Source organism: Acomys minous (assembly GCF_964271855.1).
Source record: "Acomys minous genome assembly, chromosome: 8".
NCBI classification, from domain to species: domain Eukaryota; kingdom Metazoa; phylum Chordata; class Mammalia; order Rodentia; family Muridae; genus Acomys; species Acomys minous.
In genome coordinates, this window is record NC_140489.1 from 60,366,306 (window position 1) to 60,420,858 (window position 54,553).

At 44.4% G+C, this 54,553-nt stretch overlaps 1 protein-coding gene and 1 long non-coding RNA gene across 2 annotated transcripts in view; one reads left to right on the forward strand and one right to left on the reverse strand.

The window, feature by feature from the left end:
- LOC311603782 overlaps nucleotides 1–67 on the reverse strand; it is a 3,585-nt gene extending 3,518 nt beyond the window's left edge. The window contains exon 1 of the long non-coding RNA XR_014781261.1: nucleotides 1–67. This exon is cut by the window's left edge and continues 31 nt beyond it. This is a non-coding gene — a long non-coding RNA (uncharacterized lncRNA).
- A 12,072-nt stretch (nucleotides 68–12,139) lies between these two features.
- On the forward strand, nucleotides 12,140–33,619 carry EAPP (E2F associated phosphoprotein). Its single transcript, XM_084792735.1, has 6 exons — nucleotides 12,140–12,319; nucleotides 14,024–14,205; nucleotides 15,693–15,788; nucleotides 23,226–23,343; nucleotides 27,725–27,838; nucleotides 30,580–33,619. The coding sequence occupies exons 1-6, from the start codon at nucleotides 12,246–12,248 to the stop codon at nucleotides 30,845–30,847; spliced, it is 852 nt and encodes a 283-aa protein (XP_084648861.1). The 5' UTR covers nucleotides 12,140–12,245; the 3' UTR covers nucleotides 30,848–33,619.
- The last annotated feature ends 20,934 nt before the right edge of the window (nucleotides 33,620–54,553 follow it).

Genomic DNA, 54,553 nt, shown 5'->3' on the forward strand with positions numbered 1-54,553 from the left:
GCCCTGCCGCGCCTCTCGGCCTTCAAGAAAAACACTCGCACGGCACGCCGGACGTCCCACGCAGGCCGCGGTCCTCTCGGATCCGCGATTCCGGCGGCCCCTGCGCGCCTCCTCATCTGCATGCGCCCCGCCCATTGTTTGTTTGGTTGTTTGGTTTTTCGAGACAGGGTGTCCTGTGTAACAGCCCTGGCTATCCTGCCCTACCCCAGTCCCCCTCTCTCTCACTCTCTCTGTCTCCTTTCAGCTCTCATTTTTTTCCTTTTGCCCAGCAGGAGACTTCGATGCGGACAGGCTCTCCCCTAAACACTGCCTCGACTGCAGTACATAACCTGGGATGATCCTAAGCTTCTGATCCTGCGCTTGTCACTGTCCACTACAGGGGATCGCACACTTGGCGATTTGTGTATGCTAAGCTTTCTTAGAGCACCCAGGACCACCAGCCCATGGACAGCACCGCCCACAAAAGGCTGGGCCCTTCCCCATTGAGCTCTAACTGAGAAATTTGCCCTACATCTGCATCTCCTGGAGGCTTTATCTCAAATGAGGCTCCTTCCTTTTTGGTGAGTCTTGCTTATGTCAAGTCGACACTCCAAACCACCCAGCACACCTAAGCTGGCTCTCTCCCAGCCTCTGAGTCATCTTGTGTCTTTTGTAGTGACCGATGACAGTTCCACAGATCCTGTCTCAAAATACCCTGTATCCACATATCCCCGCCTCCACCCACGCCCACCCCAAGCCCGCTAAAACAGCTTCCGCTGAGTACACAACACAGCTTTGGGCAGTTAAGACACCAGTCCCCAGGGAGAGCGTCTGCCAGGGGAAATAAAGAAAGAAATAAAATCCCCGTCAGGGTTTCCTCTTCCCCACAGTTCTACTTGGAAATCAGACTGAGGCCTGGAGGTAGGGAAGCCACCTTGGTGCCCTGCGGGCACAGATAAGGTGGGCTGGCTCATAGCGCTCCAGAACACAGCAGCTCCCTCCAACGGTCTGGGTAGGAGAAAAATGCCTTTCCTGTTGGGGCGCTCAGTTTTAGTTACCCTCAGCCAAGGTTAAATCCCAACCAAGACCCCTTCACCACCTGGAGTTTCAGAGAAAGATGGATGTGCATTTGAGGGCTCCACCCAAACAAGAAAGAGTATCTCCTCTGACTTCCGTTCAAACGTTTATGGGTTTTGTTTGTTGTTAAATTCTGCGTTGTTGTGTGACAAGACTTTTCCTGGCCGGCAATGGGGTAGGGGTTGAGGGGAGTCAGACATACATGCACCCCAGCTAGACGGCCCATAGCAGAGAAAAATACGGATAACACCAGAGTCCAACTTGGTGAACTCATGAGTTTTACTGGGGGTTACTTACAGGAGCAGAAAGGACTCAAAGACAGCTTCTATCACCAGAGCCCTCCCCAGCATGGGAGCCAGCTCACAAAGTCAGGGAACCTAAGTACACTTCAGCACAGTCTGCAGGCAGCCCCAGCAGGTTGGGTAGTGTCCCCTTTGGGTGGGTGGCTCAGTTGATCTGCAGGTCCTCTGCACCCAGAGCACACTCAGAGGTGTGCTCCTCTGAGAGGGACTCTCAGCAGCCTTTATGGTCTACTTCCAGGAGGAAGGCAGCCTAGTGGAGCTGGTCAGGGTCAGCGACTTCCTGAGCTGCTTCCAGTTGTGTTCCTCCTGGCTTAAGATGTTTCAACTTGTGAGAAAAGGCTGCTGTGTGTGTTGTGTGCAGTCACCCACAGAGTCCAAGAGACTGTGTTAGACTTTGATTGCCAGAGTCTTATCCTGGAAACCTGATTGAGAGCCAGAGTCCAAAGTCAATGCAAAAGCCAAGGAATTTATTAAGCTGGCGCATCAGGGTCCACCATATTCTGGGGAGATGGAAAGACTCAGTTCTGTTAATGGTGGAGAGTTTAAATACCTTACAGATGCAGAATTTAGTACAAACACGATTGGTTAGTTGACCTTTAAAATGATCAGTTACTAGTTATTTTATCCCTGAGGGGGCAAGAGTTCAGCTTGGGACATCACGTGTTGTCAGGTGCTCAGGACAGGTATGAGAGTGTGGTGGTTTTGGGTAGAATACAACAGCCCTGAGGCCATCTTAGAAAGTATTGAGTGGCCAGGGTTGAAAACCCACTTTTCTATCTCCTCAACTGGAACAGGAGTCACGGGCTGTTGTGATCTGCCTAATGTGGGTGCTGAGAATCCTACTCTGGTCCTTCCCAAAATCCCAAGACTGGACATGGCCTCCGTTTTCTGCACGGGGCTCCACTTTACCCAGCCTTTCAGCCTCACTCAAGCCAGCCCGGGCGTTGGAAACATGGCTCTGGCAGGCCTTGCCCTTCTTCCTCCTTCCCTCAGCCTGGCTCACATACACTTAGATGGCATTCCTTTAGCAGTCCTAAAGCCAGCCACCAAGATCTGTTCCTAAATGTGGTCACTTCCTCCTCCTGAGGCTGACCACCAAGTATAGTGGATGTTAACATGTTTTTGTACTGTTCCCAAGTGTGGGATGTGAAACAGACTTGTGTGGGGGTGTGCGGTGTTTGTCAGCTGGAAGCCGGCTTGTGAGAGAATGCGTGGTGTTTGTCCACTAGAAGAGGAACAGTCAGCTGGGTGCGGTGGCACACCCCTGTAATTCCAGCACTAGAGAGGCGGAGGCAGGTGGATGGTTGTGAGTTCAAGGCCAGCCTGGTCTACAAAGTGAGACCAGGACAGCCCAGGCTACAGAGAAACCTTGTCTTGAAAAGAACCAAAGCACAAAAAGGAAGACCTGCGTCTTGTGGGTCCCGGTCTCTGCCATGACAAACATCCTCGTAGGGCTCTGAGAGGATGTGTATGAGCCCCAAACCAGAGGCTCGGCTTTTGGTATCGTGTCTCATCGTTGGGTGTTCATCACTCCACTTCCAGATGTTCCTAGAGAGAATCGCTGCCAAGATCCAGGTTCCGGCTCCTGCTCTAGAGTCTGGCTGCTGCGGCTGCAGTCACCTTTGTTGCATTGCTGGTTTGCTGTTTAATGGGTCTGCTGAAGTACTGTCGGTGAAAAGCCAAGTTGCTCCAAGAAACTGAGTCTAAAAAGGTCTATTTTTCCTGTTCCCATTAAACTCTTTTCTCTCCTGTCTAGGGTAGGTGGGTCGGAAGGGAGGTATAAGCATTACAGAATCCCAAATAAAGTAGGTTTATAAAAGTTCAAAGCCTACAGCCAAGATACAGCTATCAAACTCTTGCAGTCCAGCAATCAAAAGCCCCTCTTAGACTGCTCTAAATAACATGTGAAATCAAAATTAAACATCACACCTGAACACAGGGCTTTCCCTTTTAACCTTTATAAACTGCCTTTTGCCTAGGGGCCACATCTGTCTGTCTGTCTGTCTTCTCTGTCTGTCTGTACCCACTCCCAACTGCCTCCTACCAGAACAAATCCCCCTTCCCTCTCTCTCTACTTCCCCACACCCCACTGTCTGTGTCTCTCCTTCCCTGTCCTTTGTCCCTCTGAGGCAAATAAATCTCCTTTTGCGGGAACTTGGTCTTGGGGTGTCTTGAGCCTAAGCCTGTCCCTTCAGCAAGTCTCCCCATTTTCTCTACAGGTCCAGGGAAGGGGGGGCTTCCTCATACTCATTGCTACAGCTCTTAACTCTCTCACACGCCACACCCCTTTCCCATAGCTTTGAGCGCTCAGCTTCATGTCCTTGTGCCTCCCAATGGGTAGGTAAAGTCTGCCTCTGGCCTTGGAACACTACACCTTTATGGAAACTGCTAGTGCCCACTCTCCCCAGACTCCCAGGGCGATAGATAAACAGTCCATGTACACCTCAACAGCAGGGAGTCCACAGTGGCTGTGTTTACAGACACTAGCAGAGAGCTAGTCAATGACCTGTTCTACAAGCGCACAGAAGCTTTCCTCAGTGTGCCCCAGAGCTACACTTAGGTCTGTTCTTTTTGCACTGGGTTTCATTAAGTAACCTAGTCCTGTGCATGTGTGCACACCTGTGTACAACATGTTGGTCCAGGGTGGAGGCTGACATCTGGATGTTGATTCTCTCCACCTCAGGAGGTCTGGGGAGTCAAACCCAGGTTTGTCAGGCTTGGTAGCAGGTACCTGTACCCAGTGAGCTACCTTGCTGTCCCCAAATCCTTTCTGGGGGTGGGGAGTATGTGACAGGCAAACAAGATCTATGTAGCCCCTGGCTGGCCTAGAACTTCCCTATGTAGACTAGACTGTCACCAAACTCATGGATCTGCCTGCTGCTGGGATTAGAGGTGTGCACCCCCACACCTGGTCTCCTAGAGTTGGTTTGTTTGTTTCATTATTTTTCTGCTTTAAGTAAAAACACTGGAGAAGCTGCTTTTTCTGCGTGTCTTTTGTAGTTCCAACAGGAAATGAACAGAAAAATCAAATAACATTAATGAGTTTATGGAAAACTAGGCTTTCTTATCCATTTAGCCCCACTACTATGGAATCTACTGCAATGGCGATTGGTAGGTGCTCATCAACAGATGAGGGCATGTGGGGTGAGATGGCAAGGGAAGGTGGGTGGTGGTGGTGGCACACACCTGGAATCCTACACTCAGGAGGCAGGGGCAGGTGGATCTCTGTGAGCTTGGTCTGCGGAGTGAATTCCAGGACAGCCAGGGCTACACATGGAAACCCTGTCCTGAACAGCCACCTACAACAGAGATGAGGACAAAGGCAATGTTGTTTTTGAGGCAGTGTCTCACTATGTAGCCCAGGCAGCCTGAAGGCATGATCTCCCAACCCCAGCCTCCAAGTGCAGGGATTATGGGCGTGGTCCATCACTTCTGGCTCTGATCATTTGGAGGGGATAGTTTAAAAAAATTATTAATGTGTGTGTGTGTGTGTGTGTGTGTGTATTAAGTGTACACATGCATGTATGGAGGTCAGAGGACAGCTTTTGTGAGTTGGTTTCCTGCTTTCAACTTTAAATGGGTTTCAGGGATCCTGGAAAGCCTTCACCTTCTAAGCCATCTCACCAATGCCCTGCCAGTTCTTTCTCTCTGACACATGGTCTCACAGAGCCTGGGAAGCCCTTGAGGTTAGGACCCTACTGTGCTGCTCCCAAGGGCTCGAATCAAGGTTATATACTGTCAGAACTAGCCAAGAGACATTCTTTCTTTCTTTCTTTCTTTTTTTTCAAGACAAGGTTTCTCTGTGTAGCTTTGGTTGTCCTGGACTTGCTCTGTAGATCAGGCTGGTTTCTAACTCACAGTGATCCGTCTGCCTCTGCCTCCTGAGTGCTGGGATTAAAGGCGCGTGGCCCACCATTGCCTGGCTCTTTCTTTCTTTCTTTCTTTCTTTCTTTCTTTCTTTCTTTCTTTCGTTCCTGCCTTTCTTTTTCTTTTTCATTTTATTTCTGGCTATATTAAAAAATAATTTTCAACTGTAACAAAACAATCAAGAAAAGAGTTATGAACCACACAGAAACTATCACTTTCAGGGAAGCTGGGTACATAACCTCTACTACTACTGAATATACTTCTCCATAAATCGGAAACTAGGTCAGGTGTGGTAGTGTACATGCATAGTCCCAGCAATTCACAGGGGGAGACAGTATTATCAGCATTTCAAGGTTATCCTCAACTACACAGAGTTCAAAAGGTTAGCCTGGCTTACACCCCTGACTCAAAAACAAATATCTGGGCCAGGCATTGGTGGTGCCTGACTCAAAAACAAATATCTGGGCCAGGCATTCGTGGTGCACGCCTTTAATCCCAGCTCAAGGCCAGCCTGGGCTACAAAGCAAGTCCAGGATAGCCAAGGCTACACAGAGAAACCCTGTCTAGAAAAACCAAAAAAAAAAAATATATATATATCTATATATCTGAAATTACTGTTAAAATTGCTTGTTTGAGCTGGGGTCAGACCTTTAGTTCCAGCACTTGTAGTCAGATTGCTGTAAATTCTGAGGCCAGCTGCTTTACAAAGTGAGTTCAGGACAGCCAAGGATACACAGAGAAACCCTGTCTTGAAAAAAACAAAACAAAACAAAAGTTTGTCTTTTTTTTTCTTTTCTTGAAAGTCATGCTCACCAAGTAGCTAAAACACAGGGTAAAACCCCACCAAGTGTAAGCAAGCTTACAGAGCAACCTGAATGCTCACATTATTCTAGTGGGAGCAAAATGTGTTAAAATGGAGCGACATGTACCACAGGCCTAGTGTGGAAGGTCAGAGGTCAGCCATAGAAATTGGTTCTCTTCTTCCATCATGTGGGTTCTAAACTCAGGTCATGACAGCAAAGGCCTTTAGTCCTTGTGCTACCTAATCTTTTTTTTTTTTTTTTAAAGATAGTGGTCTAGTTGGATCTGGAACTTGAAATCCCCCTGCCTCAGCTTCCTGGGTGCTGGGATTATTGGCATTTTGAACAATATTTTAAAAACATTCCTTTCATTTTGTCTGATGATGCATGTGTGGAATCCTCTGCCTCGCTGTGTTAGGGGAACAATACAATGTTGTTAGTACACGGACGATTCTACACAGTAGGTTTCTAAGTTTAGTACTCACTCTTGTTTTTTTTTTTTTTTTTTTTTTTTTTTTTAAGTACACAGTGTTCTGCCTGCATGTACACCTGCAGGCCAGAAGAGGGCATCAGATTGCATTATAGATGGTTGTGAGCTACCCTGTGGTTGCTGGGAATTGAACTCAGGACCTCTGGGAGAACAGTCAGTGCCCTGAACCTCTGTGCCATCTCTCCAGCCTCAACTTACTCTTGTATTATGAAACAGTTCAGAAACTTTGAGGGAAAACCTGCAAGGGAAAAACACTCTCATCAGAAGCATCATTTGATTACCTTTTCTACTTTAAATGTTTAGAGACAACTGACCCCAAACCACATTGTAAAGGACATTCTTTTTTGGGGGGGGGTTTGTTTGTTTTGGGACAGGGTCTTTCTGTGTAGCCTTGGCTGTCCTGGACTCACTTTGTAGACCAGGCTGACCTCAAACTCATAGCAATCTGCCTCTGCCTCCTGAGTGCTGGGATTAGAGGCGTGCGCCACCACCGCCGGGCTTAAAGGACATTCTTGTTTCATCACACAGAGCATCCGATGTGCTTGCTAACAGAAGACTCCAACAGTTCTGTAAAAGACCTCCCAATAATAAGCTGCTTGTGTCAAATCCCCAGAATCTTATTATTTTGATTCTGCAGAATCAAATCATGGTGTAAGGAGAGAAAAGACTCCCACGGGTTGTTCTCTGATCTTTACACTCAAGCTGTTCCAAGTGTGTGCCCCTAAATAAATAAATAGCCAGGTTCGGTGGTGCACACCTTTAATCCCAGCACTCAGGAGGCAGAGGCAGAGGCAGATGGATCTCTGAGTTCTAGGCCAGTCTTGTCTACAGAGACGGTCATAGGGCGGCCAGAGATATAGTGAGACACTGTTCAATAAAAAAAAAATTTTTTTTTCTTTCTCTGTGTAATCTTGGCTGTCCTGGACTTGCTTTGTAGACCAGGCTGTCCTGGTCTCACAGAGACCTGCAGACCTCTGCCTTGGGACTAAAGGCATGCACTACCACACCCCCGCTCTAAAACCAAAACCAAACCAAACCAAAGGGGGGGAAAAAAAGAACTGAAAGTGAGGGCTAGGAATGGTGGTGCATGCCTGCAAATCCCAGCATCCAGCAGTCAGGTAGCAGAGGCAAGAGGGTTCAGAGATCATGATCATTCTTGACTAAATAGTAAGTTTGAAGTCTGTATGGGCTACATGTGACTTTGTGCCAAAGTGTGGAGGAGGCTGGGGTCGGGGTTCTGGGTATTTAGCTCAGTGGTAGAACCACTTTAATTGTTTAACATTTCTAAAGTTTCCTGTTTGGTCCCAGGACTGGATGGGAAAGAAAAGAGACCCAAGGCATTAAGAAAAAGCTTAGTTTTACTCCCAATGAAGTATGGAGCAAATTTGTGAAGAGTCCAGTGGGAGACTCCGCTGGTGAAGGTAGAAGTCTGGCTTCTCAGGGTAGCCGTTTTGCACTCGGTCTATGAAGAATGGACTCCCATTTATCATCAGGGTCCTCACTTCTCCTCATCTGGGGACTCCAGATTTTGTAAGGAGAGTCACATAGTCCTAAAAGACAATACCCAGGCCCATAACAGTGTATAATCATTCCTGGCATGGTTGTGAGGGTGCACACATTATAAAGGCTCAATGGCCACTATTTAAACTGTTTAAAACTTTGCTAGGCTGAAAATTATTTTGTTTAAAAGATGAGCCTTCCCAGAAGTGCCCCACCCTCAGCCTCTAAGAAATGGCCTTTAATTATACCTAGGCATCATCCCCTCACACAGAGGATAATTAAGTACTGCTTTTTCCTTGCTGTGACAAAGGCCCCGGGTTACTGAGGCACTGTGCCACTGCATGTAGATGAAGCATCCTGGCATCCTTCATCCTAGCAAATCAGACACGTTCACCCTTACTGCCCAGGGCTTATAAACCCCTAATTCACAAGTAAAGTTGGCTTGATTTTCCCACTCCAGAAGATCATCTCAGACTCATCATTCTGGGGCAAAGAAGGGCTCGTAGGAGACTCAAAGGACTGCCAGGACTTCCAGCTGCTAGTCCACGCTGGAGCCACTGGCTCCTTTGCATATACCCAAGCTGGCTGCTGGGGAAGTGCCCACTGAGGCTCCTTCTCACCCTGTCTGCCAGCAGGTTTCTGGCATTAGTCTGCATCCCCCCCCTTCCCTCTACCATGCAGTGCGAGGGTAAATGAAACAAAGAGCTGTGATACTTGAGGAGCCAGTAGTCTCATTCTTTTTGTTTGTTTGTTTGTTTGTTTGTTTTCCCCTTGAGTGGGGTTACCCTGTATAGCCTTGACTGTCCTGGACTTGCTTTGTAGACCAGGCTGGCCTCAAACTCACAGAGGTCCACTTGCCTCAGCTTCCTGAATGCTGGAATTAAAGGCGTGTGTGTGCCACCACCGCCCTGGCTTGTAGTCTCATTGGAGAAGGAGCTAACCATAATACTCATTTCCCACCTCCCTCTGGAGAGGCTGGGAACCTGGCTTTGTGCTCAAGCCACAGCCTCACCCCAAAAGTGCTTTAGCTGCCCCTGAGAGAGACAGGGACTCTGATGTTGAGGTCCATTTGTTCACAACAGTTGGCAAGAAGTGCCTGACCAACCTGCTGGGCTCATACAGGTGCCTCAGGATGCAGAAATGGGGTTGATGAACCTGCAGTGTCCCACTGGACTCAGGTCAACCTGCCGGGATCCAGAGCCACCATACTCCGAACTACAGTCATACACACACACACACACACACACACACACACACATGTTTATATATATGTACCTATATATGTGTGTATATGTATATGTTTGTGTATATATGTATATATATATCCCTCCTCCCCAGACAGGGTTTCTCTGTGTAGCCTTGGATTCACTATGTAGACCAGGCTGGCCTCACATCGAACTCACACGACTCTGCCTGCCTCTGCCTCCTGAGTGCTGAGATTAAAGGTGAGCGCCACCACACCTGGCTTGCAATATTTATTTATAGACAGTGTCTCACTATGTAGCCATGGTTGGCCTAGAACTAATTATGTAGACCATGGTAACCACAAACACATAGATATCTGCCTGCCTCTGCTTCCTATTGCTAGGATTAAAGGATGCACTACCATGCCCAGCCTGAAGTGTTGGATATTTAAAAATAATAATTAGAAAATGAGAGGAGAAAAAAGAAACTAGCCATTTTATTATAATAAAAATCCCAGGTTACGCCAGACGTGGTGGAGCATGCCTTTAATCCCAGCACTTTGGGAGGCACAGGCAGGTGGATGTCTGTGAGTTTGAGGCCAGCCTGGTCTACAAAGTGATTCCAGGACAGCCAGGGCTACACAGAGAAACCCTGTCTCCAAAAATCGGAAAAAAAAAAATCCCAAGTTATCAAAAATGGGCTGATAAAAATATCCTAAAATTAAGTAAACTACAAGTTCTATTTCCTTCTCTGCCAGCAAAGCCCTTCCTCTGCTTTACTTATAAAGATCTTAACTATAATCCTTACTTGCATATATCCTGAGTTCCTAAAGCATATAACGAAGACCCAATCCTATTGTAATCATCATCAGCACCTATGGAGAAAGTTTAAGAATCAAAAAGCAAGTCTTAATAAAATACGACTACCCTGTTGATTTAAAAGTGCTTACTGATGACCTATCTGCAAAATGTAATTAATATAAGCCACCCAGTAAGGGAAATGATGCAAGCAACTGTAGTGCAATACGACAGATATGTCAGACTCGTAAAAAGTATGTAATGTCACCTAAGTTGAGAAGACTATGAAACTACAGAGTGAATTGAAGAGTGCAGGATGAGCAAGTCTTTACCAGGTGACATGAGCACACACTGACTAAAGGAAACAAGAGCAGGGAGGGGGAAGTGTCAGGAATGAGGAGACACAGGCAGAGGGCAGGTGGGACTCAGTACTGTTGGGAACAAAGGGAGACAATGAGGTGAGGACAGAAAAACTGTAAGCATTTTTATTAGCTAGTAATAAGCAAGATGCTTGTCTGGGAATACAGTAGCAGTATGTTACTAGTGTTTCTTTTTTTTAGTGTTTGTTTCTTAAAACAAAAACCCTAATACTTATGCTGCACAAACTATTTTCAACTGATAAGCACTTGACTATTACTGTTACTCAAGTTAGATTTGTTCTATTTTTTAATAGTTTAAAAACCACTTAAAGGCTAGAGAGATGGCTCTGAGGTTAAGAGCACTGACTGCTCTTCCATAGGTCTTGAGTTCAATTCCCAGCAACTACAGGGTGGCTCACAAGCATCTATAATGTGATCTGATGTCCTGTTCTGGGCCTGGAGGTGTGCATGCGCCACATACATAATAACAAGTCTTAAAAAAACTAAAAATTTGTCAGCTGTCTTTAGGACCCAAAAGAGGACAGATGGCAGATCTACAGAACCAAGACTAACAAGTAGATGCGTGCCGTCAAACATGGTCTTCGAGCTTGGTATAAATTAATATGATCTTTTAGTGCTTCATAAGCTCCCAAAGCCTAGCAAATAAAACTAGGGATGCAAAAGGAAAAGCCCACCCTTTAGTTCGCTTTCATTCAACCAAAATACCAGGGGAGAGCGCGAACGCAGTCCCCCACTACCACAAATTATGCAGTCGAGTTTCCCGCATTTGGGGAAATCGCAGGGGTCAGCACATCCGGAGTGCAATGGATAAGCCTCGCCCTGGGAAAACCACCTTCGTGATCATGGTATCTCCCCTGCCAGGTAAGTATGAGTTGCTACGCCCCCGCACACGCTCTCTATTATTTGACAATTACTTAGCCTTACGGTGTTTTCTTCCTCGCGCTTTCTCCATATCACATTCCCTTACCCTCACAATATTCCTCAAAATCACCCAGAATACCATGCAGTTGTTATCATTAAGAGCATGAAAACTTCATATGAGAGGAACCAGCAGCCTCTGCGTGCACACTCATCTACATACACCACGCCTCTGTGGTGACGGCGCAGGAACTTCCGCTCAAAAGCGTCGCGGGGCGTGGCGTGGTCTTGTTATTGATTTTGTAACCCCAAATTTGGAAATCAAAATCTGGCTTCGTGGCCCTGGACCTCCAGGGTACACTGTACAGGTTGTGGGCAAAAAGGAAGCTCTAGCTCATTGCTTCCGCCAGCCGAAGAAATTATCCTCAGAGAACATAATTCTAGGAGAATCACCTTTGTTAAATTTAACAAACGGAAAAATCCCCTTTCCGTCGTATTTTCCTGAGTACGTTTGTTATAAATTACTTATCTGCAGACAGCTAGTAAACATAATAAAAACCAAGGGGGGAAAGGCCGAGACAATAACTTGGAAGAAACAAATCAGACTGGATAGGGGCACGCAACTGTAATCTCAGCTCTTCGCTGGTCACAGTAGGCGGGGCGAAGTCAGCCTGGGCTAAATTGCCAGTTGCAGGTCAGACTGGGACAGTGAGACCATTTCAAAAACTATATAAAGCAAAAACAAACAAACAAACAAACAAACAAACAAACAAACAAAAGCCCGATAAAAAGACAACTGCTCTTCTCAGCGGAAAGAAAACGCAACCAGGAACGGTAACACTGAACCTCCCCCTAACCTGTCCCTCGCAGCCCTTTCTCTGGGACGGCTTGCGCACGCGCACAGGAAGGACTCACAATAAGGGCGGAAGTCGAGTCACCGGGACGCTTTAGGGAAGGTACCGGCGGAGTACACTGAGACCGCCGGATCGTGTAGCCCTCCCGAGGTCGCCATGAACCGGCTTCATGATGACTACGACCCTTACGCCGTGGAAGAGCCGAGCGACGAGGAGCCAGCTCTGAGCAGGTGGGCCGCTGCCCCGCGGTGTCCGCCTAGCCCTGGCCCAGGTCGCTTCTGCCGAGCTTGGGCGCACCGTAGCCCGCTTCTCTTGTGGGAGCCTCAGGGTGCCTGGTGGGGCTGCTCAGTCTGTAGGGAGCCAGTACTGGATTGCAGTGCGGTAAGAAGCAGGGTTCCTTCTGAGGATTTACGCTTGGGGACCCCGGGATTCCGGAACATCCCTCTTCCCTGGATGTCATTCCACTAATTTTGTGATGTTTAGCAATGTTATATAAGTGGATTTAGCACTGTATAACCTCTGTTATTTGTTCCCCGCCCCTCCCCGCGAGATTTAGTTGTGTATGTTGCAGAGTTTCTCTGTGCAGCTTTGGCTGCCTTGGAACTCACTCTGTAGACCAGGCTGGCCTCGAACTCAGAGATTCACCTGCCTCTCTCTGCCTCCTGAGTGCTGGCATTAAAGGTGTGCACCACCACACCTGAGTATGTGTGTGTACACCTGCATGACAGAAGAGGCCATCAGATCCAGTATAGATGCCTGTGAGCCACCTTGTGGATGCTGGGGATTGAACTCAGGACCTCAGGAAGAGCAGACAGTACTCTTCCTCCTCCTCCTCCTCCTCTTTGGTTTTTCAAGACAGGGTTTCTCTGTGTAGCCTTGGCTGTCCTGGACTCGCTTTGTAGACCAGGCTGGCCTCGGACTCACAGCGATCCACTCTGCTGCTCGAGTGCTTAGTGCTGGGATTAAAGGCGTGCGCCATCATGCCCGGCTTTCAGACAGTCCTCTTAACCACTGAGCCATCTCTTCAGCCCCCATATATATTTTTTTAAATTTAAATACAACTCTAAGTTCTGCTGGGTGGAAGTGGCCTACACTTTTAATCCCAGCACTTGGGAGGCAGAGGTAAGCGGATCGCTGTGAGTTCAAGGCCAGCCTGGACACAACCATCCAGTGCCCTTTTCTAGCCTCTGGGCACCAGGCAACACAACTGATGCATGGGTACATATACAAGCAGAGCACCCCAGAGGCAGGCGGATCACCGTGAGTTCTAGGCCAGCCTGGTCTACAAAGAGAGTCCAGGACAGCCAAAGCTACACAGGGAAACCATGTCTCGAAAAATCAACCAACCAACCAAAAACAAACAAACAAACAAACAAACAAAAAACCCCAAAACAACAACAATAACAAAAAACAAAAAACCCAAAAAACAAGCAGAACACTCATACACATACAAGAAGAGAGCAAGTTGCACTTGTGCCTCATGTCTGTATTCAGCATCCGGGAAGCAGAGGCAGGAGGATTGCTGCAGCTTTGAGGTCAGGTTGGGCTACATAGTGAATTTCAGGTTAACCAGAGCTAAATAGTGAAACCCTGTCTCCAAAACAAACAAACAAACAAACAAACCAACCAACAAACCAACCTCCCCAAATCCAAAGCTGAAAATAGGAAGGATTAGTTGATCTATGGCCTATTGGTGATCATTGCTATATGTAATCTGATAGGTACATCAGATGTAAATTTGTAAAACTTAAAATTGCTGTTGAGCAGTAACACGAGAGAAGTTTTTAGTGATTTCATTTTATTTTGTGTTGTTAGAATTCAAACCTAGGGCCTTGTACATGCTCCGTAAGTGCTCTACCACCGAGAGCCACATCCCAGCCCTGATTTTAATGTTTTTTAACATCCATATTCTCTGTGCTTTAAATGCTTGCTAGTTCTGAAGATGAAGTTGATGTGCTTTTACATGGGACTCCAGACCAAAAAAGAAAACTCATCCGGGAGTGTCTTACTGGGGAAAGTGAGTCATCAAGTGAAGATGAGTTTGAAAAAGAAATGGAAGCTGAATTAAACTCCACCATGAAAACAATGGAGGACAAGTTATCCTCTCTGGGGACAGGTAAACTTTGGGGTAGTTCTCATGGATACCCTGTGAAGGCTTGGGTTCTTTTGTATCTCTATAACTTTTTGTGGGTGCTTAAGAATCAGTCCCTCCCTGCCACTGTGAATGGGGGTGGTGTTGGCGGTTAACCCTGGCTCTTGTGCTTATTAGGCAAATCGTTATGCCACAGCCCTATTTCTTTTAAATTTTGGAGACAGGGTCTGGCTAAGTTACCCAGTCTGGCCTTGAACTCACTGTAGTCTCCGTGGTCCGTCTATGTCAGCCTCTTGAGTAGGTGGGTGACATCTGTAGCACCAGGTCTTTCTAATAGAATACATATTAAATGAAGGAATGGATGTGCTTGGCAGCCTGTGCCAGAGTTTTCTTTGATGACTAAAGTGTGTCACGTATTACTGTCCTTGTATTAGTTCCTTTTGTAGTTAGAATAAAAACTACAGCTGGGTATGGTGGTGCACATCTTTAATCCCAGCACTTGGAGGCGGAGGCAGGTGGATCTCTGTGTATTCGAGGCAGCCTGGTCTACAAAGTGTGTTCTAGGGCAGCCAGGACTACATGTAGAAAAACCCTATCTAGAAAACAACAACAACAAAATTAAAACAAAACCACAAGGCATACAAAAATATTTTTAGGGCTTGATGGCAGATTTAATGGTGTGCCACTGCAAATTCTTGTCTCTTTGTAGTGAGTAATAAACATATTTTGTTTTTAAATCTTTTTTTTTTTTTTTTTTTTTTTTTGAGTTTCTCTGTGTAGCCTTGCCTATCCTGGACTTGCTTTGTAGACCAGGCTGGCCTGGAACTCACAGCGATCCACCTGCCTCTGCTTCCCGAGTGCTGGGACTAAAGGCGTGTGGCACCACTTCCCGGCTTGTTTTTTGATCTTTATATAGGATTTACTTGACTTGAAAATTGGTTTGGGAGAGTAAAACAAAGTCAGAACTGGTTTTCATCTTGGTATGTGTCATAACTTGAGGAACAGAACGATGTAGCTGAAGCAGAGGAAGCATCAGGGACGCAGGCACGTAAAGACGTAAGCTGGAGGAGGAGGAAGTGTGCATCAGGGACGCAGGCACGTAAAGACGTAAGCTGGAGGAGGAGGAAGTGTGCTCCCGGCCCGGCTCGCTGTTCACGTCCTGCGAATCAAGACGCCAGTTTCCTATTCTCCATGGTGTGTTGTGTCATTCAAAGGCAGTGATACGATGCTGAAAACCTGGAAATAAGCATTTAAACTTTAATTAGATTTGTGGGATGGGAGAAAGGGTGATTTCCTCCTCATTTGGTAAACTTGTCAAGGAGTAATTCCCTATAGGCACATAGGACACAGAAATCAAATTAAGTTACTGGCGTAAAAATATCTTACTATGCAAATGACATTGTGAATAGATTAATACTATTTGAAGTGATGGAAGTGGATGCAGAGGCTTTTTTCCCCCCCATTGTAGATTATGGTGGTTTAGTTAGTAAATGTCACTTCTGGTTTTGTAGGGTCCTCCTCAGAAGTTGGCACAGTGGGAGAAGTTACAGCAAAGTACTACGATGAGGTATATTTTGACTCTGATTCTGAAGATGAAGACAAAGCAGGTGAGTAACATTTTGTTTATAGGTGTATTTTATGAATCATATCTGCCTTAACAGTTATTTAATATTAGACTTCCCCTCAGTTTTATATTTAAAATTTTTATTTTATATTAATGGTGCTTTGCCTGCATTTGTATTTGTCTGTGCACCATGTGCATGCCTGGTGCCCTCAGAGGCCAGGAGAGGGTAGTGGATTCCCTGGAAATGGGGTTGTAAATGCTTGTGAGCCACCACCATGTCGGTGCTGGAAATCAAGCCTGGGTCCTTTGGAAGAACAGCCAGTGCTCTTAACTAGAAATCCATCTCTCCAGCTCCTTTCTTAATTTTATTTTTAAGAAACTGTAGCCTGGGGCTGGAGAGATGGCTCAGAGGTTAAGAGCATAGACTGCTCTAACAGAGGTCCTGAGTTCAATTCCCAGCAACCACTTGGTGGTTCACAGCCATCTATAATGAGATCTAATGCCCTCTTCTGTCATTCATGCAGGCAGAGCACTGTATACATAATAAATAAAACTTAAAAAAAAAAAAAAGAAACGATAGCCTAAGCCAAGTATTATGGTGCACACCTTTAGTCCCAGCACTCAGGGAGGCAGAACCAGGCAGATCTATGTGAGTTTGAGGCTGGTCTGGTCTTATAGCAAGTTCAAGGTCTATGTAGCCAGTTCAAGTCAGTACTTGAACAGCCAGAGCTACACAGTAAGACCCTGTCTTAAAAAGAAAGAAATTATATGCTATTGATGGGGTGTGTGTGTTTCATTAATAAGAAAGGCAAGGGGTACAGATGTCTGCATTCATTTACAACATGTGGGTTGCAATCACTTTTGGGGTAGAACAGTCCTTTTACAGGGGGCACCTAAAATAATGGGAAAACACATATCTCCTGTGGTCTTAGGGATTGAGACACCACGCCTCTATCCATCTCCAGCTGGGTACCCAGCATGAAGACATCATCAAGCCAACTCCATCATATACACCCCAAACAGATACAGGTGTATGTGATAGGGTTGGTGCCATAATATACTAATGTGGACCAGTCACACATGTGTAGAGAGCAGTTAGTTGTTGAGCAACATTGGAGGTAAAACAACACGAATTATAATTACTGGGTAAATGTAAAATCATGTGCTGTAAAATCATCAACTACTGAAAATAAAGTCTATACCAGGGGAACTTTATCTGGATGCCGATTGGTTTTTATATTCAGCTGTGGTTGATGTGAATCCTGCCCCCTTGTGATAATAACAGGTATGTTAAGAAAACCCAAAAAACAGAATGGTAAATCATAGGAAACTTTAATGAATTGAATGGACTGAACTATGTCATTTATCTTTTGTATTATTAAGGATATTATTATATATTATTTTCATTAGAAAACTATCCCATGACTGTGTGGTTAATTATAAGTATGGCTTAATAAATATTTATTATTAGGCTATAGTTATTACTGTGAAATTTTCTGACCCTCAATCAGTAAAGACACAGATAGCTGTTGTATTTTGAATAGCCTTGATTCACCTGGGGCAGGGCAGATTTTAATCCCCTAAACTACCTTCTCCCAGCCCCCATCCCATGCCATCTGCTTCTGATAATTTCCCCTGAGCTACCTTCTATCCATAATCCCCAAATACTTGCTAATGTCCATTTCCTCCGTCCACGCCAATCTTGCTACGTGCTCTCTCTACCTAACCCATCTGGGCGGGTCCCTTCCTTCTCCTAACATCCTTCTCCTAACTACCTGTCTGCTTCCCCCCCCCCCCCCAAGATCCTCTCTGTCCTCCAGGCCCTCGAACCTTCGCTCCTCCCTTTCCGAGGTGTACGCCTTTTATTCAGCCAATCAGGGAGGCAGGGTTCGATGACAGCAGCTAGATCTAGGGAGCCAGTAATTAGCATCAAAATGCGTAGCACTAGAAAAACCTCCAACACCAGACAGTGGATAGTGTAGAGAAAAATGTTAAGAAAGTATAGTGAGGATTTTTTGTTTTGTTTTGTTTTTTGAGACAGGGTCTGTCTGTGTTAGCCTTGGCTGTCTTGGACTCGGCTTTGTAGACTAGGCTGTCCTTGAACTCACAGCAATCCACCTGCCTCTGCCTCCCTAGCGCTGAGATTAAAGGCATGCACCAACAAGCCCGGTTTATAGTGAGGATTTTTTTTACAGTACGGTTTTACTTCAATAATTACAACAGGAATTGAAAAGCCACAATATGTTATTTGTTGTGAAATTCTATCAGCAGAATCTATGAAACCAAACAAACTGAAATGCCATTTTGATAGTAAGCTTTGGAGCTTCCCCAGCAAGGATACCAACTATTTTAGGAGCCAAGCTGATGGACTCAAGAAAGCCTGACCTAGCCACATGGTGGTGGCACACGCCTTCAATTCCAGTACTCAGGAGGCAGAGGCAGACACATCTGTGTGAATTTGAGGCTGGCCTGTCCTGCAGAGCTAGTTCTAGGACAGCCAAGGTTATACAAACTCTCTCAAAAATCCAAACCAAACCAACCAACCAACCAAACAAACAAACAAACAAACCAAAAAGGCCAGGCTTGACACTGGTGCTAAGTACCACAAACAAAATGTAGTAGCCATTGAAAATTCATATCTGGAGCTGGGTGTGGTGGAGCTCACCTTTTATCTCAGTACTCAGGGAGGCAAAGGCAGGTGGATCGATGTGAGTTCAAAGCCAGTCTGGTCTACAAAGTGAGTTCAGGACAGCTGAAACTACACAGAGAAACCTTGTCTCAACCCGCTCCCCCCAACCCCCCCCCCAAAAATTCATATTTGGTTGCACTCAGAATTGCCAGATCGATGAATCCTTTTGTGAGGATTTACTGATTCTATGGTTCAAGTTACGAGCGGGGATAAATTTGTTACACAGTTGAATGCAATAGCCTCATCTAATGTCCAAGGAAGGACAGACCGCATGTCTGCTGATATTCTTGATCAAGTTATCAAGGAAATTACATCTGCTCCACTTCCAGTATTTAGTATTCAGCTTGATGAGTGTGTAGACGTTGAAGTGTGCTAATGATGGCTGGTGATTTTAAAGTTAAAGTTTCCTTTTCTCAAACCTCTTGAAACAGCAGCTACTGCACATGATGTATTTGGCACAGTTGATTCTTTTCTGAAAGAGCACAAGATCTCTTGGGGAACGATTGGAGGTGTTCGCACAGACGGTGCTCCAGCTGTGCCAGGATGGCCATCTGGATTCAGAGCTCACTGTGTGATTCATTAACAAATTCCAGCAACGAAGCTGCTGCCACAAGAGCTACAAGAAGAGAAGTGTCTTTAGTTCTGCCAGTTTTGTAAAGGCGAGCGCTTTAAACAGACGACTGTTTTCCCAACTGTTATAAGTTGGACACACCGAACAAAGCTCTGATATTCATACTAAAGGGACATGGCTGTTGAGAGGAAGAGTCTTAAAACCTGCCTTTGAACTTTGTGCCGAACTCAAGATATATATATTTTAAAAGATTTATTTATTATTATGTACAGTGCTTTGCCTGCATGTACACCTGCAGGCCAGAAGAGGGCATCATATTGCATTACAGATGGTTTTGAGCCACTGTGTGGTTGCTGGGAATTGAATTCAGGACCTCTGGAAGAGCAATTGGTGCTCTTAACCTCTGAGCGATCTCTCCAGCCCCTCACGATATTTTAAAATCAGAAAGCAAGGCCACAGTTTGAAGCACTTCTCAGTGATAATAATGAATTGCAGAAAATAGCTTACTGGGTTAACGTATTTGCCATCTTGAATGAATTAAATTATCACTGTTGCAGGCACCAAGTACAACATGCCTCGGCTTGTTTTGAAAGATCTGATCATTCCAAGTGAAATTTCAGCTTTGGCAAAAAAATTGGATGGAAATGTAATGTACATTTGTGTACCTTGTTTGCTTTCTTTGAGGAACATGACATTGAACAAGACAAAAGGATTAGGATGATTATTTCTGTGATCCTCCATTTGCACTTGCCAGAAGCGCATTCGTAGTAAGATGATATTCCCGAGACAGCAGGAGAGGGGCTCATTGAGTTTACCGGCAATGATGCAGGGAGCGCTGAGCTCTCCAGATGCCAATTACAAAACTCTGGATTTAGTGTTTGCGGTTATATCCTGTTCTGTCTGAGACTGTGTTGTGCCTTCTTTTTCCATTTCCAACAACATATCTTTGTGAATCAGGGCTTGCCAGTTTGTTGTTTATCAAATCTAAATAGAGCAGAGGACTTGTTGTGGAAGAAGCTATCCCTTCCTCCCAGACAAGGTTTCTCTATGTAGCCTTGGGTGTCCTGGAACTTGCTCTGTAGATCAGGCTGGTCTCGAACTCAGAGATTTGCCTCCCTCTGCCTTCCCAGTGCAGAGATCAAAGGTGTGCTCCACTGAAGGCCACCCCCAGGGAAGGAAGCAATCTCAACCTTCACACTGACCTATGGGCTTTTTATGCATACTGTCCCAAAATGTAGCAATGTAGGTTACTGTTGTTATATTAATACTGTTACCCATGTTACCCCATGCTTTTAAGACAAAATAGAAATACTTTACAATTTATAACTACATATTGTTTTATCATTAATCACATGCTTTAATTATGTTCAGTTTATAACATCCTACATATCATATGTTTACATTATGATTCGTAACAGTTGCAAAATTATAGTTAGAAAGTAGCAATGAAAATAATTTTATGGTTGGGGTTATCACAACTTGAGGAACAAAGCATTAGGAAAGTTGAGAACCACTGGATTAAAGGCATGTGCCACCACACCTAGCTAGGAAAAATACATAAGTAGGTTTACATACATATATATGTTTAAAAGCATATATATGTTTATATATATGTATATATACACACACGTATACACACATATATATTTCCTTTTTCTCAGTAGCCCTTGGCTGTCCTGTAACTTGGTCTATAGATCAAGCTGGTCTCAAATTCAGAGATCCAGCTGCTTGTGCTTCCCTAGTGCTGAGATTAAAAGCGCGTGCTACCACATCTGGCTCTTATGTTTTTATATTTACCTCCACCCATTTTCTTATATATCAGGCTGGCTGCCAACTCACATATATCCAGCTGCCTCTCTCCTGCCACACTCCCCTTATCCCACAGTATAGGGATTAAATGTGTGTACCACCATAGCTGGCCTAAAAGCACATTTTTTCTTTCCAAGACAGGGTTTCTCTGTGCAGCCCTGGCTGTCCTGGAACTCACTCAGAGATCCACCTACCTCTGTCTCCTGCGTGCTGAGATTAAAGGCATGTGCCACCACCGCCTGGCTAAAAACACTTTTTTTAAAAAATTTATATACATGGGTCTGGAGAGATGGCTCAGCAGTTAAGAGCACTGGCTGTTCTTCCAGAAGTTCTGAGTTCAATTCCCAGCAACCACATGGTGCCTCATAACCATCTATAATGTAATGAAATCCGATTATGTTTTCTGGTGTCCATGAAAACAGAGCACTCACGTATATAAATCTTTTTTGTTTGTTTGTTTTTTTGTTTTGGTTTCTCGAGACAGGGTCACTCTGTGTAGCCTTGGCATCTTTCCAGCCCCCAAAAGCATATTTTTAAAAGCCTACAAACATTTTTTTTTTCTGCTTTAAGTATTCTGGGTTCTCAAGAATGTTAGACAAGGGCCTAGAGCAGTGGGTCTCAGCTTCCTAATACTGACCCTTTAATACACTTCTTCTTATTCCCCAACCATAAAATTATTTTTGTTGCTACTTTAGAACTGTAATTTTGCTACTGTTAGGAATCAGAATGTAAATATCTGGGTTTTTGTGATGGTCTTTGGTGACCTCTGTGAAAGGGTCATTCAAGCTCCAAAGTGGTCGAGACTCATAGGTTGAAAGCCACTGGGCTAGAATGATGGCACAGAGGTTAAAAGTACTTGCTGTGAAGGCAGGAGTTTCAGAAGTAGAGGATTATCCTGGGCTACATAGTGACTTTGAGGCCAGCTCAGGCTACACAAGACCCAAATCACATTTTTAGCATTCTTTATTTTGTAATTAAAAAATCATTCTAGCCAGGAGGTGGTGGTGCATGCCTTTAATTGGAAGCAGAGGCAGGTGGAGTTCTGTGAGTTCAAGTCCAGCCTGGTCTATAAAGCAAGTCCAGGATAGGCAAGGCTACACTCAGAGAAACCCTGTCTCAGGAAGACCAGAAAAAAACAAAAAACAAAACAAAACAAAACAAAAAAACCAAACCAAACCAAACCAAAGAACAAACCACCACCACCAACAAAACAAACCACCACCAACAAAAAGCCTATATGTGTGTATGTTTATATAGGAGCTCATTCTATAACTCATATATGGCCGTAGAAGACAACGTGTGAGTTACTTTTCTTCTCCTCTGTGAGTCTCAGAGTTTGAACTCAGATTGTTATGCTTGTATGTTTATCTCACCCTCTTCCCTTCTGTTTTTGTCAGGGTCTCATATAGGCTAGGCTGGTCTCAAACTTGGTATATAGCCAAAAATGACTTTGAAGTCATGATCCAGCTGCCTTAGTCTCCCAGGCACTGGGATTGCAGATGTGTGCCACCATGCCCAATTAGGGGTTCCCCCTCCCCCTGAAACAGGGTCTGTCTGTGTAGCCTTGGCTGTCCTGAACACACTTTGTAGACCAGGCTGGCCTCGAACTCAGTGATCCGCCTGTCTCTGCCTCCCGAGTGCTGGGATTAAAGGCGTGCTTCACCATGCCCGGCTCCCAGTTAGTTTTTAGTGAGTTTTTTGACACTGAATTTTCATTATTTGAACTTAGCCTGTTGGCCTCTTCTACCTTTGATTTTAGTGTCTTAATAGGACAAGACTCTTATTTGAAGAATAGCTTTGTTTTATGTATTGATATTTTGGGTAGGGTTTTTCCTTTTGTTGCCAGGGTGCCCTGGGACTCACGATGTAGCCCAGTCATGGCAGTTCTACTGCCTCAACCTCCCAAGTGCTGGGATTGCTGGCTAAAGAAAGGCTGTAGGCATTTTAAAAAATATTTATTTATTTACTATTTATAGTGTTCTGCCTGGGTGTATGCCCACGTGCCAGAAGAGGGCACCAGATTATAGATGGTTGTGAGCCACTGTGTGGTTGCTGGGAATTGAACTCAGGACCTTTGAAAGAACAGCCAGTACTCTTAACCTCTGGGCCATCTTTCTAGTCCCTTTAGGTATCTTTTAAAAAGATAATGTAGTTGCCAGGCGTGGTGGCGCACGCCTTTAATCCTAGCACTTGGGAGGCAGAGGCAGGCGGATCACTGTGAGTTCGAGGCCAGCCTGGTCTACAAAGTGAGTCCAGGACAACCAAAGCTACACAGAGAGACCCTGTCTCAAAACAAAACAAAACAAAAACCCAAAAAGATAATGTAAATAGAATAAATACAGGAGAGTCATTTTATATTAAAGAACTTTAGACATGATACTGATCCATATTTTTAACCTTTTAAAAATTAGCACAAGTGAACAAGAAAAAGAAGAAGAAACAACACAGGATTCCAACAAACGATGAGTTGCTGTATGATCCTGAAAAAGATAACAGAGACCAGGCTTGGGTTGATGCACAGAGAAGGGGGTAAGAATTTAAATCTATGTTTAGAATCTTTAGGGAAGATCAGACTGTCTTTTCACTGCTCTCCTCTTTTACTGTATGTGTTCTTATTTTCATGCAGACACATCAAAAAAAGTTGGAGGAGGAAAATTTGAATACTTTATTTGAAAATAACCAGCAAATTTCAGTCAGACAATTATATTTATTGTTCATTCATTCATTCACTCACTCTATCTATCTATCTATCTATCTATCTATCTATCTATCTATCATTTTTCAAGGCAGTGTTGCTGTTAATTTAATGGTATGGCCTAATAAATGTTTATTATTAGGCTTACAATTATTATGGCAATATTATTTAACCTGCTTTCTCAATCAGTAAAGACACAAACACCTGTTATATTTTAGAATAAGCCTTATTTTACATGGGGTAGGGCAGATATTAACTCCCTAAACTACCTTCCAATATCTCTCATCCTCTATCCCATGCCACCTGTTCTAACGATTTCTATCTGGGCTGCCTTCCATGTATAATTCCAAAATACTTGTAAGGTTGTTCATCTGGGCCATTTTTTCCCCCATGTGAAACAGAGTTCCTCCTCAGGCCCACATGGCTCTTTTCTATCCCATGGCTAGTCTCCTTCTTCCTCCTCCTGTCCCATCTGCTTCCGAAGATCCTCTTTGTCCCCCAAAGCCAGAGCATCTTTGCCACATCTATCTTCCTATGGCCCTGCCCAGGTATCAGATTTCTTTTTTAGTCAAACAGGGAGGCAAGGTTAAACAGCAGCATTGGGGTATGTGACAGCCTGCAATGAGACTCTCAGGAAGCAAGCAATTAACAAATACAAAGCACCAGACCATACTCTAACAAGGCAGGGTTTCTCTGTGTAGTTCTGGCTGTCCGGGAATTCAGACATCTGCCTGCCTTTGCCTCCTGAGTGCTGTGATTTAAGGTGTGTGCCACCACTGCCTGATTGAATTTTTACTTATTTTTTAGACAGATTCTCCTGTAACTGTAGGTGCTACTTTTTTTTTTTAAAGATTTATTTATTATTATATATATAGTGGTCTGTCTGCATGTACACCTGCAGGCCAGAAGAAGGCACCAGATCTCATTATAGATGGTTGTGAGCCACCATGTGGTTGCTGGGAATTGAACTCAGGACCTCTGGAAGAGCAGTCAGTACAGTGCTCTTAACCTCTGAGCCATCTCTCCAGCCCTATGGGTGCTACTTTTAAACTCTTATTTTATTTGGGGTTCCTTAAGCCTCTACCTCCCTTCCAGCCCCCTAACCCTAGGTAGAAGAGAAAAGTTAGAAGAGAAAGGGGACATATCTTTAGACTTAGTTCTGGCTGGTTAGGATCCTCAGCTTCTTTGGGAAAATACCAGTCTCAGTTGCCAGACTATCTAGTAGTCTAGCAACAGCAAACACAGATGGATGAACATCTTACTCCATCTGTCATCTATCTATTTACTGTCATCTATGGATGAAGATCTTACTCCATCTGTCTCCTTGAAACCCTCACTCTCCTCTCTCTGGCCTCTCATATTTATACGCTTTCTGAGTCCTCAGAATTAAACTATCTCCAGCTGGGCGTGGTGGCACACACCTGTAATCCCAGCATGTGGGAGGCTGAGGAAGGTGGATCTCTGTGAGTTCAGAGCCAGCTTGGTCTCTAAAATGAGTCCAGGACAGCCAAGGCTACACAGAGAAATCCTGTCTCAAACAAACAAGCAAGCAAGCAAGCAAGCAAACAACAACAACAAAACAAAACAAAACAAAAAAACCAAAAAAAACTAACTTTTCAGTGGTTCTTTGGTTTTTTGTTTTTGTTTTTATTTTGGACTTTTCAAATTAACTTTTTCCAAATAGGTTAAAAATTAAAAAAAAAAAAGTTTTTGTTTGTTAAATGTTTGTTTGTTTGTTGAGATAGGGTCTCTCCCAGATTGCTCTTTGAACTATGTAGACCAGGCTGACTTTGAATATACAGCAGTCCACCTATCTCTGCCTCCCAAGTGTTTTTGTTTATTAATCCCAAATGCTGGAATTAAAGGCTTGTATCATCTTTTTTTTTTTTTTTTTTTTTTTTTTTTTTTTTTTGGTTTTCGAGACAAAGTTCCTCTGTATAGCCCTGGCTGTCCTGGAACTCGCTCTTTAGTATAGGCTGGCCTCGAACTCACAGAGAATCCACTTGCCTCGCCTCCCAAGTGCTGAGATTAAAGGTGTGCGCCACCACTGCCCAGCTAGGCTTGTATCAGACTCAAGAACCAAATGTTTTTTGAGGCTCATCTAATTGTAGCACGGTACTTCTTTTTATGGCTGAACAATGTCATTGTGTGTATCTATCTCAATTTTCTGTCCGATTTGTCCACCAAGGAATGTTTTGTTCTATCTGCCTTTTAGCTGCCGGGAATAGTGTTGTCAGCACTGGTGTACAGGTGTTGGTTTGAGTCCCTGCAGATTTAGTTTTTTGTTACAAACCTAGGAGGAGCACCACAGGGTCTCAGGATAATCTTGTATTTTAACCTTTGTGTGCTCGTGTGCTTGGTGCTGGGGATTGACTTTATGCTGTTGTACATGTGAGGCAAGTACTGTGCTGCTCAGTGCCGCTCAGTGCCTAGGAGGCTTTGCTTCGCTGCGGGTGGGGATGGGTGTCTGTTTTTCTAGTCTGGAGGGTTGATGTCTCTGTGGGATCTCTGTACACACCTGTTAGCTTCAGTTCTTCCACCACGGCCTTTCCTTCTTCCTGGTTTACCTTGCGCTCCTTCCTCCAGTGCCCCCTGGTGGTCAGTTACTGTTGCTTCCTTTACTCTGGTTTCTCAGGCAGGATCTAGGAAGCAGAGTTTGGCCTGGAAATTGCTTTTGTTCTTCCTGCCTTAGCTTTTAAAATTTTATTTTGTGTACTTTTTAAATGATTATTCTATGTGCATACATGTCAAGGCATGCTTGTACAGGTTAGGGGGCAACTTGTAGGAATTATGTAAGTTCTCCAGATTGAACCCAGGTTGTCAGGTTAGTGCCAGCGCCTTTACCTGTGGAGCCATCTCATCAGCTCCTCTGCCTTTAGATTTTGAGACACAGTGTCTTCTGAACCTTGAGCTCTGCGTGGCTGGCTGGCCAGGGATCTGCCTTTCTCCATCCTGCGATGCCCTCAAGCACTGTAGTCACAGGCTGGTGCTCTATGACCCTGCTCCTTCTGTGGGTGCTGGAATCTTAGCTCCTCACACTTGCTCAGCAGCACTGGACCGACGAAGCCATCTCCCCAGGCCTCCTGCCCTCTTTTTAGTGTGTTTGGAGACAAGGCCTTTGTTTCACACTGGTCTGGAGCTCAGTGTGTAGTCCAGGCTGCTTTTGAATTTGTAGTCTTCCTGTGCTGTCTCCCCAGTGCTAGGATTACTGGTGTGGGCTGCCTTGCCTGGCCAACTTAAGTACTTGACTACAAATGTAAAAATAGTTTCCTAGACTTTCCTTGTGCTTGGCATCTTAAGTATTTTGAAGAGTCCTGTTAGCATTCACCTGAGATTTCCCTCACAATCACACTGATATTATGGGATTTTTTTTTTGGTGTGTTTGTTAGGTTTGGCTTTTATGAGACAAATCTTGTTTTAAGTTCACACTGGCCTTGAGCTCTGGATCCCCTTGCCTCTGTCTCTAGAGTGCTGGGGTTACAGGCATGGACCATCACGTCCCACCAGACTATGTACTTAGAAAGAAAGTTACTCTGTGCAGTCCAGACCTGAGGAGTGAGGATTAGGTTCCTTGAGATTTGATTTGTCTTTTTTTCCTTCTTGAGCACTTTTTTTCTTTCTTTCTGCAGTGGGTGTTTTAGGTAGATCTTGTAAACCATATCCCTAGAATTAGCCATTTCTGGGCTAGAGAGATGGCTCAGTGGTTAGGGACACTTGTTGCTCTTGTAGAGGACATGGGTTTGGTTTCTAGCACCCGCATGGTGGTGAGCCACCATTCTTAACTCCAGGCCCAAGAGATCCTGCCCTTCTACCGGCCTCCCAGAGCACCAGACATGCATATAGTACACTTAGATACTTAAAATAAAATAAGTAAAATAAACATATAAGTAATAATTAAACAGGTAGCCATTTCTGAGTACTGATTCCTTTTATGGACAGTGACATTAGAAACCAGGATTTGGCCAGGTGTGGTGGCACATGCCTTTAATCTCAGCACTCGAGGCAAAGGCAGGCAGATTGCTGTGAGTTCAAGGTCAGCGTGATCTACAAAGCGAGTCCAGGACAGCCAACATTACATAGAGAAACCCTGTCTCAAAAAACCAAACCAAACCAACCAACCAACCAACACCCAACCCAAACAAACAAACAAACAAAGAAACCAGGATTTGGTTGATTAATGTATTTTTCCTTCTCAAATGTATTTTTCTGTTTTAGCTATCATGCTTTTGGATTGCAGAGACCACGTCAGAAACAACAGCCTGTCCCAAACAGTGATGCTGTTTTGAATTGCCCTGCCTGTATGACTACACTGTGCCTTGACTGCCAAAGGTAAACATACCACATGCACGATAGTGAGTGTACCCCACCCTCGAACAAACCTCCCTGTAGACTGAACACAGTATGGTGGCCCTTTGCTTAAGTCAGAAGTAGACTTTTCCTTTTGTTGATGTTGATCCTGTAACAATTTATTTTCCACTCCCTGAATAATGGAAATGAAGCTGAGCCACTTTCTTTCTGCTACTACTTTGCTGCTGGAGTGACCCTCTTGTTGCCCAATTTTTGCTGATAGAGCCATTTGGTGAGTGTAGTGATGACTAGCAGTCTGTTTGTCTTTTGAGATGGACTCTCAGTATGCAGCCTTGACTGTTCGGGCACTGTCTTTGCACACCAGGCTGGCCTTGAACACACAGATACCCACCTGCCTCCTACGTGCTGTGACCGCAGTCCACCACTAGATGGGATTGTCTTTTCTTTTTTGAGACAAAGCCTCACCATGTAACTCAGATGGCCCTGATAGTCTGTCTTGCTTCTCCTGCCTCAGCCTTTGAATGCTAGGTTCAGGGCTACACTGTACATGTCCACCAGGCTGGAGCTTTATGGCTCTCAGCAACAACTAATTTTGATGTTTTAGATTTACATGAGCATTTACCTGCATGCATGCATGTGTACCATATGGGATCCTAAGAAGATAGAAGAAGGGCTGGGTGTAGTGCCACACACCTTTAATCCCTGCACTGGGGAGGCAAAGGCAGGCAGATGTCTGTGAGTTCAAGGCCAATCTGGTCTATAAGAGAAACCCTATCTCAAAAAACATATAACCCAAAACCAAAAACCAAACTAAAACAAGACAGAAGAAGATGGATTGGAACATCTGGAACTGGAATTAACAGACAATTGTGAGCTGCTACATTGGTCCTGGGAACCAAACCTGGCTTCTCTAAAGATTGAGTATTCCTAACACCTGAGCCATCTCTGTAGCCCCTGTTCATTTGTTTGTTTACTTAGTGTGCGTGTATTTGCACACGTGCCATGGCATATGTGGAGGACAGATGAGTTTGTGGGAATTGGTTCTTTCCACTACTTGGGTTCTGGGGATCGAAATCATAAATCAAGCTCAGAGCATTGTGCATTGGAAGCAGGCACTGTACCACTGACTCCCCTTAGGGGCCTTTTTTTTTTTTAAGTATGGACTGCTTCACAATTTTGCATGTCATTGCTGAGCACGGTGGTGCATGCCTTTAGTTCTAGCACTTTTGAGGCAGAGGCAGGAGGCTCAGTCTGGTTTCTATAGTGAGTTCTAGGACATCTAGGGTTACATAGAGAAACTGTTTTTCAAGAAAAAAAAAAGTATTTTCATGTTATCCTTGCACAGGGCGATACTCATATTCTCTGTAATGTCCAGTTTTAATATATGCGCTGCTGAATTGAACACAAGGGATAGTTTTCAGCCCTTAGCTGGCATGAGGTTTATAATCCCAGGTTTGGGGGTTGAAGCCAGATGATTGCTGCAGGTTTACAACTACTCTTGGCTACAGAGTAAGAACCTGCCTCAAAAAACCAAAATGGGCTGGAGAGATGCTCAGTGGTTAAGGATATTTGCTGCTCTTGCAGAGGACTCAGGTTTGGTTCCTAGCACCCAGAAGGCAGCTCAGTTCCAGATAATCCAGCACTGTCTTCTGACCTTGCATACAGGCAACACACACACATTAAAAAAAAAAAATTTTTTTTTTTTCTCTGAGAGAGAGTTTCTCTGTGAAACAGAGCCCTGGTTGTCCTGGACTCTTTTTCTAGACCAGGCTGGCCTTGAACTCACAGAGATCCGCTTGCTTCTGTCTCCCAAGTGCTGGTATTAAAGAAATGTACCACCACCGCCCTGCAAAAATAATTTTTTTTTGCAAACAAATTAATATAAATTTCAAATAATTCAAGAAATAAGGTATTTTCTGAATGTTTTTTATTTTACTTTGTTCCGGCCGGCGGGGTCTTCAATGGATATCCGTGGAGGAGGCAGATGAGTGGGGGGACAGGAGACATGAAAAAATAAGGGCAAGTCTGGATTCTGATGAAGCTCGTTTATTGAAAAATTTCACAGGGTTTTTATAGGCATGGGGGCATGGGTATTTATGTAAGCGAGGGTTGCTATGGATACCTAACTGTGAAATGCTCCAGCAGGTGTCTACCTTTATGGCTCCTATAACCACAGAAGGGGGAGAAATTCCAGAGAGAGAGAGAAGTTGGAAAAGATCTGGTTAGTCAGGAAAAAGTTCCTGGAATTGCTGCTCATGGGCAGCTGGCCTTTAATCTGATTTTACCAGTAGTCTTACTGGAAAAGCTAGTTTATAGCCAGAAAGGAGTAGCTCTTACTATGAGCTCAGGGGTCTTAGAATGATCGTCCCCTACATTAATTGAATTGTTAACCACCTTGACCTGGGTATCATGATGTTGTATTATTTTTCATTTTACCTTTTCCTATTTCTGAATTAAGGAAACTCTGTCTTGGGGAAAAAATACATTTCTACGGAGTGGTGGTATATGCCTGCAGTCTCATTACTTGAGAGGTTGAGACAGGATTGTGAGTTCCAAGTTAGCTTTGGCAGCTCTCTCTGAAAAAATAAGTAAATAAACAAAAGATGCTTCACATTGTAACAACCGTTTCAACTTTCCTTAAATTCACATTTCGTTCTCTTATCTTTATATTGGTGGATATCCATGTAGGTTTTTGGTGTTCTTAAATTTGACCTAAAATTGACCACATTATACCCAAACTCTCCATTCTGTTTTGTGTCTAGGCATGAATCGTACAAGACTCAGTACAGAGCAATGTTTGTGATGAATTGTTCTGTCAACAGAGAGGAGGTTCTAAGGTACAAAAATCCAGAGAACAGGAAGAAAAAGCGGGGTGCTAAGAAAATGAAGTCTAACCCTGAAGATCCCCCAGAAACAGCAGAGGAAGAAATCTATCACCCTGTCATGTGCACAGAGTGCTCCACTGAAGTGGCCGTCTATGACAAGGACGAAGTTTTTCATTTTTTCAATGTTTTAGCAAGCCATTCTTGAACAGTGTGACAGGTAACTGCACAGCGCTGTGTATAAGGCAAATATGGACTCTTATTTTCCTCTTTCCTAGTCGTATCATTCAGTGATGTTGAGTTATTAAAACAGCATTTCATCTTAGGAAAAGGAATGGTTGTCAACCTCTATCTTCTGCTTTTTTCTTTTTAATTTCTCATGAATAATTATGGGACTGATTATTCATTCCATTCTGGTGCATATTTGGAGACTTTGGAGTTTCTTATTTATCAAATTAGCTCCCTAGAATTAAACAGTTTTGCGGTAAGTATTTGTTTCTTAGTATTTGGTCCATTTTCTATTGTTATAACAAGATACTAGTTTGGTGTGTAGCTTGTCTCTGCTACTTTGTGGGTTCTTCTTTTCCCACCCTTTATCCTCACCCCCAACCCCCTACCCCCGGTTTCACCTCCTATCACTATAGGAGAGAAAGAAAGATAGAAGGGAAGACACACACACACACACACACACACACACACACACACACACACACACAGAGAGAGAGAGAGAGAGAGAGAGAGAGAGAGAGAGAGAGAGAGGGGTGTGAGAGAGAAATCCCTTAGTCTAATTTCTTTTTGTTTCTACTTTAAGCAGAACTATCAACAAACCTTAACCAAACCTCCTGAAAGTCCACCAACCACCAACCCTGCCTCTTGGGGGCATATATGTATATATATATATATATGTATGTGTATGTGTATATGTATATGTATATAGCATGTATATACTTTCTGAAAAGTCCCCAGAATTCCAAATGTCACACATCTGCAGGGCAAAACCATGCCTCTGCTAGAGCATGAGGCAAATCATAGTCAGCTGCTATGAAGCAGCCCCATATCCCCACGCCTGGGATTAAAATGAAAATATATTCTTAAAATATTCTGGTGTGCTTATTATTATTATTATTTTTGTTATTTTTGTTTTTTGAGACAGGGTATCTCTATGTAGTTTTCTGTCCTCGACTTGCTGTGTAGACCAGGCTGGCCTCAAACTCACAAAGATCTGCTTGCCTCTGCCTCCCAAGTGCTGGGATTAAAGGTGTGTGCCACCATGCCTGCTTGTTATTTTATTTATTTATTTATTTAAGGAAACCAAAACCCAGAATTCTCACTACATGGGTGCTGTATAAAGAAATGAGTTTTTGTGGTTGGCAAGATGGCTCTGTGCCTGCCATGCAAGCCTGACAACCTGAGTTCAATCCCTGGAACTGAGAGTGGAAGGAGAGAATCAGCTCCTGAAAGTTTTCCTGTGACTGTGGCTGGGGGGCAGCAGTGGTAGCGGGCATGCTTGGCATGGGTAGGTTCCTGGGCTTGATTGCCAGGAATTCAAGCACCTGGGAAAGACAAGAAGGGAAGAAAGGAGGAAAAGAAGTTAGTTTGAGTGCGTTAGTGACTAGCATATTTGATAATTTTTATAATATGTTGGTATCTGTATGGATCAATATATACTTAACATTTTAAGTTTCAAATTATTACAAAGTAATGTTACAGAGCAACGCTGCCAGTCTGATTATTGTAACCTTGTCTTACCATATTGTAGCTCTGTAAGATCTCTTGTATTTTTATTGTAAGCCCTACTTTTTCTCAGATTCCATAACCACTCTTCCGTGTACCTCATCCTCCAGTCTAGTGGGAAGTCCTCAGTGTCTTATAAAATCTCCTGGAGAAAATGTTAAAAAGCTTACTGTTGGGTGTTGGGGTGATGTTTTTGTGCACCGTGTAAGGATGGTCTGTATATTCAAATGCTGATTTCTGTATCGTCAGAGAGCTGAGTACAGGCGCTGGACTTTGTATTATTTCTCTGGCTGCATCATCTTTTGTAAATACTCCCTCCAACACCTTCTGATCTGCTTAAATAAAAAGCAGAACGGCCAGTAGCTGAGGAGGAGGGGAGAGGCAGGACATCTGACAGCATCTGGCAGCGATGGGAACAATGGGAAGGATTGCGGAGGGAGAAAACAGGGTGCCGGGGCTGAGAGACTTAGAGGGGTGACAAGCCACGTGGAACAGTGGGGATGAAGATAAATGGGATAATTTAAGTGAGGAGCTAATTGGGGAACAAGCTTAAGCTAAGGACAGTCTTTCATAATAAAAGGCCTCCCGCCAGGCTGTGGCAGCACACGCCTTTAATCCCAGCATTTGGGAGGCAGAGGCAGGCAGATCTTTGTGAATTTGAGGCTAGCCTGGTTTACAGGGGTTCCATGACAGTCAAGGCTGTACAGAGAAATTCTGTTTCACATAAACAAAACAAACCAAGTAAGTAAATATGTAAATAAATAAATAAATAGCCGGGCGGTGGTGGCGGCGCATGCCTTTAATCCCAGCACTTGGGAAGCAGAGGCAGGTGGATCACTGTGAGTTCGAGGCCAGCCTGATCTACAAAACGAGTCCAGGACAGCCAAGGCTACACAAAGAAACCCTGTCTTGAAAAACCAAAAAAACAAAAACAAACAAAGAAACAAACAAATAAATAAAAGTCTCCCTGTCATGCTTGGGAGCTGGTGGTCTGAAGAAAGGCCTGTTATAACTGTCCCCAATGGGTTTAGTTGTGTGTGTGTGTGTGTGTGTGTGTGTATGGGGGGTGGGGTGGGGACTAGAGAGATGGCTCAGTGCTTAAGAGCATTGACTGGCCAGACTGTGGCCTTTAATCCCAGCACTCGAGAGGCAGGTGGGTCTCTGTGAGTTTGAGGCCAGCCTGGTTTACAGAGTGAGTTCCAGGACAGCCAGAGCGGTTACACAGAGAAACCTTGTCTTGCCGGGGGTGGGGGGTGGGGGGGGGGAGGAGAAAGCAGTGACTGTTCTTCCAGAGGACCCAGGTTCAATTCCCAGAACCCACATGGCAGCTCACAACTGTCTGTAATTCCTATTCCAGGGGATCTGACACCACCACATAGACCTACATGCAGTCAAAACACCAGTGTACATAAAATAAAAATAAAAATGTTAAAAAAAAAAAAAAGAAGGCTTGCTGTTGGTCCCTCTGAAAATATGACTCTAACAAGCAGGAGATCACAATGTATAAATATGCAATTTGATGGTAACAAGGGAGAAGAGTAGAGCTCTGGAGAGGAGAATTCTATGTACAATTTATGCTAAGTTGATGCTCATTGGAGCTACTTTGTTTAAGACATTGTTTGCAAACTCCCAAGATAATTATGGTAATATTACCAGAAAAAAAAAAGTTGAACATGAGGGGTTGGAGAAGGGGCTCAGCTGTTAGGAGCACTACCTGCTCTTCCAGAGGACCTTGACCTCCTGATCATCCTTTTCCTACCTCCCTGTTGCTGCCGTTATAGGCGTTCACCAGCGTGTCTAGCATTAACTCCTTTTTAAATAGAGCATGAAATATTTGCTTAGAGGGATTTAAACAGATTTGGATATGGAGTTAGGTTTGCTGGTTACACTGAAGCTTCATCAGTTTGGCTTATTGTATCATGTTCTATTGTGGTGTAAGGTGATCACAGACAGAAAAGCACACATTCACGGGCTCATAATTTAAAGGTAGGAGCTTGGCTACAGTTAAGCAGGGTATTTATCCAACATGCACTCACAAAGGCTGTATGGAACCTGGTTAGGTAATATCCTCACTTGGAGATATGGCCAGGCAAGTATCTGTTCCAAGTGCCTCAGGTTGTTGGCAGAATATGTATCTTTAAAACCACAGGACTGAAGAGCCTTTTTTCCCTTACTGGATGTCAGCCAGGAGAGATTGACAGTTTCCACTGTTTTTTGGGGGGGGAGGGCAGAGGAGGGGGCGGTGCTGACTGATTAGCCAGGAACTGCACTCAGTTCCCAGACGCTACCTGCCTCCAGTTGTAGAAATACAGAAAATATTAAATGTCACTTGTTAAGTATTTTATATTTGAAAGGAACACGAACACACACACACACACACACACACACACACACACACACACACACGTGCACACCCTGTGCTGTGTGTTACTCTGTGGCAGTTGTTGGCTATGTTTTTTTTTTTTTTCTTCTTCTCAGTTCCTAATCTGAACTCCTAAGCACTTTGCTTTTACTTTTTCACAATTCTCCTGGGAGGGGTCATTGCCTTAGGCTTTCTGAGTCCTTACAGTGACTGGAGCAGAAGGAACAGGTAAAAAGACACTAATTAGGGAAGTTGCAGTGTTACCAAGTATTGGCCTGTACCTACATCCCACTCTGAATGCTTTTTTTTTTTGTAAATTTTTTTTTGGGGGGGGGGAGTGGCTTCTTTTCATTCTCGATATTTGACTATCACTGGCTCACCCATTTGCTATATTTTTTTTGTCTTTTCAAACTTTTTATTACTTCTTTGTGAATTTCACATCATGTACCCTAATCCCAATCATCTCACCATCTCTTTGTATCCGCCTTCCACCCTTGCAACCTTTCCCCCAAAATAACAAAACAAAACAAAACAAAACAAAACATCTAGTCATGCCGGGTGTAGTGGCGCACGCCTTTAATCCCAGCACGCCAGGTGGATCTCTGTGAGTTCGAGGCCAGCCTGGTCTACAGAGTGAGTCCAGGACAGCCAGGACTACACAGAGAAACAAAACAAAAACCAAACAAAACAAAAACCAAACAAAACCAAAAACCATCTGGTCACGGAAGCTGAAATGTGTCACAGTGTGTCACACAGTACACCCTTTTGCCTACACATCTTCACTTGCAAATGTTCATTGCAATGAATCATTGATCTGGTTGGAGGCCTCTGGCTTCTGCTACGCTATCAATACCAGGTCCCGATGGGGCTTCCTCTCAGATGTCCTGCTGTGTTCTGTCATGGGGTCCTGCAGCCTTGGAGCTGTAGGGTTGGTCCCCTCCTGCATTCTACCACTTCACAGATCGTGTAGGTGTTGGGGTGAGAGCCAACTCAAAAGCCTTGGATCTGGGCATGGATGGTAGCCGAGTTGGTCAGCCTGCCGACTCTCCCGTACCCACACCATCAGGGCCAGCTCTCTAGCACTGTGCTGGCTAGCTCACCCAATGCCTCAGCTGGCAAGAGCCAGGGCAGGTCTCCCACTCTCATGGCCCTCGGGCCAGCTCTCCTACCTGCTGCAGGTGGTGAGGGAAGGGAGGGCTCATGCCATCTCATAGCAGTCAAATGCCAGGGCCAGCTCTCTAGTGCTCACACCCTCAGGGTGGCTCACTCACCTATGCTCCAGCCATCAAGGCCAGCTCTACTGTGCCACCTGTTAGACTCAGGATGTCAGAGTCTATTCCTGGAAGCCCGATTGAGAGAGTCCAGAGTTGACGCAAAATCAAAGCAATTTTATTGAGCTGACATGCTGGGTCCACCAAGCTCCGAGGAGATGGAAGACCTCATCCTGCAAAAGCTGAGGGCTTAAATACCCCTTACAGAAGCAGAACTCAGCACACAGTGGTTAGTTAACAAGTGATAGGCTAACAATAGGTGACCTTTTAGGTGAATGAGAGGTCTGAGGTAGTAAATTACAAGTAGGGTGAGTTGGGGCCAGTAAATTCCAGGGGCAGGGTTGAGATGGAGGCTGGTGGAGAATTCTTAACTTGTTCTTCGTTCACTGTTGCTTTGTTTGCCCTTGTTATCGGCCTGCAATTCTTAACTTGCTTTGCTCGGCTAACAATGCTATTGTTGTGTTGGCTAAGCCCAAGCCACCTGAAATCTTATATTGATTAGTTAACATTGTTACTGTTAGGATGGCTGAGCTCAGGCCACCTGTAATCTTCCACAAGCTGAAAGCATAATGGCTGCACTCTGGCTAAAGCTGATGATAGATAGCACACTGGTTACCTTGAATTCCACACTGCCCAGGTAAGGTGTGGGGTCCACTCTCCCGAGTGTTGCAGTCAGTGGGCGGCTGGGCCAGCTGATGCTCTGGACATCAACATGGCCCCAGACCGCAGCCCAGAACCTCTGAATGGCCTTTGGTAGTAATGTGAGCCACTGGCATGGACACAGATCTCTGTTGCTAGATGGCAACGGACCCAGACATGGCCCTCAGTGGCAGCACAGGCAGTGACCTCACCTCGCATCTCCAGTTCCACCTCTGACTTCTGCTGCCGATGCATACCAGGCTTCACTGAGATGGCTGGCCCCCCCCCCCCCCCTTTATCCTTTAACTAACAGTGGCCAGCCCTTTTACTGGACTGAACAGGGTGCCTTTGAATCGATCAAGCAAGCTCTGTTGAGTGCCCTAGCATTGAGCCTGCCTGACTTAACTAAGCCCTTCCATTTATATGTGGATGAGAATAAGGGGATCACTAAGGGAGTCCTCACGCAACAGTTGGGCCCCTGGAAATGGCCGGTAGCCTATCTGTCCAAAAGGCTGGACCCAGTAGCATCGGGGTGGCCACCTTGTTTAAGACTTATGGCCCAACTTGCCAGGGATGCTGACAAGCTAACCCTGGACAATGACTGGTGGTCACCACCCCCCATGCCCTTGAGAATGTGATCCACCAACCTCCAGACAGATGGCTCACTAATGCCAGAATGACCCACTACCAGATGTTGCTGCTAAATCTGGATCGGGTATTTTTCTTCCCGCCCGCCCTCAGGCCTCAGCCCTGTCATTTTGCTACCTGACCCCAACATTGAGACAGCTGACCATGACTGTCTGCAAATCCTTGCTGAGGCTCATGGATGGAGGAAGGACCTGCTGGACACCCCGCTACCAGATGCCGAGGTAACCTGGTACAATGATGGGAGTAGTTTCTTACAGGATGGACAATGGCGGGCTGGAGTAGCAGTAGTCAACAATAACAATGTCATCTGGGCTCAAGAGCTCTGGCCAGGAACGTTGGCTCAAAGAGCCGAACTCATCACCCTAACCAAGGCCCTCCAGCTGGGAAAGAACAAAAAGGTGAACATTTACATGGACAGCAGGGACACTTTTTTTGACTGCACATGCACATGATGCCATTTGCCAACAAAGGGGATTCTTAACCTCTGATGGAAAAGAAATTAAAAACAAACAAGAAATCCTGGCCTTCCTACAGGCCTTACATCTGCCCAAAAGAGTAAGTGTCATCCATTGTCCGGGCCACCAAAGAGGCAGTTTCCTGATGGCTCGTGGAAATAACTGGGCAGATCAGGCAGCAAGAGAGGCAACTCATGGTCAGTTTAAATGCTCTGGCTGCTAAGTTTGGGCTGCCCCCATCTTCTAACATTGAACTGGCCACTTACTGGCCGCTAAATGACTGGATGAAGGGATGGCCTTACTTATTCTACTCCAAAGAAGATGACCTAATTAAAGAATGCTGCTCTAATTATTACTTAGAGAAAGAAATAATGGAAAACCATAAAAGGAGAAGTCATTCTTCCCCGGGAACACGCTGTGGACTGGATTTTTCAGATGCACTATTGGACCCACTTGGGCCAAGACAAGTTAATATGGGCTATAGGGGCCTCTTCCATGTTTGTTCCAAAGCTACGGGAGATAGTCATAGAAGTGGTATAGGCCTGTAAGTACTGCTACCTGGTCAATAGTTGTAAAGGATACAGACACCGGGGAAAAAGATTCTATTGGGAGGTAGACTTCACTAGGTTAAGCCAGGAAAGTACAGTTACAGATATCTGCTAGTTTTTGTAGATACCTTCTTTGGATGGGTAGAAGCAGGAAACTGCCAACGTGGTAGCCAAAAAGATCCTGGAAGAAATTCTTCCCTGATTTGGACTGCCCAAGGTAATAGGGTTGGACAATGGGCCTGCTTTTGTCTCCTAGGTAAGTCAGGGACTGGTATCTGTACTGGGGACCAATTGGAATTTACATTGTGCATACTGCCCCCAGAGCTCAGGACAGGGAGAAAGAATTAACAGAACTATAAAAGAGACCTTAACTAACTTGACCTTGGAGACTGGCACAGATTGGGTGACGCTCCTTCTCATGCCCTTTTCTGTATAAGAAACTCCCCCTACAGGCTGGGACTGGCCCCTTTTGAAATAATCTATGGGGATCCTTCCCTTCTAGTGGCTATGAGCCCTTACTTTAACTTGTCCAAGGATCATCCTCGTGATATCATGGCCTGGCTGTTAGCCCTACAGAGTATACAAAGAGAGATCTGGTCCCAGTGGTCTGTTCTTTATACCCCAGGGACTCCTGATGTCCCTCACAAGTTTCAGCTGGGAGACATAGTGCTCTGCAACACCACTGAGCCACTCCCCTATAAGCACAGTGGAAAGGACCTCATACTGTCCTGTTAACAACCCCCACAGCTGTCAAGGTAGACAGAGTCACGGCCTGGATCCACACTTCCCATGTCAAGGCAGCCCTGCATCCAGTTAAGCCAGTGTGGAGCCTTCAAAAGAAAAACAGCCACCACTCCATCATGAAAACTCTGACCTTACTCCTGACTGTATGTACTGTTTGGGGAAAATCCGAGCCCTCCCCGCACATGCCCATGGAACTAACCTGGTCTGTTCTGTCCAGATCAGGAGACACTGTATGGTTTGTAATGGAGAATCATCCCCCCTTTCTCCTGGTAGCCAGACCTTTACCCTGATTTATGCAAGCTCGCAGCAGGCTCAGCCCTTGACGTCCTGCACTTATACCCCTCTCAGCCAGCCCCACAGACAATTACTGACATGGATGGGGATGCAAAATTCAGGCTAAACCCCAGCTATTTTGGATGTGCTAGCACCCTCAGAAGAAAGTAGCTCCAGACTCTTACTTTTTATGTCTGTCCTGGGGATCACCAAGGGAAATCACAGGCTGCTAAATACGCAGGGTCCTCTCATTACTATTGTCAGGCATGGGGTTGTGAAACTACTGGGAACACTTACTGGAAGCCATCCTCCTCATGAGATTTAATCACGGTACAATCTAAATATACTGTGACTTCCCATGTAAACCAGCAACCCCAACATAATTGTTGGGATGGTGCCATCCCTTCTAATAAGATTCACCATCCCTTCCTCCCCCACCCCCACACCCCCCAGGTAAGCTAGACAGGTCTTGGACCAAGGGACACACACATGAGGCTTGTGTCTCTATAAAGAACGTGTGATGATGGACTGTTGTTCACCATAAAACTTACTATGTTCAAAAAAGACGTATACAGTAGGACCAAATTGCGTCTTGGCCCCCAAACCACCTCTCCAACTACGCTCAGGCCAAGGCTATTGACTAAAGATCTATTGCCCCATTTCATCCAGCCCTGACCCCCTGTTACAGTTGGCTTCTAAAACCTTCTCAGTCCCCAGTGAGTCCAGACCAAACCTGATTGAGTCTTGTTGGCTTTGCCCTCCCGTACATCCTCCATACTACGAAGCATTTGCCACCAACTCCTCTCTCCCAGCAAACGTCGCTGACACCCAAAGATGCAGGTGGCATCAGATGCAGGATGCCTGGATATCCCTCCAGTTTGTCACAGGTTAAGGTCAGTGCATTGGCAAAATCACTGGTGAATTCAAAGGACTGTGCATCTCTACATTAGAAAAGGAGTCAGGACCAGACCCAAGGGTGTACTACATGGCCCCGGACAATGCCTGGTAGGCCTTCTCATCAGGAGTTACTCTCTGTGTTTATTCAGAAGCCCTAGATGAGGGTTTCTGTGTGTTGGTTCAGTTAGTGCCCCATATCAACTACCACATGTACGAATCCCTCCTAGACATCTGGGATGTAAACAACCCTAGAATCCCCCAGGAGCTCATAACTGGGCTAACAGTCTCCTTGCTATTGGGGTTAGGGGTCGCTGGAGCAACAACAGGGGCATCTGCCTTGGTGATCCAAGGCTGAAATGATCAGGACCTCAGGTTAGCTATAGATGACATAAAACACCTCGAGCAATCGATATCCCACCTAGAGGACTCCCTATCCTAAGTGGTATTACAAACAAGAGAGATCTGGATTTGCTCTTCTTACAGCAGGGGGGGGGCTCTGTGCAGCTCTCAAAGAAGAATGTTGCTTTTATGCTGAGTCATAAAGGACTCTACGGCTAAGGTCCGAGAGGGTCTCGCCAAATGCAAATGGGAGCGGGAGGCCACTCAAGGGTGGTTTGAGTCATGGTACAACTCATCTCCATGGCTCACCACCCCAATTTCCACTCCCCGGGCCCCCTCTTCCTTCTCATCCTTCTAACCTTTGGCCCATGGATCCTAAATAAGTTGCTGACTTTCATCCGGGAAAGAATAAGTACCGTCCAAATAATGATGCTTAGACAGCAATATGCCTGTCGATATGATGGGGCCACCCTAGTGGAGCATGAGCTATAACTAGACTATCCCAATATTGGAATAGTTATAAGGAAAAGGGGTTGATGTAAGATTCCAGGTGGCCTGAGCTCAGCCACCTTAACAATAGCATCGTAGGCTGACAGCAAGAACAGAGCAAGTTAGCATTGTTAGCTGAGCAAGAGCACCCCCCCCCCCCCCCCGTCACCCTGCCTGCTCAGAATTTACTCCCTCTACCTCACCCAGCTCAGAATTTACCAGCCTCTGAGAAAAGGCCACATCCATATATCTTACCTCAAACATCTGCCAGAATCAACTGCCCCCACCCCCCACCCCCCACAAGTCACCTTTGTTAGCCGATCAGTTGTTAACTAACCCCTGTTGCTGGGTTCTGCTTCTGTAAAGTGTATTTAAACCCACAGCTTTTGCAGGACGGGATCTCCAACTCTTCTGAGCTTGGTGGACCCTGACGCATCAACTCAATAAAAGTCCTTTGCTTTTGCATCGACTCTGGACTCTGACTCTCAATGGGCTTCCAGGAATAGACTCTGACGATCTGAGTCTGACTGTGAACAAACTGCACATGGCTGGGAGGATCCTGCTCTGAGGATTGGTAATGGAGGAAAGCAGCCCAGATGAGAAACTTGTGCAAGTATTTATGGGCTGTTGGATGAGTAGTAACCCAGATAGGAATTTTAAAAAAAAAATTTTTTTTTTTGAGACAGGTAATTAGCTTTGGGACCTGCAAGATGCAGCAGCGTCTTTTCAGGAGTTTTAGTTTACACTGTGGGGACCAGCCTGACCCAGACTCACAGAAACCCATTTGCCTCTGTTGGGATTAAAAGAAACTAATATGTCTCCCCAAAGAAACTGTCAAATCTTAGACCCAACGAATATACCTGAAACCCACCCATCTAAGACAGAGCCATGTTGTTTATCTTCTGGTGGTTCCACAGCCTCTGTGTTCTGCAGGCTGGTCTGTCCAGGCACTGCTTGCTTTTGGTCAGGAACAGGGGACCGGGAGGTCAAAGGTCCCATTTCTCCCTCAGGGGCAGCTTAGAGTGCTCAGGGTAAGGCTTGTGCACTGGGCAAGGCTCCTAGTCTCACCTAGGGTTGTGGAAATTAGTTTTCCACTGGGTGTTACAGTTAACTCTTTTAGAACGAAGTGGCTGGCATCAGATGGCAGTGGGAACTGGAGTGTTCCAAAGGCTTGTAGTAATACCAAAGTAGTTAAGCTGCTGTGCTAAGCGGGGGCAGAGGATGTGGGCGGATTCAGGAGACTGTCCAGAGGCAGGCCTGGTGAGATGCAGGCACTGATCCCACAGCACGTGGCAGACTGACTGACAGTCAACCCCCAGATGCTTCAGAAGGTAGCAGCAGAGTTGAGGCATCCAGCTCCAATTCCCCAGGGAGGAGGGGAGCCCTCCCTTCCACAGAATAAATGGAGTCTCAGACGTTCATGGTGGAGGAATGGTGCGAGCATGAGAGAGAGTTTATTTAGTGAATCAGAGACATTTACAGACCTTGGGCAATGGGAGTGGTTTCAAGGATGAATGTGTCTGTTCACTAGGGCTAGAGGTGCTGGGGATACTTAGTCTACGTGTAACCAAACAGCTCTGTTGTAAGAGGGGAAAAAGCAGCACCTAATTATCATATGGGTGAGTATGAAGAGAATGTAATCTTACCTTAGTCTGGGCCCAAGGTGAAAGCAGTCCTGGGATGCTTGAATGTAATCTTGCCTTAGTCTGGGCCCAAGGTGAAAGCAGTCTTGGGATGCTTGACCCCACTGAGACTTTGTCTCTACAGACTGATAAACATCTTAGATAGACTGTGAGGAGGAAGTATCAGGCTAAGACAAAAGACAGGGGCTGGTGACTCTGACCGGGGTATTGTATTGCAAAAAAAGACTACCGATTGAGAGGAGGGAACTGGAGAGAGAGAGAGATCAGAGTTTCCTTCCTGCAGTCCATGGGAATTTCAGGATTTGCCCCAGTGGTGGTCTCGGGGGATACCTCCAAGTTCGGTCCACTGATGGTGCCGCTTCTTCTGTCAGATAGATGATCTGCTAGACTCCCTGGTGGCTATGTGAGTCTCCTTTGAGTTTTAGGGTTCAGGTAGAGAGAGACCCTGCTGAGAAAGGGTGTCTGTCACTATATATGGAGCTCAGAGGCTCTCCAAAAGGGCCAGACTTAGACCTTTCCAGAAAAGCCCCACAGAGTTGCTCAACTCAGATCATCCGAGTCTATTCCTGGCAGCCCATTGAGAGTCTGAGTCCAGAGTTGATGCAAAGCAAAACGACTTTTATTGAGCTGATGCGCCGGGGTCCACCAAGCTCAGAAGAGTTGGGGACTTTGTCCTGCAAAAGCTGAGGGTTTAAATACCCTTTGTAGAAGCAGAACTCAGCACACACTGGTTAGTTAACAACAAATCGGCTAACAAGGGTGACCTTTTGCTGTTGGGGGTAGTTGATTCTGGCAGATATACGGACATGGCCTTTTCTCAGAGGCCTGTAAATTCTGATGAGGGTGAGGTAGAGGCAGTAAATTCTGAGCTGACAGGTAGAGGGCTCTTGCTGGGTTAACAATGTTAACTTCCTCTGTCTGTCCCTGTTATCAGCTTATGATGCTATTGTTAAGGTGGCTGAGCTCAGGCCACCTGGAGTCTTACAGAGCCACTTGTTTATTCTCCTTGTTGGGAAATTTCGTAGTGATGTGTATTTAACATTTTTGGGAGGGGGCTGTTAAAATATACTTATTTGTCTGTGTGAGCTGTGAATGTGCAGAGGCCATAGGAAGGAGTAAGATAGCCATTCCCATCACCTTCTGTTAACCTCATTTGAGGCAGAATCTTTCCTTACACCTGGGGCTCGTGTTTTCTTGAGCAGGTTGAAGATCACCAAGTCCCAGCTATCTTCTTGTCTCTTCCCTCCTCTTCCTCCTCCTCCTCTTCCTCCTTCTTCTTGTCTCTTCCCTTCTTGGAGCTAGGGTAGCAGGTATTTACCCAGACTGTTAGATGGGTTGTGGGATCCAGATTTAGGTCTTCATCATTGTAGAGTAAGTGCTCTTGACCACTGAGCCATTTTCTCATCTTCCTCATTGTTCTGAAGCTCCTAGAATGGACCCTCAGGTGTCCTGTTCATGTTGGATTTTCAGTTGCAGAAGTGTTTTATTTTCCTAGAACTATTTTTTCATTAGGCTCTGTCTGTTCTTAGGATCTATTTGTTTGAAGTGGAGCCTTCTAACTCTGTCTTCATGCTCTTAGGTTTGAACATGCTCCATCTCGCTAGTCCATGCCAACTCCCCTGGAGGCATGGTCCATGAGCCCCAAGTATGGAAACATCTTTTATTTAATTATAAAATTTTGGCCTTAGCTTCGACTTGTTCCCCCAACTAGCTCTTCACTTCATTTAACCCCTTTATATTAATCTACTTTATGCCACATGGCTGTTACTGTGCCTCAGTCCTGGCACCTGTTACTTCCTCTGTGTCTGGCTGGGGAGTCTTTCCGCCTCTGATTCTTTCCCAGAGTTCCTATCTCCCAGCCTGCTCTGCCCAGAAGTCCCACCTTCCTCATCTGCTTTTGATATAGGCTGTTCGGCTCTTTATTAAACTAATCAGAAGGTACTGAAGGGCATGTTTATGAAATATGATGTAGCCAAAGGATAACAATACAAAGTCTGGCTGCCTATATTCAGCTCTCTACTGAGCATTTGAATATACAAAGACAACCTTTACATGGTGCACAAAAAGGTCACCCCAACAAAAGAAGAAGAAAATAGAAAATAAAAATCAGAGAACCAGATATGGTGCTACAAGTCTGTAATGCCATTGACCAGGAGGTTCAGACAGAAGAACTGAGAGTTCAAAGCCAGTCTGGCCTATATAAAGCCTTTACACATACACACACACACACACACACACACACACACACACACACACACATACACACACTCATACACATATACTCATGACAACAGAAACACTTTCACACACGTACATATACACACAGACAGACACACACACACTCACACACACATACACACATACACACTCATAAACATACACTCACACATACATACATACATACTCATACATGCACACACACTTACACATATACACACAGACACATGCATATATACACATATACATATACACACACACACTTGCACACTCATTCTCACACACACATACACACACACTAAAGTGCAAAAGGAACAAGGATGAAAAAAAAGGATACATTTATTTATTTATTTATTTAGATCTGTTTCCAGGTAAAGTGGTGCATGCCTGTAATCCCAGCACTGGGGAGTAGGGCCAGAAAGATGTGAAGTTCAAAGTCAATTCCTAGATTCCTGTTGAATTCTAGGCCACCTTGTGGGCTATGTGAGACTCTGTTGAAAAACAGTTATTGTTTTTTTGAGACAGGGTTTCTCTGTGTAGCCTTAGCTGTCCTCTGTCCTGGACTTGCTTTGTAGAACAGGCTGGCCTCAAACTCATAGAGATCCACCTGCCTCTGCCTCCCTGAATGCTGGGATTACAGGTGTGTGCTACTATGCTCAGCTTCAAAACAGTCTTATTTATCCTACATAGGACAAGATACTGTCCAATACCTTGTTGTGGTCTGCTGGCTTTTGGGGGGATTCCCCAATTTTATATTCTAGTATACTTATATTAGTTTTATTTGGGTGATCTTGTTTATTTTTTCTTTTTCCTCCATTTCTCTTTTTCTTTCTCCCTTCTTTATTCTTGAGACAAAAATCTCAATCTGTATCTTGACTGGCCTAGAACTCATAATGTTGCCCAGGCTGGCCTTGAACCCTTGGCTTTCCTGCTGGGATTACAGGTGTAAGACATCACACTTTGCTCTTTTTTCTTTTGATTCCCATCTTGTTCTAGGAATGTTATTATTTTGGGGGAGTGGGTGCTTGAGGCAGTGTCTCACCATTTAGCTCTGGCTATTGAACTCACAGAGATTCACCTGCCTCTGTCTGGGATTCCAGGTGTATACCCCAATTCCTGACTTACTCTCACCCATTACAACGGTTTTAATATTTCTAGTTCCTCATATGACTCCCAAATGCTCAGCTTGGCTTTATCTATAGAAAGAACATAAACGGAGTGACTGAACTGAGGGGACCATCACATCTGTAATATTGTAGGTTTCAAATACTCACCTGGGATTGGTTGTCATATCTTATGTCCTCATTCAGAACGTTATCACCTTATACCTAAGCCTCACTTCACAAATTATACCCTGCTTAACGTTGGTGCTCTGGCCTGTATTAATAGGTATTCTATAATTGCAGTAATGGTATTTTGGTCCAATAAGGTGGACACCGGGTCAAGCTAAGCCAAGTTCCATTTTTAAAAATAAATTTATTTAGGTTGGGCATGGTGGTGCATGTCTTTAATCCCAGGACTTGGGAGACAGAGGTAGATGGAGACTGTGAGTTCGGGGACAGCCAAGGCTACACAGAGAAACCCTGTCTTGAAAAAACAAAACAACAACAACAACAAAAAAAACAAAACAAAAAAACAAAAAAAAGAAAGAAAAAAAAAGAAAAAGAAAAAACAATCAAACAAAAAAAGAAATTATTTATTAAGTGTATGTGTGTGTATTTGTGGGTATGCCACATGTATATATGTGTCTTTGGAGGTCAGAAGAGGATGTCAGATTCCTTAGAGTTTATCCTGTAACTCCGGATGAACTATCTGATGTGGGTTCTGGGAACTGAACTCATGTCCTCTTGAAGAGCAGAGAGTGCTCTTAACCACGGAGCCATCTCTCTAGACTTCCCAAGTTCCTTTTTTACTGTAGGACTCCAAAGAGAAGGAAACAGAGACAAGAGACAGATTCGGGAGGACTGTCAGTCAATCCTGCCCCCCTGTGTTTATTGGTAAGACCATATTTAAACACTTTTCAGGCATGGGAACCAGGTCAAAAATCATTCTCATCACTCAGTGCTGACACCTGCACTAGTTATCTCAAGGGCCCAGGTCCTCCTGGAATCAGTAGACCTTGAAAGCAGACTTGGCAGAACATCTTACTATCTTCCTTCTCAACAGTTCACATAAGCCTTAAATCAGGGCAGAGAGCATGACAACTGCAAGGCCAATCCTGTAGACAGAGAGCCGTTGCAAATGGCGCTATCTGTATGCAAAACAAGATCATCAAGCCCTTCCATGTTTTGAGCTTGGCAGACTTTCCTACCCATTTCCCCTACATTTGCCTCATGTTTGCAGGTTGCAGCCAAATGACTCGTGAATTTTATTTCATGCTCATTGAATAAATGAAACGAAGGTCTTACACCCGCTCAGCCTTAACACGTGTTCATTCTGCCGGAAGCCTTCCCTGATTTGTTTCCTTCTTCAGTTACCACAGAGCTTGGAAGGAGCCCCCTCTGCGCTGTCACCATTTTGTTTGTGATTTGCATGTCCCATGTTTAGCTTGTGGGCCCAGCATGGTGGAGTCCAATTACACTGAAAGCAAAATGGCCTTTACATCTCACAATCCTCTTGTGTCTAATGAATGTTCAGTGAAAGCTCTTTATAAAAGCATCAGAAATTCAAGTTCATTAAAAAAGATTTTTTTAAAAAAGACAGTCTTATTATATAACTCTGGGTGGCCTGGAACTCACCATGTAGACTGTGCTGGTCTCAAACTCACAGAGATCTACCTGCCTTTGCTTCCAGGATTCCAGTGTTAGGGTTTGGGTGAGCTGCTGAAGAAAGACCCGAGATTCAGGCAGAATGCAAAAGCAGATATCATTTATTCTGCAGAGATTTCCAGCATGTAGGAGTTACCACCTTCACAAAATGACAACCCCAAAATGAGCACACAGGCTCAATTTATAGACAGAGGGTCTTGTGATGACCTTTAAACTGATTGGTTAGAAGTGAGTCAGGGTAGAGGAAGGATTCAGGATTGGCTGCTTGTTTGGGAACTCTTCCTAGTTACTGGGGATTATGTTGAGTCATTGAGGTTTGGCTTTTACATGGGAGTTGACCTTTAATTTTATTGGTTGGGGCCAGCTGTGTTCTTTCTGGGGAACAGCAAGGCCATAAAGTAATAGAGACATAGTTTCTGGTCAATCTGACCTGTAAGCTGATTGGCTGCGTGAGAGCTGTGGCTTTTCCAGGAAGTACTTTCCTGAATCCTGAGACACAGAAACTCAGGCCTAGTCAGGCAGAGTGGAGAACTGAAGCCTGTCACAGAGTCAGGCTGGCTTATAAAAATTTGTCCTCCTCAAAAGGTGTATGTCACTATACTTTTTGGAGGAATTAACCTCAAACAGTAGGACATGGTTACAGTTACCGTCCCTAAGGGTTGCCAAAGTCCTATATTATCTGGGCACATTGTTCCTTTCTGACCTTCAGATGGGTTCCAGAAGCTTCATCTTTGAAACCAGGGAGAAAGGATCCAAGAAGGACATGACTCTAAGACTTGGTGCTCTTAAATAAAATTAAGTGTTTAGTTAAAAAAAAAAAGGTTGAACTACACAGTTTCAAGACAGCCAGTGCTACACAGAGAAACCCTATCTTGAAAAGCAAAAACAAACAAACAAACAAACAAACAAGATTGAACTTGGGGGTTTTATATTCCATTACTCCCAAGTCTCATGGAAATAATGGTATGAATGTCAAGAGCTGTCTGCTGACAAATGAAAGCTACGCAGTGATCACTGTGGGGGAATGGGTAGAGCTCTAGGCTGTCTGGGGCCTCCCATCTGTCATCTGAAGCTCCTGTCTTCAGGATAGTGATATTTGGGACGTCTCCTCCTCAGACAGTCTTCTCAGGTCGAGAGAGTGTTACAAAACATGTCCAGTACTGACCCACCAAGGAGGCAGAAAAGGGAAGGTGAGACTATGTTTATAGGGGAGTGAATATTCTATCAAATACTTGAAACAATATCAGAAAATTAGAAACTAGAAAACAAAAACAACAACAACAACAACAAAACCTCCTTGGGGGCTAGAGAGATGACTTAGTGCTTAAGAGCACTGGCTGCGCTTCCAGAGGTCCTGAGTTCAATTCCCGGCACCCACATGGCAGCTCACAACTGTGTGTAACTCTAGTTCCAGAGAATCTGACACCCCCTCACAGACATACATGCAGGCAAAACACCAATGCAAATAAAATAAGTAAACTATATAATATATTTACTTACATATAAATATATGTAATCTCCTTGCTATCCATCTGATTTTTTTTTTATATCTTTTGTTTGTTTTTGCTTTTCAAGACAGGTTTCTCTGTGTAGCCTTGGCTCAGCTTCATAGACCAGAGTGGCTTCGAACTCACAGAGATCCACCTGCCTCTGTTTCTCAAGTGCTGAGAGAAAAGGCATGTGCCACCACTACCTGGCTTTAATTTTTATATCTGCTGATCATTAGACTTATCTGTTGTTATAAAAATAGAAACCCCCAAATTGTCCAATTTTGCCACTGAAGACTCAGGAGCCAGATGATGGGGTGAAAACTTGCTAGTTCAGAGAGGCAGAGAAAACACCCAGCCTTGTCTCTCTTGGAATCACTCTGTAGACCAGGCTGTCTCACAAAGTTCTGCCTGCCTCTGCCTCATGAGTGCTGGGATTAAAGGGGTGTGCCATCATGACTGGCTTCCTAACTCAATTTCTAGCATTATCAATCAAAAAACATCTTTTTAGACCTAAAATATCTTAAATCCTAAAGAACTAAGCTTAACTACGAGACTATAACTAATCTAGTCTTCAACCCCATCAGAGACCTGAGATGAATAAATATCTGAATAAACAAGAAGTGTAGAACATGCAGTTTCCAAAACTATAGAAATGACAGAGATTGCTGGCCTCCTAGACAGTCACCCAAGACTTGATTTTTCTATAACATTGGAGCACCATCTTCAGCCTTCTGGCTCAGAATATCTGACAGACTTTTCTGTGAAGCGGGTAATAGAGGGACTTGTCTACTTTGTCCTTGCAAAGCTTGGCAGTTGACTTTCCTGCATCCAGTTTGTCCAGGAATCTGTCTGCAGTTGGAACAAGGATAGTTTCTTTCCCAGTGGCTAGTTTGCCACATATGAATCAAACCCCATCTGGAGGTTCTTTGATGCTCTTTGAAGCAGAATGGGGGTGCTGCCAGGAGTTGGCATGTCTCATTGTCAAAAAGTCTTAAATTAATAAAACATCTTTAAATGCCATATTCTATAGATCACTGAAGTTTTTAAAGACCATCTATGTCACAGAAATGGAGATAAGTCATAGAGGTTTTGCTTGACAAAGTTCCAGAGACCTCCGACTGGCCAATGTGATCACTAGATATCCAGAGCAGCTGTTGAGGCTTTGCTTGATGAAGTTCCAAAGATCTCCAGCTGATTATCACTACCCTTAAAAATTATGTATGGTCCAGGTGTGGTTTTGTTTAGAAATATGCTATTTCCCCTAAAACTGTTTTTTCCCCCTTCTTATTTCTCAGTCCTAAGGAAATTCATACAAAGAAAACTTTTTCCCACAGAGAATGTTGAAAGAAGGCATCTGGCCAAAGGCTTGAGACAATGATAGGATTTTTTGCTCTGACTGAGCATCCAAGCAGAAATTGCATGTAAGAAAGTTAGGACCTTGACATAACAGTACCTGGCTAGATACTGTTACCTATAGAAATGTTTCCTTAGAATCTACTTTGAGAGAAATAGAGGGTGGGCTTGGAACGTCATGCTTTACAGATATTTTACAACAGAGGACCTCTTGGCAGTTAGCCTAGGCTTGGATCTGGGACTGGGACTGGAAGTAGGTCAAGTTTTTTCTTTAGAGAACATTTATCTCAAGCTATGTTGTTATTATGACCATCTTGTAAACACATTGGCTTTAGCCTGGGGACGTTTATGATTAAACTTTCCTGTGTATTGCTTTAAAGATAATGAGCAGGTTATGCTGACAGTTGTTTGGAAATTAATTGATTTTTGTTGTATGCTTTGTTGTTAGTTACAGAACTTTTTGTATTTCTTTATTACTCTGTTGACTTTTGATTGCCCTAGTGATTATAATGATGAAAAAAAAATCATGATGTAATGTGTTACAAAAACCCCTGAACTTCATTTCAATAAAATACTGGTGTTGGCCCATGGAGGAGTTAGTTGGACAAACAGACAGCAAGCAAGCAAGAATGTGCCGCGGACCGTCTCAGTTGGGTGTAGGTCCTTGGGGTCGGGAGTTCTCGAAGCAATGGGCAGAAGATAGGTGAGTGACAGACCAATTCAGGGGAAGTTTGAGTCTGAGTGTATTTTGCAGGCAAATGAGCTAGGTTCTTATACACATTTTGAAACGGGGATGTTTTTTCGTGGTTACATTTTTTTTCTTCCATACAATTCAAAATACAGGATGCAGTGTAATAATGTCATCAATCTTGAACAATCATTCATAAGTCATTAGATTGGTATCAGTGCATATGCCCTCTATATCAAAGGTCGGTGTTCTCTCATTACACCAAATATCTGTGAGTCAGGACAGTTGCTTTCCTTAGCTTTTCTGTCACTATCTGGAGTTTTCTTAAACACCTTATTTGTAAGTGATAATATAAACTATTCACTGGTGACTAATTCTTAGCCACGTTTTTATTAACAAGTGGAACGGAACTTAGTGGTAAACTTGTCTGAATGACCCTTGCCTGCAGTTTCAAGTTAAGGGTCTCCTAGCAACACAGCTACGTCTGAAAAGTTCTTGAAAGAAAGTAAAAACAAAGGCACAACGTTCCAAAACGAGTAAGAAGAAAAAAGGGGGGGGGGCTGCAATCAGTTACTCCTGGCAAGAACATCAGACCCGTTCCAGGAGGCTCTCCCTTGAGTAGGGGTCGCAGCCTCGGGTTCTGTAGAAACGTCTGTCACACAGACTCCACTGGAGGGGTCGTGACCAGAAAGAAGTTAGTTAGATAGAAGGCAGAAGCAAGCAACTAACAGACGTGAGAGAGTCAGCTAGAAAATGCCCAGCTAGCTCAGTCGGTAGAGCATGAGACTCTTAATCTCAGGGTCGTGGGTTCGAGCCCCATATTGGGCGCCAATTATTGTTTTTAAAATTACAAGTATTATCTGTAGGCCCTGCTAGCAGTCAACCAAGACGCACTCACTTATTATATTTTAAAATAGCCTGAGTTAACCTGGGGCAGGGCAGTTATAAATCCTCTAAACTACCTCCCATACTGGGACAGATATGGGATCCCTGTCTCAATCCCATGCCATCTGTTTCTAATAACTTTTATCAAGTTACTTCTCATCCATAATCCCAAATACTTGCTCATGTTCTTCATCTGGGCCAGATTCTCCATCCACACCGGCCATGTGCTTCTCCTCCAGCTAACTCATGACAGTCTTCCTCTCTTCCCTTCAGGTCTCTCTCCTTTCTTCTCTTGGCAGTTCCTCTTCCCAGAATTCCTTCCTCTCTAAGCCCCACCTATCTCCTGCCCTGCCCAGGTGGGATGGCTTTTTATTAAGCAAAAGGTGGGCCAGACAGCAAGCAGTAATTAGCATCAAAGTACATCAGATTATCCCAACAGTGAGGTGAGGAACAGTAAGAGAGACAGATAGATGTGGAATGGCAAAAAAGGCAAGCAAATAACTGACTTGAGGGGGGGGGAGAGCTAGAGATAGGGAACAGCAAGAGAGATAGAGAGATGGGGAAAAACAGGAAGAGAAATAGATGGGGAACAAGGAAGCAAGGAGATAAAAAGATGGGTAACAATAAACAATAGATAGATGATAGATAATAAATAGATAGACAGACAGAAAGACTGGCAGCTAGTAAGCAAGCAAGGAGCAAGGAGCCGGTCAGACAGCAAACAAGACAGAGACAGAGACAGAGAGCCAGATAGAAAAATATCTTCTGGGCTTCAAGACCTTCAGCTTGTACCGCATATGCCTGAGACTCTGAGAATTTGTTTTTCCTCTGTCCCTCAGCCTCTACTCAAGGACCAGATCCTCTAGCTAGTTGTTCAACCAACAATTCCCTTAACCAGCCGTTCACGGCCTGCTCAACTCTTCCTGGTGCTGATCCTCTTTCTTCTCTCCTGTTTGCCGTTCCTGGAGCTGGCCTTGGGGAGCGGCACATCTATCTATTGCAGTACATCTGAATTGCTTATTTTTAGCTATATACTGTCTGATTATCTAGGAAAACATCTGTGATTAACTAAACTAGTATCTAACAAAACCACAAATTTGATTGACTATTAACTTGCATTTCTTAATTATCCTAAACAGTTTGTGGTAGTAGATTTCAAAAGGATTAGAACTTCACATTGCATTTCTAGGAATTACATCGGTACAATTAATAAAAAGAGTTGTTACATAGTATGTTGTAACCAAAATATATCCTTAATTTTGTATCAATATACAAGGATTTATATCAACATAACCAATTATAACCTTAATTTTTGTATCAATATACAAAAATCTGTAAGAGTAGACCCAATAATCTACCCTTTGTTCCTATTATTTATATATCTCTCCTTTTTTCTTTTCATCCCTTTTCCCCTTTCTCCCTACCACTTGAAAGGAGAGAAAGAAGAATGGAAGAAAGAAAAAGAGAGAAAAAAAATCCCCGAATCTAACCTCCTTTACTTTGTTTCCTCCCTGACCAAGACCATTAACAACTTCCAACCACCCCCCCTAAAACAACAACACACATCCATCACCCATCAGACAACCAAAAACTACTCACCTTACCTCTTGGGAATGGGGCATTATTCTCTTAAAATTGATTTCTGATTGATTTGGTATGTAGTTTCCCTTGCGGGGTGGGGAGCAAGAATTTGGCATATTGACCGAGTCCTAGGAAAGCTGGGTGTATCATTTGTTGTCTAGTCTTTGTGGGATGGGAAAGTGTAGACCATAACTAAAGTCTTGGCTGGAACAACAGAATATGAGGCTGGACCATATCAGCTAGCTGTTTTGAAGTTGTTCTGGATGTAGACTTTTGAGGAAACAGCTATTGAGGCAGCCTGTGAGGCTGAATCAGCTGGGCTACTTGTCTTATCTTCTTTGTTGTCTCTGGTACTTTTTTCTTCAGATGCTTCATCTGTCCAGTGGTCTTCAGATTCCTTAGTTTAACGCTTTTATTCTCTTGGAAAGATAAAAAGACAACAGCAACCCTGCCCCAACTCTAACTCTGGAGGTTTATTTATTTATTTTTTTTGGTTTATATCTTTCCTAGGACAAAATGTTCTTTGACAATAGAAAAAGTAGTATATTTCAATTGAAATAAAAAAAATTCTTTTGAAAAATTGAAACTAAATATAACTTTAAGTGTATTTATTTTTATGTCACAAAAGACATCATTCACTTTGAAATTCAGTCTTCCTTTGGCAGATTTTAAATCTAAATACTTGTAATTCTTATATGCCTGCCTCTTCCTCCCAAGTGTTGGGATCAAAGGTGTGTGTCTTCCAAGGGCTGGGATTAAAGGTCAAACACCACCATGCTGAACACTGTAACTCTAAAATTTAGAAAACAACTAATTTATAGAGATCTGCCTATCTCTGCTGGGATTAAAGGCATGGGTTATTGCCAGGTGATAGTGGCTCAGGCCTTTAA

Coding starts and splice junctions, on each gene's coding strand:
- EAPP (XM_084792735.1), top strand. CDS start 12,246: ATGAACCGGCTTCATGATGACTACGACCCTTACGCCGTGGAAGAGCCG. Junction 14,206..15,692: donor GTTATCCTCTCTGGGGACAG/GTAAACTTTGGG, acceptor CTGGTTTTGTAG/GGTCCTCCTCAGAAGTTGGC. Junction 15,789..23,225: donor TGAAGATGAAGACAAAGCAG/GTGAGTAACATT, acceptor TTTAAAAATTAG/CACAAGTGAACAAGAAAAAG.